The sequence below is a fragment of the Benincasa hispida genome, chromosome 6, assembly GCF_027475165.1.
Source record: "Benincasa hispida cultivar pf3 chromosome 6, pf3_genome.v1.1, whole genome shotgun sequence".
In the NCBI taxonomy this organism is placed as follows: Eukaryota; Viridiplantae; Streptophyta; class Magnoliopsida; order Cucurbitales; family Cucurbitaceae; genus Benincasa; species Benincasa hispida.
Genome location: NC_143483.1, coordinates 8,350,942 through 8,423,030, shown reverse-complemented (window position 1 = coordinate 8,423,030; position 72,089 = coordinate 8,350,942). Strand labels below are relative to the sequence as shown.

At 30.6% G+C, this 72,089-nt stretch overlaps 3 protein-coding genes and 2 long non-coding RNA genes across 12 annotated transcripts; 3 read left to right on the top strand and 2 right to left on the bottom strand.

Annotated features, from left to right (window-relative positions):
- The first annotated feature begins 5,037 nt into the window (after window positions 1-5,037).
- On the top strand, window positions 5,038-8,486 carry LOC120080120 (uncharacterized). 2 transcript variants are annotated; one of them, XR_005482428.2, is made up of 3 exons: window positions 5,038-5,948; window positions 6,699-6,791; window positions 8,212-8,486. It is a non-coding gene; the product is annotated as an uncharacterized LOC120080120 (long non-coding RNA). The 2 variants fall into 2 exon arrangements; XR_005482427.2 differs by having other exon boundaries at window positions 5,118-5,948; window positions 6,702-6,791.
- Window positions 8,487-14,943: 6,457 nt separating this feature from the next.
- LOC120079397 (transcription factor MYB16-like) lies at window positions 14,944-17,972 on the top strand. Of its 4 annotated transcripts, none has more exons than XM_039033562.2 (4): window positions 14,944-15,251; window positions 15,351-15,480; window positions 16,841-17,166; window positions 17,277-17,972. In XM_039033562.2, the coding sequence occupies exons 1-4, from the start codon at window positions 15,119-15,121 to the stop codon at window positions 17,792-17,794; spliced, it is 1,107 nt and encodes a 368-aa protein (XP_038889490.1). In that variant the 5' UTR covers window positions 14,944-15,118; the 3' UTR covers window positions 17,795-17,972. The 4 variants fall into 4 exon arrangements, with proteins under 4 accessions (XP_038889490.1, XP_038889489.1, XP_090170402.1 ...); XM_039033561.2 differs by having other exon boundaries at window positions 17,259-17,882; XM_090314276.1 differs by having other exon boundaries at window positions 14,979-15,480; window positions 17,277-17,882.
- A 16,078-nt stretch (window positions 17,973-34,050) lies between these two features.
- On the bottom strand, window positions 34,051-35,296 carry LOC120080526 (uncharacterized). The gene is made up of 3 exons (XR_016529980.1): window positions 35,110-35,296; window positions 34,433-34,927; window positions 34,051-34,331 (listed from the first exon to the last, which is right to left on the bottom strand). It is a non-coding gene; the product is annotated as an uncharacterized LOC120080526 (long non-coding RNA).
- A 3,173-nt stretch (window positions 35,297-38,469) lies between these two features.
- Window positions 38,470-42,988, top strand: SPX4 (SPX domain-containing protein 4). The gene is made up of 3 exons (XM_039035167.2): window positions 38,470-39,106; window positions 41,997-42,162; window positions 42,296-42,988. The coding sequence occupies exons 1-3, from the start codon at window positions 38,765-38,767 to the stop codon at window positions 42,760-42,762; spliced, it is 975 nt and encodes a 324-aa protein (XP_038891095.1). The 5' UTR covers window positions 38,470-38,764; the 3' UTR covers window positions 42,763-42,988.
- Window positions 42,989-43,732: 744 nt separating this feature from the next.
- LOC120080494 (phosphate transporter PHO1 homolog 9-like) lies at window positions 43,733-48,323 on the bottom strand. 4 transcript variants are annotated; one of them, XM_090314949.1, is made up of 14 exons: window positions 47,984-48,323; window positions 47,174-47,735; window positions 46,679-47,030; window positions 46,529-46,577; window positions 46,373-46,444; window positions 46,151-46,280; window positions 45,925-46,045; window positions 45,458-45,716; window positions 45,244-45,348; window positions 45,100-45,144; window positions 44,857-45,006; window positions 44,493-44,771; window positions 44,215-44,354; window positions 43,733-44,006 (listed from the first exon to the last, which is right to left on the bottom strand). In XM_090314949.1, exons 2-14 carry the CDS (start codon window positions 47,715-47,717, stop codon window positions 43,916-43,918), a joined length of 2,337 nt encoding a protein of 778 aa, XP_090171075.1. In that variant the 5' UTR covers window positions 47,718-47,735; window positions 47,984-48,323; the 3' UTR covers window positions 43,733-43,915. The 4 variants fall into 4 exon arrangements, with proteins under 4 accessions (XP_090171075.1, XP_090171076.1, XP_038891093.1 ...); XM_090314950.1 differs by having other exon boundaries at window positions 46,679-47,015; window positions 47,984-48,166; XM_039035165.2 differs by lacking the exon at window positions 47,984-48,323 and having other exon boundaries at window positions 47,174-47,842.
- Window positions 48,324-72,089: the final 23,766 nt, after the last annotated feature.

Sequence of the window (72,089 nt, the reverse complement as noted above, 5' to 3'; positions counted from 1 at the left end):
TTAAAGAATTAAAACTGAAAAAATGTTTTGATTTTGAAAATTGTTTTCAAAATTAGAAAAGAATTTGAAATTGGAAAAATCCACAAAAGTGGGATTTTCCCACTTTCATTAAAGCTCCTTATTCACTCTTCCATTCACAATTCCACCTCAATCTCCTAATAGGAGCTGTTATTTGTTTATACAGTTTGATTGCATGGTATTTTGGGTTGGATAGTCTGGATTGTTCAGGTTGTAGAGTTATTTGAACACCCCTAAAGATAATTGGGATAAATCAACATTCAGGCTATGGGTAGAAGCCCGAATAAGGAGAGGAGAATGGGCCAAGGTTCATACAAAGCTCCTTGACCTCGGCTTGGGCGAAGGTTGACCATGACCAAACCTCACACTACTCAGATTAATTAGTCAACTCCCTCGAACCAAGAAATCCTCAAGCAAGTCACAAGTATATTCGAAAAGTAAGTCCTCATAAGATTATAAGGAGACCAAACCTTTTAGAAAAAGGGCATCAGGAGCCTTAGAGAAGATAAGTAAGTTCTCTTTGATTACAAGTTTGACTAAGTTTAGTGTTTTGATCATTTTTTTAATTTAAGTATCGGAGCACATGTGACAATTGCCACATCTATGTGAAGATGATTCCTTTTATTTTACATACTTGTTTTCTTCTCAATCAAAAAGAATTTATCGTTGTTAGCCCATTGAAGATCATGAGCTGATCACTGACAAAAATTTGTGACAATAATAAAGAATTAAATAAAGTAGAATGCATTCCTTCCAAAAATCCTTCACGTTTTGATTTAAACCTTAAATTTAAATATGTTGTAAAATTAATATCCAAAATTATCTATTGATTCAATTTTTACATGAGACTTAGTCAAGGGTATCTGTTAGTTAGAATGGGAACTTCTATTCAAGAAAGTTTTTAAATATTTGGTAAAGATACTAATTTTATTATTTATTTGAATTTAAAATTTAATTTGATGAAATTGAGAATGTAAATTGAAATGGACTAATAAAGGTATATTTCTTTTTAAGAAATGAAAGTTGAAAGGTACCAAAGTTTATACCATTTTTTTTACATAAAAAGTTATACCAATTAATATACCTATTGATGAGTTATTAATAGTATATGAAGGAAAAGACCATAAGCACCCTAGTCTACTAATCGAATGTTATTTATAAGTAATTAACCCCATACATAAATGTTAGTCCTCACCGCTCTTGGGAGAGAAAAAAAAAACACTCCCACCAAAAAAGAACTATACAAAAAACTATATAAAACTCATGCTAATTAACTTACTTCTTTACGAGTTTACTAATTTGATAACGCTTAATTCATAGATGCATTCTAGACTATATTTTTTTAAGTCTATTCTAACAACGACACAACATGAAAAGGAAAAAAACTTTAAAAAATTATAATTTTAACATGACAACTTGTGGTTGGACAATTTGATTGACATAAAAAGATAGGTGCAGCTTGTTGGGAATGGCCCACAACTACTTAGACCTATATTGTAACCAATCTAAGATTTTAGGTTGGGAGGCACGATTCACGTAGTACTCAAGTTAAAGTAATACATATTTTTATTTGAAAAATGAAAATTTTAATTTTAGTTAAAAAATTCAAATTTTGGAGTATTAAATTTTACAAATTACAAGTAAAAAAGATTGACAAATACGGAAAAGAAAAAAAAGTAACTATGTGGTTGCTAGAAGACTCAATCACACGAACAATTCGAATATATATATAACATTTTCTCGAGTTAAGGGAGGAAGTGCCCCCTGTCCCTTCATGGATTAACTTATGGGTCCATGCTCCAAAATATGCTTACACTTGAGAGAAATTGTTTTGTCCCACATTGCAAGTTTTAAGGGTTCGGAAAGTTCTCCAAAAAACTTACAAAAGTGGATAAAATGGTTGTTAAGACTCTTTCCCCACACACATTGTTGTAGCCGTCTGGTTTAGTTGGACAGGCAGGTTCGAGTAACTATGCTTGCATTGAAAAAATAAAGAAATATTTTACTTTATTTTTCCTTTTAAAATTTACGATTATGGATTTACTTTTGGTTTAATATATGTGATAATTTTATATCTAAAAATTTATTTTTTCCCAGATTTGAAACGTTTTTATCTTCTTTAAAAAGAATAAAACCAAAACAGATTCTAAATACATCTTCTTCCTCTGATTCTAAGCTATTATTTTCTCTCATCGATTCCAACTATCCTTCAGACGAGTGCACGTTTGAGGTGGGGTGTTGTGTAAACCTTGGGAGCAACCAACATCAATGATTCCATCAAGGTCGTGTTGAATTTTCTCTCAAGACAGTGGTTTCAACAATATAGTGAGTTTCGGTTTTGGCTACGACTAATACAACTTATGATGCATCTAAGACAGTGGTTTCTACGACACAATGATTTAGATCCCATTTTGTTGATGACTAACACAATTTATAATGCATCCAAGATTTTTTTTTTCTTTATTTTATAAGCTAGGAAAAATTCATTAGTGTGGTAATTACTTTGAATAGTTTATCATTACTTAAATATTCTATTTAATAATGACTTTAATTTCTAATTTAGAGTATATTTGACATTGACTTTATTTTTAATTTTCTACTTCTAAAAATCTCATACCTGTTTATTATGGTTTTTTTTTTCATTTTACTTTTACAATCCATTTATGTAAATGATTTAAAAATCTGAACTAAAATAAAAAGTTTTAAACTTTGCATTAAGATTTTAAAATAAAGTTTAGAAAGCTAAACCAATTCGAAACTTAAATATTTTCAACCATTATGATTTAATGGCTCATTGTATTAAAGAAAAATTAATGGATCAGTGAAGATAGAGTAACTTTGTTATATCAAAAATATTTTTTTTTAAAATTCAATAAGATTTTTCCTTTTTTAAAATAAAATTCAATAAAATTAATCACAAGGATTAGGTGCTAAAAACCTATAAATAGTAAGGTCCTAAAATGTTTAGTTACTTCAAATCTATTAATTACCCAATTTAAATAAGTACGAAAATCAAAGGGTAATCTTTTTGGGGGAAAAAAGTAAATAAATAAATAAAAGGGCAATGATGGAAATACCATAAATGTCAGATAATCTTTCTTAATTTTTCTGTTTGTAGAAATTAGCGATGGCAGTGGGAAACTTCGTGATTTGGCTTTAGCTTAATGGTAGCATTTACTATTTTTTCACTCATACGTGCGAGAATGTAAACAAACAAAATTGTCAGGACTCTTTTGCAATTTTGGTAATTATATAAAAAAGTGATGTAATTTAGGAAGTTGAAATGTATCAAATTCAACGTCCCTTTCCCCAAAAAACAAATAATAATAATAATAATAATAAATAGTGTCAAATTCAGCATAAAAAATATAAATTTATCAAAATAATACAAATTTGAATTATTTATCAAATTTCTATATGAATATTTTACACGAATATTTTAAGATATTTTTAGATATATGAATATTTTAAGATTTCTAGACTTCTTTCGTAATTAATACATTTGTATATGAATATTTTAATTATAAATTGATAAGGAGATTTCCAAAAATAGAAAAATAAGGAAATTTATTTATCCAAAATAGCTAAAATTTTAATTTTCTTTTATAGAAGATAATAGAAGTTATCAATGTCTATTAGTAATAGAAATTGAAAGAAATCTATCACTGATAAACATTTTTTTTTGTATATTTGTAAATAGTTTGACATTTTTTCGATCTATGAAAATTTCTCCAAATTATAAAGTAACTTATTTTCACGTCAAAATGAGCATAGCTCAATTGACCTTAAATATATACTATATATCATTCTTGATGTTTCGGGTTCTTATACATTTTAGCTCCTAAAGTTTGAGCTTAGTATCTATTTTATTGTATAAAGTTTCAAAATGAACTAATTGAATTGTTAACAAACTAATTGAAATTATGACGTGATGGCTATTCTGCTAATTTGGTTTTTAATTTTATTTTATCTCAATTCCTAAGTATTATATTTTAGTTTCTAAGCTTGGTATATAAATATATATGTATACATGTTTTAGAAGTTGCCAATAAATCCTACATTGAGCATTCAACAAAATTCTAAATTCAACGCAAAACAGAATTTTGATAAACTATATATGGTGTAAAATATAATCATATTTTTATAACTAATAAAAAGTATAACAATATAAAAATTAGTTTTATGTAACACTTATGAACTAAAATATAAATGTTCAAAATTTTCTCTTTTACCATAGTATATAAAATAAGTTTGGAAGTTTAATTTTGAAGACTAAAATATGATTTATATCTTGTTTTTGTTTCTCTTCGACCTTGAAAATTTTTACTTACTCCTAGAGTTTGAAATTGATTTCATAAGTTACTATAAGAGCTTATAGATTTGTTTTTTGTTGACACACAATGGAAGTTTGACACGACTAAGATTGCTAATGTGAAAATTGAACACATACATCTATCATTATCTTGTAATATAATTTTACATAAATTGAAATCACAGTTGATATATAAAAATATTATACAAATAATTTTATCGATATCTTTTTTATGCAACGGATAAAGATATTAGGTCAAGTTCATGGCTAAACTAAGAATTCTCTCTAATTGAGGGAGTACTCCCCAAAGAACAAAAGTTTTATAGAAAAAAAAATGATAATTAAAAGCTCCTTATTACCTCTAAAAGACGGTATTTATAGCCTTGTAATAAAATAAAACATTCAATAATCAATTTTAAAATATTAATTTCACATTGATTAATCTAAATTAATAACTACATAAATATTAACTAAAATATACTATTTACTTCTCTATACATATCATTATCATGTACCATTTAAATAGTTAATGTTGATTAATTGCATCCATGGAAGGCAACTTTGTGCTTTTTTCCCTCTCTTTAAACAACCACTTCTCAAATCTCCAACTCTTTTACAAACCCTATTTTCAGCTTCATATTTTGAAACATCATCATTGTCCCTCCTATAATCTCGAAATGACAAAATGGGTTTGTTTGCATGTATGAAATTCTAAGATTTTCTTAAATTGATATGATGGATAAAGTTTAAAAATGAAAATTAGTCAAAATTTTATAAGGGTTTTTTTTTTTTTTTTTTACAGTGACTCATACATTGCGCTAATGTCGAATGACATGATTTTTTAAATTTAAAATGACAAACAATGAATACTAACTTTTTGCTTACGCATGTACTATAAATACTAAATACTAAATTTTTACTTACGTACTTCACTCATGTTTCTTTTTCTCCTTTTCAAACATTGGAAGCAGAGCAAATCCTTACATTCCTTCCTTACATCCTCGCGCTCATGATAAATAGTTGGAAGGTGGCTAGAAGCATAAGTACAAGGGTTTCTCGAAGCAGGTGATGAACGGTTGATTAGTAGATTGAAGCGCAAGCATGAATGTTGGTCGAAGTGGATGATGAACAATCAGATAGTTTCTATAAGCACGAGCGAGAGGGAGAAAAGAAGGAAGAAGTCAAGGGAGAGAGAAGAAGGCAGTGCGAGTGTGGAAGGGAGAAATGAGCACAAACGAGAATGATTGATGAAGTAGTGAATGAGATCTAAGAGGTATGTGACTTAAACAAAAGGTAAGTATTCATTGTTTTCAAAATTCAGATCATTCGTGGGTCATCACTATCCAACAAACAAAGAAGAGAAAGAAAAGAAAGAACTCATTTTTATAAGATCAATGACTTCTTTTTAATAATTGTTTTTTGGGCTATTTGGTTGGATCCCATTTAAATAGGTTTTGGGCTATTTGGTTAGGACCCATTTAAATAGTTATGGGCCAAGTTAAATTCATTCCTCAAACCCAAAGTTCGCAAATTTAACTTCTTTCTCACGCTGAACTGTTTTTGCGCGCCATAGAGACCAGCCCGTTGAATTCATTGCAATCTGCTGGGCGAAGAAAAGGTAATTAAGAAACCCTAACCTTGAATTAATCTCGAATTTACTACAAATTTTTCATTTCTCTTGGCTAATTAATTTGGATTGAGCTCGTAAATTCTGGGAATGTTTTGCAATTGACATTTGGGAATTCGAAATTCTCGTTCTTATTGTTGGAAAATCTTGAATTTGGCTATTGTTGTATTAATGAGCAGATTACCTACTCCATGATTCCTCCAAAAATAACTGATGAATTTGGTCATTCGATACCTTCTTTCTAGTTCTAAATCATATCTTATTGACATGAACCAATGGTTGTACAGCACAATTGTTCATCTGCCTGTGCAATGAATCTCAAAACATTTATGCTGATGGCTTGAATTTACTGTAGTTTAAATTAAGAAGTTTTTGTGTGGATGTAAGACATGAAACAGCCTGTCAAAAGCATTCAAGTTTTGACAATGATAATGTTGCAGAGTATATCAGCAACTAGGACAGAAATAAATGAAAAGGATAAGCAAAGAAAATATCCAATACCCAAAATGTGCCTTTATGTACCAGAATATTCATCTATCTGTTTCTTGCTTGTAAATCTCTATTTAAGTAACATTTAATGACTAAATTATCACATATCTATGAATTCTATGATCTGCTCTTTTTAACTTTTTACTGAGTTGAGCAATTTACATCAACAATCATGTCTTTTACTCTGACATAGATGTTGATTTACACATCTAATGCTGGTTGTGATTTGTTTGGTGAATAATATGGTTGAAGAAGAGGAAGGAAGAAGCTGAACTCAAGGCAGAAACTCCAAATCCTAATATAAGCTGTTATACAACTCAGTATGCATCATCATGGAAAGGAGAGGTTACAGATCTTAGACCTTCATTTTCTTGTTTCTTTATTGTGGCTTTGATCTGTCTCTTTTATTTCGAAAAGAAATTGCATGTGTGGACTTGTATATTTTTTACAAATGTTATGGTATACATTTATTAGGGCTATTTACTCTATGTTGGACCATATTCAAAGCTAAAGTTGGCAGTGATGAAATAGTAGTAAATTAGGTGTCCCCACGGTCTTGTCCACAATATGAATGCCGGATCTGTGAAGCGTTGCTTCTCACACCTCATAAACAAAGCATTTAAGCTAATCAAAAAGGCTCTTTTTTTTATTTTCTTATGGACCCCCCACCCACTTCCATTGCCCCAAATCGTTCGTGATTCACCTTCACAAGCTTGGAGTCCACAATCAATAAATTGCTTCCTCATTCAGAAGGCTACGAAAGTACCCTTTACCACACTATTGTAAGAAACTGATACAAAGAAGCATCCCAGGTCTCAATTTTTCATTGAAGTGTTTGCCAGATCTGGATTGCTGATGAGGAAAGGTGGAATCTTGAATGACGCATTTCCAAAACCCCCTAAATAATTAGACCCCCCGTTTTTACCATTTTCTTAATGTGGAGAATATAAAATGGATGATTCAAGCTAAGTTCTGAAAGTAGAGTATAGTTGAGTCCACTATTAGATGAAATAAGGATCCGTATGCTATATTGACTGTGTACTTATTTAGCAGCCAAACATGGGGTTTGGACTCATTAGCAAGGTCAAGTTTTGAGGTCCATTTTTCTTCCATCAATCACTCACTCATTTATTTTCGCAGTTACAATTTGGGAACAAGTAGGACACATACAAGCTATGACAGTGAAAGGGTTATTAAATTGGACTTAAAATGACCATTGTACCCTCCTTTTCTTTTAGGCATATCCATTTAATCAACACTTGCAAGGGAAACACTAAACAAAGTAACTCTGACTTTCTTGTTGCCTTAGCCTATTGCTTGGTTCTGAGTCAATTAGTTGCAGCAATGTTAGCACATAATAAAGGCTATTAGCTTTGAAACGATTGTTGTAAAGCAAAATACTTATAGAAGGATTATTTTATTAGGACTCTTGAATTTTTTATTTTTTTTTTCTAGGAATGCTTCCTGTGCTTTACACAGTCAATTCTTTGTCTGCTGCGTTTTAAGTATACTATTAAATTCACATGTCAATCATTAATGATTTGTATGTAATGTGGATTATAATGGAAAATGGAGTGTTTTGAAAGCTAAGAATTCTTCCATGAATGTCCAATTGTTAATGGAAGCTTGGAAAGTATGTCTCATGTCAATGAGTAACTGCAATGGGATGCATTATCTAGTCACAATGGTCGGTATCTGTTATTTCAAACAATCATTAATAGCATCTCTTCAATTTGGCTTCAAATCTTTGCTTACATTTTTGCAGCAAACAGGTATTTCCCCATGTCAAAGCTGAGTTGAAGGGGTTTCTTAGAAGTTGAATACATTTGGAGTCTGGAGGACAAATAGGTCAGTTCATTGAAATTATTGTGTAATAATTTTTGTCAATAAACAGATTAGGTTTATAGAGTTGTGAGTAAACTACTTTCCAAAAGGCATTGTTAGCTACATCACAAGTGTTGTAGAGGTTGACTTACATGTATTAAAGAAACTCTGCTTGGATTATATTGTTATTCATTGGCTTTTGTACACTTTGGAAGACATAGGTTTTCAAGGGATTTTAGTTTTGTGTCCACCCTGCAGAATAGACTAATAATTGGAGCGTTCATTGAAAGAAGAAATCGTACACTGATATTTAATCACATCATCAATATTTACCAGTCATTCGTGAATTAAAATTTTAAGAGTTGTTAAGACTAATTATCTAAATAAATAAAAGAGTTATTATGGCTAAACGTAGGTGACGGTAATATAATATGATATTATTGACCGACTCGAAAAGTGGAATGGTTATTCAACAAGGGGACCTCTTAATAACCGTTGAATGTGGATACAAAAATTTGTATCTCTCCTAGTAGCCACAGGATACAAATTTAGAGTAATCTTTACTATTTATCTCTATACATTTTACTGTGCAAAATTATTAGACACAATGTGACACTTCTCTCGAGTAATTTCTAAAAAAAGTGGGAATTGTTTTATTGAAATTGGCAAGATGGTTTTTTATATTAAATTAGTATTTTATAAATGAGTTGTATTTTACTCTTAAATATATGTCATGGTAAATTAGTTTTATGTAATTTTTTTGAACATTTATTAGAAGTACTTGGATTGATGAGAAAAATGTTTCTTTTTTACGGTGGGGATTGAACGATCAACTATTAGAAATACGATGACAAAAAATTTTTTTTTTTTTTTTTTTTTTTGAGAGGTTGAGAAAAATGTTAGTTAAATTAAATATTTATTACAAATCACACCTTTGTGGGTCTCATTTATATTAAATTTAAAAACACTTTTGGTCCTTAAATTTTCATGAATGTAATAATATAGTCTCTGAATTTTGGCTTGTAAAGATTTAGTCTTTATACTTTTAATTTTGTAACAATTTAGTCTTTGAACTTTAATATGTAATAAGTTAGTCTTTGTACTTTCGACATTCTAACAATTTAGTCTCTAAGGTAAAAAATTTATCAATATTAGATGTCAATTTTTAATATTTAATGATGTAAACTTTGTATTTTGTAAAAATATTAAGTCTCTAATTCATCTAACGATTTATTTATACATGAAATCTCATTAAAACTTAAAATTAATTTCTACAATAAGAACTAAATCATTACAAATTTAAAAGTTCAAGGACTAACTGTTATATAGTAAAGTTCATAGACTAAATTTTTATAAAATAAATCAAAATTTAGGGATTAAATTGTTACTTATATAAAAATTTAGGGATTAAATGTGATTTTAACCTTTATATTATGTTTGTGAATTCACAAAGTCAAAGGAGTACCTGAAGTCAATTTAAAATTTTCGGAACATGCTTTGCTGAAAGGCCAAAGCTCAATACTGTAATTTACAGTTCCTAAATTTAACAAATTAACACATAAACGTAGTTATTTCTTTTCCAATTTTGTAATAATATGATAATAGTCATTGAAAAAACAATAAAACAAAGTGTAATCTACAATTTATTAAAAAATATATATTATTGAAGAAAAAAATTTCTAAACAAGAATAATCAAAACAGTCCCATGATGATATAAGATAATCGTAAACAAGGATTAAAATATTAAAATTAATAACGAGCTTTCAATTTTTTGGAAATATACATCAATAAATTATCAATATCGACGGATATTCTTATAAATCTAAATATGTATGAAAAAATTAGATTGGTTTGTAATTTCAAATTAAGCTAGAGATGTTGTAATTAATGGATTTAGATTATATTTTTAATTCTAGCGTCTTTATAAAAGATATTAGAGACATTAATTAATTTTTAGTGTTGATACCTGACTCTCTAAATTACGAATATATCTAAATGTTGACGGAAATTTTATAATCATGATATCTCCAAATATTTTAACCCTTTGGTCATAAAGTAAAGTAGATGTACTATTGATGGGACATTGTAGGGTCTGTAGTACAAAATAGTTTTTGTTTATTGCCAAAGTATTAAATATAGGTTATGGATTATGAAATAATAATAATAATCGTCGAAGTGAATTTGATTATGTAGTATTGGCATATGTTCTAATCCTAAACATTAGAGGTTTAATTCCCAATTCTTATCGTTGTTGTACTTAAATAATAATAATAATAAATAAACGGGTTATGTGTTTTCTATATTGTAATCTTGATTCTATCCTTCATTTCGTTTTTGAAATTGTTCTATTGGGTCTTTTTTTAAAGGTAAACTTGATAAATATATCGTTATACAGGTTTAAATATTATTTTGGCCTATTATACTTTTGTAAATTTTAATTTTGATTTTCAAAACATTTCTTTTAGTTTCTAAGCTCTTAAAAGTGATCATTTTGGATTCTTATTTGCAAAAGTTTAATACACAATTTATATAAAATGTAAACCCTTTAATACAATTTTATGACTATATTTTAGTAAATTTTAGTAAGTATAATTCTACAATTTTGATAGAAAGAAATGTGGTAAAAATTGAAAATGAAGAGATAAGTGATCAATTTTTAATAGTACATGAATCAAACGGATGTATCAAAATTAAAAAAATTTGAAAATATAAAAATTAAAAATAAATATTTTGAAAGAATAAAGATCAAAATGAATTAAATTCAAAAATGTAAGATCGAATTAACATTTAAATTATAACTTTGGATTTATTGAGTAATGCTGCAATAGAAGTAAAAGTAAGAAACTGCATTTACTGACCCACATTAACCAAAAGTTCATATTTATTTATTTTCACCCTCTCTATATAGGGGTAAAGAGAGGAATTGGGGAACATAGAAGATAAAACAAGAGAAACAAGTAAAATGGAACAACAAATTTAGAGCATGTTTAAAATGACTAAATAAAAAAAATATCTTTTAAAAAAATCATTTATGGTATTTAATCTCGTTTGATAAAAACTGATTTAAACACATTTTGAAAGTATTTCAAAATCTATTTTGAGTGATTGTCAAACAATTTGATATTTTTACAATGACTCACTTTCATAATTAAACACTTAAAAAACTAAATCAGATATACTTTTCATAAATAGAGATATTCTACAAATTTAAAAATAAATTATTATTTATATTATATTTATATTAATGACATTATCTTACTTATTCTCTTGTGTTTGATAGGATGATTCATGAGTACAAAGTAAGAGTTTTTTTTTTTTTTTTAATTTTATTTAAAGATATATATATATATATGGTTAGAATAGAATAACTTGTCAATACACTACCCAAGAATAGTTGTAGTTTTCCATTAATTTTTTTTCTATATATAAGTTCTGCTTTTATATTTAAAGAATATATGGGTCACATCCATAATTTTATTTTTAAAAATAAAAGTACCATTAAATAAATATATACATACATACACATATATATAAGGGTATGAAATTCCTATTTATTGATGTAACTTTTTTTTTTCTCTATTTCCCTTTTATTTTATATGTATTTTATTTTTAAATTTAAGTTTGTAACGCTCTTTGTACTGGTGAATGAATTAGGAGAAAAGTCAAAAGTGCCACAACCACACAATTCCAGGCTGACACAACCCATTAAAAATGCTTTCATTTTTTTTTAAAAGATGTATGCAAAGAGCAAATATTTTAATTATATAAAATGTCAGAGGAATCAAGGATTTATCTGAGTTTTTTTTTTTTTTTTAATTTTCATCTGTGAAAAAAAAATGTCAAAACTATTTATAGAAATAGTAAAAAGAACATCGATAGACATTGATAGATTTCTATAAACTTTTGTTAATGATAGATTTTTATCAGCTTCTATCATTAATAGACATTGACAAATACTATCAGCCTCTATAAAAAAAGATTAAAATTTTGTTATTTTATAGAAATAGTTTTCTCTATTATTCTATTTTTGAATTTTTCTTTTTCTTTTTTTTTTGTCTTTCTAAACTCCTTATATATATAATTATGATTGTATAATTCTATAAAATTTAATGCCATTTGCCATTATGCCACCTTGAAATCATGATTTACATATTCATAATTTAAAAAAAAAAATCAAGGAATTTGTGAAGATACACTAGAAAAAAAAAGCTTGTATACATAGATGGTACATTCTAAGAAATATGAAACAACAAAAATGAGAATTTGAATATTTAATAATTCAAAAAACCCCTAAAAATGGGGGGAAATGTTAATGACGTATGAACTAGCTAAATTATAGGTTAAAAATAAATTTAGTTCTCGAATTTTCATGAAAATAATAATTTAGTCATTGAACTATAGTTAATAATGATTTAATCCATGTACTTTCAAAATTATAACAAATTAGTGTCTTTGAACTTTAACAAGTAATAATTTAGTCAATAAACTTGACACTTTGTAATGATTTAGTCTTTACTGTAAAAAGATATCATTAAGATTTAATGAATTTTTAAAATGTGTAGATCGATAAATTTATCGATATAATTTTTTTATATATATATTATAAAGATAAAGTCGTTACATTATAAAAATGGACACTAAATTTTGAAAATTTTTACAATACAGATGAAATGGTTGCAAATTTTAAAATATAAAAACTAAAATATTACTTATAAAAGTCTAGGGGATAAATTGTTAAAAATTAAAAACTATAGAGATTAAATCGTTGTCAACTAAAATTTAAAGATTAAATTGCTACTTCGATAAAATTTTTTTTTTTTAAAACTTAAATTATATTCAAATTAACAAAATGTAGGATAGTTTCAACTTATATTTAATTAGACAGTGCTCTACTCTTATGAAATTCCCAATCAACTTTATTTTCATTAATTCAGTGTTGTGGCATATTTGATTAATGACCTTACTAGTAGGATTGAAAAGTGAAGTCATCGCATTAAATTGAATCTTATTCAATAATTATTAAAAGCATATTATTGAATAGGATTCAATTATTATTGAAAATTATTAAACGATGATTATTATTCATATAAATTATGAAAGAACTATCACTTATATACCAAAATATATATATATATATATATATATTACAAAAAGAGCATCTTGTTATTTTGAAGTTGGTTTTGCATGGTTGTTCGTAATATATAATTATACTTATACTTTCAAAGTCTACGTTTCTAACAGGTCTATAATTTCTAAATATATCTATTTAGCTATTTTAATGTATATATTTTTTAAGTTGTCAATAATTATCATATATAACTTTTTTTCTTTTTTTTTTTTTTAAGAAAACAAGCATAAAAAATCACTAAAAAATAACATCACGAGTCACAAGAAAATTAAACCATTCAAAATAAGGAATTTAAAGAAGTGAATAAGAGAAGAATCTTGCTCTTCAACGCCCTAGACACAGGGGAGTGAACTAATATATATTGTGACACACTGCTTCACATGGGAGAAGGAAATATCGATCATCTCATGCATAATCGACACCGCCTCATCCATGAAGAAAAAGACTTCCATAAGATCCATTGAGCTATCATTCAACATAAATTGACCACCTCCAAACAATTGGACTCGACCACAACATGGTGAATATTCAGAGTCATAAGATTGGTGGAAGTCATCACAGATTTTGCCCACTCTTCAAGTATGTTGATTGTATTACATATCTTGAGATGAATGTATAATTAGCTACTCGCACACGACTCAAGTGGTCCTATAGCATCCACGCGGCCAAGCCACTAGCATGGCTGACAGAATTCCAAGCAGCATCTGTGTTCAACTTTTTAATTTTGTTGGAAGATTAAGTGAATTAATCTCCTTAGCTTCTTTTCTTTACCATGCTACAACTTCTACCCTCATAAAAATACTTTTCAATTGAATAATTGATAGAATCCACCCCACGTCAACAAGAACTCATTGTTACTTTTTAAATTAAAAATTGGGATATAATTATATAAAACTAATCTCGACTTAAATCAATTTGAAATTTAATCTTTTAAAATTCTAAATTTTATTATTAATGTATTAAAATTCTCAAATAAATTATTCGTGGCGTAAAAATTAACAAAATATAATATCAACTTCAAAGTCAGAGGTTCGGTCAAACTATGCTTAGCTCAATGGACGTAAAAATTATAATATCAACTTCGAAATCAGAAGTTCGATCCACTCTCTCCCATATTGTCAAAAATAAAAATGTAACCTACACATTAGCAAAATTCGATAATTCTCTTTTAAAGTTGGTAAAATACTAGCAAGTTTTGGTATGTATATATATGGCTTAAAAGAAACAAAAAATACTAAAAGAAAACATAACAAAGGTAAAGGAATTAGGCAGATACAAAACCTTAAAAAATATGTGATAAAAAAATAGAAACAAAAGTATACACAATTTAATTAGCAGCTTGTATTATTGAAGAAAAGCATATGTTAATCATAATAATTGTTGTAAGAGATTATTAATTAGGAAATAGACTGCATGGGACTTAATAACCAAAAAAATAATAATAATAATAATAATAATACTAATAATTTTTTTAAAATTTTTTTTGTCATATTGTGAGATTTTCTCTCATTATTTATTATGTGCATTTATATCTCTCCCCATTTATGCCACTGGCCATCTCTTCATTTACAAACCACACTCTCACTTCTGTTTTTTCTTCTTCACTCTCTCTTGAAATCCCTTAGCTTAAAACTATCTTCATAAACTCATTTGGGTTTGGCCACAACATAATTTGGTTCTACGCTACAAGAATTTTTGGCTGTGTCGACGGTTTCTGTAATGGGAAGGTCACCTTGCTGTGACAAAGTGGGGTTGAAGAAAGGGCCATGGACACCTGAAGAAGATCAAAAGCTTTTGGATTATATTAATGAAAATGGCCATGGAAGCTGGAGGGCCTTGCCTTCTAAAGCTGGTATTTCTCTTTTTTTTTTCTTTGTAATGTGGAAATTAATGGTTTTTTTTAAAGGATTAATTACTATTGTGTTATTGGTGAATAATATTGTGATTATAGGGCTTCAAAGATGTGGAAAGAGTTGTAGATTGAGATGGATTAATTATCTTAGACCTGACATTAAGAGAGGAAAATTCAGCTTGCAAGAAGAACAGACCATTATTCAACTCCATGCTCTTCTAGGCAACAGGTACTCTCTTTGTTTGTTTGTTTTTTGGTTGAGGAAGAAAATGACCTTTTTCTCCTCCAAATACACACAAAAATGGGAAGAAACCTTTGTTTTAGGGTTTTTTTTCTCGCCTAGGTCTTTGAAATTTTATCTTGTTCTTCATTATTTATTTTCTCGATTTTCTCACCTCTGGCTGAACCAGAAAAAAAAAATTAGACAGAGTTGGATTGTTATTTGATTTTTTGTTTTTAATTTTTTAAAAATTTATAAATATTGTTTGTTATTCCCTTTTTACTAATGTATTTAAAATCAACCCGAAATTTAAAAATTAAAAAATGTACAATCCTGTTGGTAATGATCTTGTTTTTTGTTTTTGGTTATTGAAAATTAAGTTTATTTCCTCTCCATTTCTTACAATGATTTACATTTTTTTTAATAAAATGGTTGAATTCTTAGCCAAATTTTAAAAACAAAAAACAAAATTTTTAAACATTACTTTTTTTAGTTTTCAAAATTTGGCTTATTTCTAAAACCATTGATAGAAAATAGATAATAAAAAAAAGAAATTTGGAGGTAGAAGTAGTGTTTATAGGCTTAATTTTCGAAAACAAAAAACCAAAATTAAAGTCACGTTTGATAACCATTTTGTTTTCTGTTTTTTGAAAATTAAACCTATTTCTTTCCCATTTCTTACAATGATTTGTATCTTTGTTAAATACAATGGTTGAATTACTCAAATTCCAAAAACAAAAACAACTTTTTAAAAGCTACTTTTTTTAGTTTTTAAATTATTGGTAAAAAAATAATAACACAAACGAAGAAATTTGGAGGTGAAAATATAAGCTTAAATAAAAAAAAATATATATATATAGTTACCAAACGGGACATAAAAAAATGGTCGTAATTTTCAAAAAATTTTAATGTTTCTTTAAAATGTGAAAAATATAGTTGAAAAATTGGTTTAAAAAATAAACATAAATTTAAAAAGAAAGGAGATTATTACCGACTCCATTGCTATTCAATTCAAGAGAGAAAAAAAAAAAAAATCGGATCTTTTTGGGATGAGATTGCACAGATTTTGATGGGGGAGGGGGGGTGGTGTTTTCCATTGGTTTCATGATTAAAATTACGAGTCTTTCTGACACGTGAACTCTTGTAAATATAACACATCAACCAAATTTCTACACAAATACAAACTGGGTTTGAAAATTTATCTTAAAAAAAGAAAACCCTCATCTTCACCCGTCAAACCGACCAAACAAAACGAAGAAAAAAAGACCATTGTCAAAGTACTTAACAATTTCAATCATTCAATGTCTTTTATTTGTCTTTGAAACGACTGTTGTTGTTGTTGTTTGTTTATGTGGTTGTTACTTGTTAGGTGGTCAGCCATTGCAACTCACTTGCCAAAAAGAACAGATAATGAGATAAAAAATTATTGGAATACACATCTTAAGAAAAGATTGGCTAAAATGGGTATTGACCCAGTTACCCACAAGCCCAAAAATGACTCTTTACTCACTGGTGATGCCCACTCTAAAAATGCTGCTAATTTAAGCCACATTGCTCAATGGGAAAGTGCTCGCCTTGAAGCTGAAGCTAGGCTTGTTAGAGAATCAAGACTACGTACTACTTCTTCTTCAATTCCTCACCTTTTGACCAAACCCGATCCCCCCACCATCCCGTCATTGAAACCCTGGAACCCCGGTACGTATAATATCATTCAACTTGTATCTCTTAGTAAAAAATCTGAAAGTTTAAGCTGATGAGTTATGATATATATATATATATTTTTTAAGGAAACGGTGGTGTTCTAGGCCGTGGAATTGGCGGTGATCATCACCTGGAATCTCCTACATCGACGTTGACTTTTACGGGAAGTGGAGGAGAGAATTCAATAGCCATGATTGAGTTTGTAGGAAGTTCAAGTTCTTGTGGTCATGAGTGGAAAGAAGAGGGATTTGGGAATTCATCAAGCCAATTACAAGATCAATACAAAGATCAGGGTTTTGAGAATAATTCGATGTCATTTACATCTCATGAAATGACATTGTCTATTGATCATCAAGCAACATGGACGGCTGAATCATTAAGAACAACAACAAAAGATCATAATAACAATAATAATAATTCAATTGTTGAAGAAGGATTCACTAATCTTCTTCTTAACAACAATGCAGATGATCATGATCAAAGAAGTCAATCTGATAATGGAGGTGGTGATCAAGACTCTGAAAATGGAAGTGGGAATGATTATTATGAAGATAACAAGAATTATTGGAATAGCATTCTTAATTTAGTCAATTCTTCTCCTTCTGATTCTTCAATTTTCTAATTTAAGAGATTAATTTGTAATTTTATGTTAGAGAATTGGAATGTGTGAGCCTCAAATTCCAATTTTAACTTTTTTTTTTCCTTCTTTTTTGCTATTTTTAATTAGGGAAAATGGTGGAACTGAAGAAAGGGGCCAAACTCTTTGCAAATTTTAGTTGCATATCCATAATTGTCAAGCTCGTAAATGTGTAATAAATTAGTTGAAAAATGCTTATAAATATAAATATATATATATATATATATATATATATATATATATATATGCTTCAGAGTTTCGCCAACTATGTCGGTTCTTCAACCTCCATACTTAATTTCATTTTGTACAATGTAACATTTAATTTTAAATATAGGTAATTTAAGATATGTCCATTAAATATTTATATACACAAACATATTTAATAAGGATTTAAAACTTGTACTATACATAGCTGTGAAAATTTAGGGCCAATATTATTTGAATTGAAATATACATTTATAAATAGAGAGTGACACTATAGGGAATCCTAGGTTTCTCTTATCTATGTTATAAAAACATAGCTAAACTTATTAGCTATATGATAATTAAAGAACATGAATAATGGTTAAGAATATAATTGTCTCTTAATGACATGGTTGGAATTTCTCCTTTGATTAAATATATAGATTAATTAATTCTTAATAATGTTTATTGTATTTTGTAATTTTGCTATCTTTTCCTTCAATTTTGGCATTAATAATCGGTTTATTTCAAAATAATTTGATCGAAACACATGAAGTTTTAAGGATGTTGAATATTAAAAGAGAGAGATTGAGAAGGTATATGAGATGAATAGGTAAAACACATCTACTTTAACTTTTAATTGAAGTACATAAATCTATGTTTTGTAATTTGTTTATACATATATACCTCGCATTTACTTTTAACGGCGTATTTGGCCCACTAACTTCATAAGTTGGTATTATATAATTGAACTCCACCAAACTTCATCTTCTTCTTTCTCTTTTTTTGCACATTTATCGAGAAATCCTATTTTCATAACTGTACACCTCAAACACTGACTTCCTAACTCTATTATATTAATTCTAGATTTTATAACTCAACTCAACACTCCAAACATCAAGTTAGTATCTTGTCAAAAATAAAAATATTTAATGGGTGTGAATCATTTAGGCGATTAGAAGGGTATTGTCCATTTCAAAATTTTAAACATGTTTTAATATCAAATCATTTGTAAATGCACTTCATTAACATGCTTAAAATTGTTAAATGGATAGTAAGATCATAAAAAATCAGAAAATATAGAACTTGGTATACTGAAGAGAATTTGAGCCTAACAACTTCACGTTGCCTCCTTAAGACAATTCTACTCACTTGAATGCCTGAGTTTTTTGAATAATTGTCTCCCAGGATAGAAAAGATTGACTTTTTTATGGAAGTAGCACCCTATTCATAAGATATAACGAACTACACTTTGTGGAAATAAACCAAATTTGCACAAATTTATAAAAATGGACAAAAGTTTTATAAGAGTAAAATGTTTATGAAAAAGTTTGTCTAAAAACAATTTGAAGAAGAGACGTATTTATATACTGTTCAGGCCATTCGAATAGTCGTGTCTATTCTTCAATTTGGTTATTTTAAAAATGACATATTCATTCATGAAACAATACAACTTCACAAAAAGTCACATACCATTTATTCTAACAAAAATAATACTAGAGACTTCTTTTCTAGTGCGAATTACTCGTAGTTTTAGAGAAATTTTCAATTAAAATATGCATAAAAAATTGATAAATTTAAGTATTTTAGTCTTTATAAATCAGTTAAATTTAATATATTGCTCATGTTTGATATTAGAGTGATATTTTCTTTTAAAAAAACTTCTACATTGTCCATTTTTTAGCATATTCTTAAATAACCGATTGACCCAAAAGCTTAAGTTAGTAGGTGAAAGTAAATTTAATTATATATCATCCTTATTTGTGGGCTTGAAATATTAAAATCAATATTATTTGGGCAATGAAAAAAACATTGTAGGAATTTGAACACATGACCTTCCTAGACCACCTCTTTTGATACCATCTTAAATCACCGATTGACCCAAAAATTTAAGTTAGTAAATGAACGGATGCGCTCGCCGTTCAAATAAAAAAGAAAGAAATGAAAATCTAATAAACTCGTCTAATTAAACTAAAATTGGGAGGAAAAACTTATGCAAGGCAAAACATCATTTGACATAGGGATTAAGAAAAAGGAATCTACAGACATTTAGGTTGAATAATATCAAATAATAATGGAAAAACATTATAAAATACATTTTTGCAATAAATGTAATAAGAAGTCGACAAGTATATGAACCCAATGGATTGCATAATTGTTTCACAAAAACATACACAATAAATAGCTATGGAAATTTAAGGAATCACATTTTGTAGCTTTCTTTATGAATTAGGTTTCCACTTCTCCCCATTGGTGTAAAACCCAAAAACATAAGAAGATAGACAAGTCAAATGAAGTAGGAAATGGCAATAATAATAAATATATAATGGAATTTACTCTTTTTTTTTCACAACTATATCTTTTTTTTCTTAAACGATGAAAGGTTCAGTAATTACACCTGAATACCTAAACTAAGTCAACATTATTCATCATATCTCCTGTTCAAAAACGATTCATTAGGTCAAAAGATAAGTACAAGGCATGGACTATAGAAGAGCGCTCAAAGTCAAAAGCAAATGAAAAGCAAAAAAAAAAAAAAGAGAAGCTAAAGGAATGTCTTCCAATTTAAAGTGATATAAGAAACATCATAATTATAAAAGAGCGATGATTTGGTGTACCATGAAGCAACCTTATATAGAATACCATCCAATTAGGATATAGTTCTATAATTATGTCGACATTTTGAATATAGTAATTGGATTCCTCATCGATTCAGCTATTCACACATTTGATTCATCTCATCTTCTATTCTAAATTCGAATCAAACCCTAATTTTATTCCAATCTACCTTTTTCAAAATACTTCCAGTCTGTTTTAAAACTAAAAGAAAAAGGCAGTTTTAAACATGTTTTATTTTTGTTTAGTTTAAGATTCAAAATGTATCTTTCAAAAGTGACAGAAACTAAATTTATATACTGAATGTGTAAGTAGTTAGTATTCCTATAAAAGTTTTATTTTCAAAAATTGAAAACTGAAAAAGAAAATTATCAACAAAAGAGACTTATCATATTCTTCCAAATGTTTTGTTTATTATAATTTTTTGCATTATTTCTAACACGAATGAGGTCATTAGAGTTAAATGCTAATGATTGGAATGGGTTTTTATGCAAATACTACAAATTAAAGAATCTATATATATTTGCAATTAGCTTTAAATATTACTTTAATTTCTATACTTTTGGTTTTAGTTTATTTTGATCCTTATACTTTCGATTTTTATTTATTTTGGTTCCTATATATTAAAAATATTCATTTTAGTCTTTGTACTTTTAATTTTGTTTCATTTTGGTCCTTATATTTTTTTTAAAAGTTGTCATTTTGATCTCTTCATTTTTACTTTTAAAGAATAGAAATTTTTTTAAAAGTATAATGACGAAAATGAACCAAAATTGAAAGTATAAGGACCAAAACAATATTTAAAACCTTGAGATTATAAAGATTAGAGATGTGAATTCAAGAACCAAATTATGATTTATTGTCTTCATTATTAATTTTTATTATATCTTAATAAAAAGAACAATGATGTGGTTGAGTTGTTTTGAGGGTGGTAATGGCCTTTGAATACCTGATAAGTACAAGTTTTATCACATTAATTATATTAAGTTTTGTATGCATTGGGGTCCAATCTGGTTTATTTAGATTGTCACCTATTTGATATATCTTGATATAAACCAGAGTTAATTTCCCTTTTACATTTGTTTCACCCCATCAAAAGTGAGAAAAATTATAATTTTTTCTATAATATTTATTTTTTAATTGTTTGTTTTGTTCTAGGAATTTGGTGGATTTAAGGTTTGATAATATTATTTAAATTCTAATTCACACTCTCTCTTAGTAACTTATAATTTTGTTTCACTTTATGTTAATTTAAAATTATTCTTCTCTCGAACTCCGAGCGCATAGTTCTTCTTAAATGAGTAGAGAATATAGAGACTTAAAAATAGAAAAAAATTAGTATCATATTATGATATTAATGAAAAACAACATATACAACCTATTAACCTATTTGATTCCAATTATTACATGTTTATCTCTAGATTTAAATATTTTATATATACATGTGTTAATTATGTCTTAGTGGTTAACAAAATTCTAATAAAGGGTCTGAATTAATTCATGATTAATACAATTATTAGTACTTTTGAGTATTAATTAATACAACTCTTGAGTTTAGGGGCTTTTAATTAAAAAAGAAAAAAAAAACCCTTCAGGGATATATATTATTGATTTTTTGCCAAAAAGTTTACTGTGATATAGAACAAAGAAGTTTAATATCAAATATATGTCTAAGGGTAAGGATTTAATGTATGCCTAAAATATGTCATATAATTATCAATTAAGCTACTTAAGTAATTTAAATACACAATCTTATAATTGATTAACCCTAATTAATTTTACAAAAGGATAATAATTCAATTTTAAAAGAATTTCAAACTTAAAAGAGTTGTCTTGGAATTATCCCCTTTATATTCCATTTTTGCTATTTTACTCACTAAATTTTAACCCCAAAAAAGAAAAGTTAAATCTCTATGAATTCATTAATTTCAACCAAACCAATAGTTTTGCATAAAATTGAGTTGGACTATTGCATAAATTGATAGTCGAATAATCAGCTTATTAAAATTCATAAATAATGATGATGATGATAATAATAATCACCGGTAGACCCACATAGAGATCAGAGACACGTGTCCCTCTTCAACTTATTATATTTTGCAGTGGAGGTGTACTGTACATACTAATGAACAAGGGTTTGAGTTGAAATCCTAAATTTTCTATTAAAAAAAGACAATAATAAAAAAATTAATTTAGGTTTTCTAAAAATACAACTCTTAACTTAAATTTTATAGTTGTTGCCTCAAAAATTAAAATTAAAAAAAAAAAATCAACAGCAATTTCTTTTGATCATAAATTTCCACTCTCGAATCTCGATAATATTCTATTGAAAAAGTATCGTTGATTTTTTTCCCCTAATTTTTAGTTTGTATTACTTCGTATATATTTATTCTAATTAATTTTAGAGTTAAACTATAAGATAATTTTCTCGTTTCTCATGAGTATATACATATCATACCGTTCACAAGTAAGTTTCAAAATTTTCTCAATTTTTTTAATTTTCATACTTTTAAATCTATGTAATAAAATCATAATACTTTTATTGATAATACTTTTGTAGGGTCTATATCAATATGAAGAGATATTTCTTTTAAAATAACAATAAAAACCACATCTTCATCATCTTCAAAAAGAAAATATACCTTTGATTTTGATTAGGAGAACTACTTACAGATCCTAGTCTATGAACTAAAATTTTTAAATATAATAATAATATTTAAGATCAAGTTCCTATACATATTTACAACAATGTCCTTTTCAGTCTCATAATTATATTCTTCATTTCAAGAAATTTGGATCGATTTCAAAATATGAAAATTAGTAGAAGCAGTTGTAGTATGTATTAAATTAGTATGGAATTATGAATATTTTTTTTTACAATTTTTTAATGATATAGTATCCCTATGTAAGATTTCTGGCTCCGCCACCGATAATAATAATAATAATCTAGCTCAAACGTCATTTTTCTGTAAAATTTGTATTTTATATATTATATATAAACGCATATGAGGTTACTTCTTTTAACAATCTTGAAAACCTTATTCGGGAGTCATGGCTTAATGAATTTTTAATGTATAATGATTTTCTGACATTATCTTGGTACCATATTTTAATGCTACATTATAAAAATAATTAAACGTTTATTAAATGAATTTTAAATTATAGCCACGCTTCCTTTCTGGTGATGATAGGACAAGGTGGAGTAATATGGAAGGATAATTGAAAGAGGTGTTGCTCAAGATTTGAAGTAGCTGGTGATTGTTGCATGGCAGATTTAGGAGGCCAGGAACAATTGGAATCGGCAACCCTCCGAAAGTGAAACTTGATAGTAGCGAACAGTCACGAACGGCAGTCGTCAGAAACGTGGAACCTATAAAACAGAAATTCATTATAGGTTGAATCATGGATCTCGCTCTTTTTAAGACGTTTTGCAGTTCTGCTTAAGTGTGGCATTGCCACGTCATCCACAAAATAAAACAACCCAAAAATGTCTCAATTGAAAATGCACTATATTCAACCGAAAAACTCACACTCTTCAAACTGATTTGTTTGGAAAACCAAAATGTAAAAAGAAAAGGGTCTGAGAGAGAATTCGGTGAAGTTTGGAAACAGAAGCTGAGATGATGAAGAAGTTGAAGGTCTGCGCCTTTAATAAGTGTAGAGGGCCAACAGACGAAACGGGCAGCCACTGAACGTGCAGGCGCATGCACGAAACGCGCGGAGGACTTAGATCGGCTCACGAGCGACACATGTTGGTTCGGTTTCGATTGAAAGATGAAAAGAAAAAAAAATTATTAAAGTAAAATAAAATTAAAATTAAAAAATAATAATAATAATTTTATTATTATTATTAAAAATAAAAATAATCACACATGCATGTCTCGCCTCGTCCGTCCGACCGGATGGCAGCGGTATCACCGAACCCACATTGGTCTATCTTCTCACTGCCTCTAAAATATGGGTACCCTTTGGGGCCCAAACCCAAAGTTCAAGATGAGCGTATGAGAAGAAGACTCCCCTCTAAAAAATAACCAATGTAGGATTCTCAACCAAAAGTTTTTTCCTTTTCTTCTAAAACTTGAATTTTCACCCAACAATCGCCCACTTGAAAATTTAAAACATAAGAAAAAAAAAATTTATCGAGCAATATCAGTCTATACAACACTGTGCATAAGCAAAGGTGTCTTACGACTTGAACCTTTACGTAGTGTAGATGATTCAAAATATACTAGAGTAACCCTTGGTTTTGAACTCTATCTCTAACAGCATCTCATATATAGTATCATTAGGGTGTAATTTGAAAGCCTGTGCTTTAAGACCTAGTACGTATATCCCGATTTAGTGAACGCTCTAGAGAGTTTGTCTGAAAACTCCAAAGGAAGCGGCTCCACTTCCACATTCACATAGGTGAGTTTATCAAGAGTACTCTTGTAGCTAAGTACCCCACTTGACATCAAGTATAGATCTCATTAAGAATTAAGTTCAACCTTTCTTACGCTTCAGGATATCATGCTCAGATTCTAGGTCATAGGAAGGGGATTTTATGTTAGTTTTAGCATGATTCATTTTGTATCAGTTGTGATCAATTATTACCCGTTGAACCTATTTCTTGGGATCTCCAATCTATAGGTTGGGTTTTTCTCACAGTGATTCATCTCTCTATGGGCAAGAGTTTCATCCTTTCTGAGGTTTTGAAAACCATCTCTCTAGTCAATCCTTTCGTCAAAGGATCTGTCAAGTTTTCATCAGTCCGTATATGATCCACTCTAACTGCACCAGTAGTGAGAAACCCACTAATGATACTGTGCTTACGACATATTTGTCATCTTTTTTCGTTGTAATAAGGGTTCTGAACTTTTGCGATTGCTGCAGTACTATCGCAGTGGATCAATATGGTTGGTATCGGCTTTTCCCATAGAGGAATCTCTAAACTTCTAAGCCAACCTGCTTCTTCATAGTTGTTGCTCGTGCTATCATTTCTGACTTCATCGTAGATTGTGCTAAAATAGTCTGTTTCTTGGACTTCCAAGAGATAGCTCTGCTTGCTATATTAAAGATCTAGTAGTTCCACCTGCTATATTAAAGATCTAGCTACTTGTAGCCTTTGAATCATCCGAGAAGGAGTTCCAGTCAGCATCACTAAATCCTTCCAGGAAAATGGGAAACTTCTAATAATGTAATTCCATGTTGAGGGTTTTCTTCAAATACCTCATAACCCTTTTTATAGCAACTCTATACTAGGTCTGCTTGTAAACCTACAAAATAATCCTACAGCATGAGCTATGTCAAGTCTAGTGCAATCAGTAGCATATCTAAGACTTTCTATGATGCTCACATACTCAGATTGATTAATATTATCACCAGTATTCTTGAACCACTTAACACTAGGGTCATAAGGAGTACATGTTGGTTTACATTCAAAGTAATTATATTTCTTTAGAATCTTTCCTATATAGTAAGGTTGATCCAAATAAATTCCCTTTTCAGATCTGGTCACTTTTATGCCTAAGAATTCACTTACTTCTCCTAAGTCTTTCATGTCGAAGTTTGCACTCAATGTAATTTTCACATCATTTATGATGTGCAAGTTCGACCTAAAGATTAACAAATCATCTACATACAGACACAAGATAGTGCAGAGATTATTTTCAAACTTATAGTAGATGCATTTGTCACTTTCATTAACCTTGAAATCTTTAGATACGATTAGGTTAAAAAACCTTTCACGTCATTGCTTAGGAGCTTGTTTCAAACCATGTAGAGATTTATCTAGTGTACAAACCTTATTTTCTTTACCATGGACTATAAAGCCCTTAGGTTATTCCATGTAAATCTCTTCTTCAAGTTCAGCGTTTAGGAAAGCGGTCTTTACATCCATTTGATGTACTACGAGGTCATAAATATTGGTTTAAAGAAACACACAGCAGAAGAAAACAGGATCAATAAACATTCTAATTCCTCAATTTTGACATCAAATTAAGCATGTTCATAGGGTATCAAGAGGGTTTCAGCACATACCTTTGAAGATCCTCTTCAAACACGAAATTTACCTGCAATCTCCTCCAATTCTTATTGTGGACTACTACTAAAGCTTCCATACTATCCTCTAGGAGTCTTATATTGAGTTGTGGGACTCAAAACAAGCTTGAACTTAGGAAAATTGGAGGAGAGGTGCACTGTCTCAACTTTTTGAAGAACTCTTTCTTCAAAATTGAATTCATAGCAGAAATTCAGTGTCTTGCATGGTTCTTTCTACTTCACCTTCTCCTTTTTATCTAGCCATATCATGCAATCTAAATTGCATCAAATTTGGCCAACTCCAACTTCAATTTTGGTAGTGGAAATGATGAATAAGGTGTGTGCTTTTAGTGGGAAAATCCCACATTTGGGATTTCTCAAAAAATTGAATTAAATTTCAATTATAATAAAATTAAAATTGAATTCAAATCAATTTTTAATCTTAAAAAGACAAATCGATTTAATTTTAATTTTCTCGAAATTGAATTTTTAATTTAATTAATTTTAAATTAAACAAAAATTGATTTTAATTAATTAAACAATTTAATTAATTCTATTAATTTAATATCAAATATTAAATTAATTTATCACCAATTTCATCACCATGAATCCACATTCATGAAATTAGTATTTAAATCATATTTAAATATTAATCAATTCTCTAATTTTGTTGAATTTCAAAATTAAACGTGTAATTATATCACATATAATCATTAATTCCCTTTAATTCGAATTTGAATGTTTCAAATTAACTTATCACACTATTATAAGGCTAATTCTATTTATGAGCTAATAGGGGACCTAATGGACCTACAGATTATGGGCTCCAACGATCCAAGATTAATTGGCTAAACTCTTTACACCGAATTAACCTTCATTTGTTAACTACCGGGTCACTCCACTAAAACCTAGTAGTTGCATTCCTCTCACTATAGATATATTGTGTCCACTAGATATAACCATGATGAGTAAGTTAACCTTTCACAGGTTGTTCGTAATAACGACTGGGTCAAATGATTGTTTTACCCTCGAGATTACCTCTTGTTACTTAAGTTCCACTAATCCTCTAATGAACAATTGGTTTGTGATCCAATCATCAAACTGAGTCCCTCTCGGGCCAATGAGAGGATGGGCCCCTTGTTCAAGACCCGGAGTCAACACTTAAGGGAACAACTTCTCTATTATCCCTGAAAGCGGGTAGGAGTGAATTGCACCCTATGTCCCTAACTATCTACTTGGTCTTACCCCTGAAATAGGAGGTTTATTGAATCGATGTTGTTGAGCCAACTCTCACCATGAAAATCTAAGGATAATCTCGAATAGGAGTTCATAGTTAGCTCAGGATTAAGGTTAAGTTACCTAGGTCATCGTTATGAAATAGTCAGTCTTAAACAGTAAACAACATTATAAATTAAGATTGACTTATTTCTTGGTTCGATCTTATGCAAACTCATTGCATAGGACACCCCCACTCCTCATATCACCACATGAACAAATAGGGATCACTTCATTTGTAGTACTTTACAACTCCTTGTAACGACTACAAAGTGAGTTGCATTTGATAGTGTTACCAGAATAAAGTATCCAACCTTATTCATATACTATAGATCATTTTGACTATTTACTTTAACCTAATTCACTCTTATGTCTCCACAAAAAGTTTAAGTATTCATGTAATAGTCATGGATCTTTTAGTTTATTGTATTTATTTCTAAACGAAATAAGCAATTCATAAATTCAATAACAACTTTATTGAATCAAACATCAATAATAACTTTATTTAATTTTAGAATAAGTTTATTGTTTAACAAACCACGAGTTTTATGACATAAAATCCAATAATAAAGGGCAACGAGAGAGAACAAAACACGTGTTGAGGAAATTCTAGTGACGGGGGAGAAGGTGTCAAATAAGTCTATGTTTTCTCTTTGTTTAAAACTCTTTGCCACTAACCTAGCTTTAAATTTGCCAATTGTTGCATCAGGTCTATGTTTCTTCCTTAAGATTTATTTGCACTCTATTGCCTTGCAACCTAGGGGTAGGTCTACTAAGTTCCAAGTCCTATTTGACTCAAGAGAATCCATCTCATCATTTATGGCTTCTTGCCATAAGTTGGCATCTATAGAGGACAGGGTAACTTTTAGGTATTTAGGGTATTCTTCTACACTATAAGTCTAAAAGTCATTTCCAAAATCCTTGGCGATTCTAGTTCTTTTGCTTCTTTTAGGTGCTGGGTCGGTTTTCTCTGTAGGGGTAAGATTCCTAACTAGGGTTAGACTACTAGATCTCGAGCCCCCCACTATTTCTCGATTTAAAAGGAAATCTATCCTCAAAGAAGTCGGGATTGTTTGACTCAATGATCACTTGGTTTACTAGGCCATAGAACCTATAGGCTTTACTATTTATGGCATAACCTATAAAGACACACTCATAGACTCTACTAGCTAGCTTTTTTCTTTTAGGGTCTAGAATCCTTACAAAGGTTAGACATCTCCATGTTCTAAAGTATGACAAGTTTGGTTTCTTGTTCTTGAGGACTTCGTAAGGTAAAACTGTGTTTTTAGATTTTGGTATTCTATTTAGGACATAACACACGGTAAGGATGATTTCACCCCATAAAACGTGACTCCTGAACTAAGTAAAATAGCAACTACTAGTTCAACTAAAGTTCTATTTTTTCATTTGGCTTTTCCGTTCATTTCAAGAGAGTAAGGTGTAGTGCAGTCTTTACATGTATTATTCCATGTGAGTTAAAGAACTCGTTAAATCTATCTGAGTTCTACTTAGTTCCCCTATCACTACAAAGTCTTTTAACCTTTCTATTAAATTGATTTTCTACTTCAATTACAAACAATTTGAAAGTATTAAATGCATCACTTTTATTTTTCAACAAATATACGAAAATAAAATCAGAGCAATCATCAATGAAAGTAATAAAATATCTTTTACTATTCATAGTTAAGATGCCATCAAATTCACATAAGTCCGAATGAATTAAATCTAGAGGCTCAGAGTAATCATGTTATTAATTAATTTCTTATTCACATGACAACATTTTATTAATGTTTAAATTTAATCTGAACATTCCTTCAGTTGCATACCCCTTCCCTACGAATACATTATTCTTAGTAAGGATATATAAATCTGCTCTCATAGTTTGAGTAAATCTGGCCTTGTTGAGGAGATAGCCCGAGACCAAGTTCTTATCAAGTTCTTATCTCTGGAGTACACAGGACATCCTTCAATATGAGGGTCTTCCCGGAGGTAAACTTCAGCTCGCAAGCGACACGTGTTGGTTTGGTTTCAATTGGAAGATTAAAAAAATTAATTATTAAAGTAAAATGAAATTAAAATTAAAAAAATAGTAATAATAACTTTTTATTATTATTAAAAATAAAAATAATCACACACGCGCGCCTCGCCTCGTCACGCCTGTTCGACCTAACGGGGGCAGCAGTGCCACTGTATCCACATTGGTCTATCTCTTCACTCCCTCCCTTGGGGTCCAAACCCGAAGTCTAAGATAGGAGTATAAGAAGGAGACTCCCTCTAAAAAATAATGAATGTGGGATTTTCAACCAAATTTTTTTTCCTTTTCTTCTAAAACTTGAATTTTCACCCAACAAGAAACAAGAAATGTTGTTCCAACAAGTTCATGTTGGCACCAACAGTATTAGTGCATCAATTGAAAAGCTTCGCTTGACTGTGGATTTCGTTGGTTTGAATATAGGTGGGAAAAGCTTTTATGACGATCTAATCCTCTCCTCAGCAGGTGCCTTATACAAATAAGTTGGCGGGTTGGGCTGGGTTCTAAGGGATCACTTAGGTTGTCGGTTTCAAGTTCATTTCCATATGTTATTCGATGAAGGTTCTTGAAGTTATGGCTATTCGTGATGGACTGGATGATATTTGTCTATGTGCAAAATATTATAGTTGAATCAAACTGTCAGGAGATTATTCGCCCTATCAATGACAAGTCTTTGAACCTCTAAGAGGTATCATCTTTTTATTGAAGAGGTGAAGTCTTTGACAAGCGAGATGGGGTCTGTCTCTTTCTCTCATCTGAAGCGTCGTCATAATTTCCTTGCTCATTCTTTAGCTAGTAGGGGGTTGGAGGAGCGAGCTTCTATGGTTCTTCCTTTTCCTTATCCTAAGTGGTTTTCTTTGTCATTGTCTTCTGATGTTATCCTACATAGTCGTTTATGTATGTTTTCTTAAAAAAAGAAAAAAATAGAATGTAAAACGTAAGTACTAAAAAAAAAGTCCATACAAACATATAGTTCGGCTAGCATAAATTTGTACTATCAAGTTAATTCGAGGATTGGATTCTCCTCCCTGTATCATAAAAATAATAATAATACAAAAGAAAATACCACATTTTAAGGAAATACATCTCAAAGATATGGAGGAAAACTTTAAATTAGTAAAAGAAGCTTTTAATGTGCACATATCCAATTTTCAACTCCACATTAAATGAGGATAATAGAAGCCAGGCTGTGTGTGTGAGAACTGGGGAACCAACAAAACAAAATTTTAGCCACATATATAACTTTGTATACTCACTCACAAATAACTTTTTTGTTTTTTTTTTTTTTAATTGTTGTTAATTATTTATATATTTTATTAAAAGGTACAAAATTACATTTATTTCACCTTATAATGATACCTCACATGGCTCTTCTCTGCAACCCAACTGCTCATATTAAATTCAGCAAATACAACCCATTTAACAAATTTTACTGCCTAATTCTGATGTTGGGAACCCTCATTTATTTATTTTTCCAAACAAAATATAATATTCATTTCATCCCCAGATTTGGAAGTGATTTTATGTTTTATTGAATTATATAATATGGTTCAAATTTAAAGATTTAACATGCATGCATTTGAGAATCAACATCACTCACCCTATAACAGAATCCAAATTTAAACAACACATACCTATATTCATGGAGACAATAAGACATTAAACAAAATTATAGAGTTACAAATACTTTATATGCTAGAAAAAAAAAAACCCTCAAAGTTAATTTTTATCGAAATTGGATAAATAATAATGATTTTCATATAAAGAATTATAATATGTGAATATGCTTTTAAAATTTATAGTGAAGATGCTAATAAATAATAAAATATTTTTTAAAAAATCAACAATAAATAGGCCACTGATACTAAATGTAAGATTTCTTAAAAGTCTTATCAAAATGACATTTTTTTAACACATTGAAGTATTATTTTCATATTACAAAATACACAGTTAGAGACAAGGAAACAAAAAGTAGGAGTAATTAATGTATGACTATGATGCATTTCGGTAAGCACTTATCTCTATGTATTTCACTATTAAATAGACACAAAAAAGAATACATTCTAAATTTTAAAAAAGAAAAAAAAAATATATCGAATAGGAAACAATGACGGAACAATTTAATGTGATAAACAAGATAAGTATAATATAAGATGCACGTAAACATTTTTTTAATATATGTTAAGCATAGGGTAAAAAAGGTTCACATCCATTGACGAAAACTAATAGGAAAGAGGGGGTAAAAGTTGAATACGAGAATTGTCCAAGAGCAATAATAATGATTAGATGAGAGAATTGTCCGATGAGTAATGAGTAGCTACCAACTAGGTTGAGGCATATTTCTATTAGGTGCTAGCAAGATTGAACAAAAGAGATCTATTTTCCTTGTCCAATCTTTTTCCATCTCCATGTTCTATTTGAATTTTGATCAAAAGGCAAAAACACATCAATGCAAAGCAAACTCAAGATTCCTTTGTGCAGATAAACATCAAATTCAACTTGATCAAAGTACTATATAATGCATTAAATTTAAATGCTGGAAAAAAGGCAATGCATTATTTCTGATGCCCAACCAAAAGGTACCAACAAATTCCTCAATTAGAAAAGGAAAGAACAGATTGATTAATCACATTGTCTAATCTAATCTCATGAAACTTTCTATTAGAATTAGGCAGTGAGATGTCCTATGACTTCATAAATATTTTGGAACATTGGTTTGTGGTGGGTTTTGTCTCAACTTATGAACTTTGACTTCGTTAATCTTGGTTTATCAAACCTATCTTGCACTGTGTTGATGCTGTAGAGAAAGATACCTTTCTTTTTACATACCAAAACAAAACTGAGAAAAAGAATATGTATTTTTCTCGTTCGAAACAAGATGGAGTTTAATAAACCAAGCTACCCTTGCCTCAACTCAGCCTTAAAAGGGGAGCCAACGGGGGCAAAGTTTAAGAGCTTATACATACCCCCTGACTATTAAGGGCCTTAAAACCAACCAAAATGAGAAAAGAACACCTTATTTTGGACCTTTTTAAGTTTTGCTCTAAAACCAAATTAAGGCAACACCATGTAGTGATCGTTTCTGGACCAAAATAAGTGTCAATAAGCTATTCATACAGAGGACCACAGAATCATGGCAGCAATAAGCTCCATGCATTTGACATCACTTTGAAAGGTTCCCAGTAAGCAGGTAAAGCACTTGCCTTCTCTTAAATATCAAACCAATACTAATAAATAAAACATCAACTGAAATTGAACCATTTCAACATTCATAACATAAAGGTTCAATGTGGATACATACTATACATCAATCCAGTCCATGTTTTCATAATATCATCGATGAACTGTGAAAAAAATGTCAACAAATAGCCAAGTTACTGACAATCTAACAAACAAAATGCAAAGGCAACTTCAGATTCTGGTATGATGTATACATAATATCAAATAGTAAGAAAGAACAAAGTTCGGATTTAGAGACCAAGATAAGGCAATAGATGTAAAAAAATTTCCCCTAATGAAACTTGGGCATCCTCCATGATTCCTTTTTCCCACGATTGAGCCTGTTATGGGTTGAAGAATTACAGCCACATGGTCATTTCTCCCTCAACCATTCTTAATGCTGGAAACTAAAAACATGTGGCAATTTCGGTGGACATCAACCTAACGGTAAGTCATCCTTTAAGAAAGGAAATGAATATATGGCTTCAACTCACTAGAGCTTTCTTTTGATGACTTCTTTTGGTTTTGGTTCTACTTTCCTCTGCCTCATAATTAAGTATAAAAAAGAATCCAATGAATCAAAGTTCAACCCTTCCCATAATTGAAATAAACCATTACGTCATAATTCCTCCCATAAACTACTATGCCCCCAAGTGGAAAGGAACTTGTGATAGTTGAGATCTTGTCCCGCAGATGGCATTAATATAATTTAGAAAGTATAATGGATGGCATTACAGGAAGCAGAATATGCTATTGTTTGAGCTGCAACGTGGAGTCGCAGATGCCATCTTTGATGTGTGCATGACTATACTAGGCTTTGGATATTCAATAAGATGGAGCCACAGTACTCGTGCAAAATTACTTACAAACTTCTGTCTAAACAAATATTACCAAAACATAAGCAAACATATCCACATTGAATATTGAAAAACAGAACAAATTACAACACTAATAAACTTTTGAAAGACTGAATTTTACGTACAGTCAGAAGATATCAAATTTCTTGTAATCACCCTCTATATGACACAGTGTTAATAGTAATAAGAAAAATTGGGTATGAATTTTTCTTTCTGAGAGTACACTATGACCCACAATCAATCATCAACAACAATGAGGAAAACTTGACAGCCCATGGATTGAAGCAAGAAATAATGGCCTAAGACCCATTGAGCTGCAAACCTAAAAAAATTAATTAGAAGTTTCTAAGCTACCAGATGTCACAACATTATACAGATAACTAAATCATCAAACGGGTTGAAATAAAAAGGAGATTTGTGTACCGATGACCTTCTCACAAGCCCCTTCATGATTGGATGGTTATCTCTATCGCATCTTCATTTGGAAAACACATTCGTGGGAGGTGGGTCATCAATCATAAAGGCACTCATAAGGTCAATAAAAAGATTGGAAGATATATTTAATGCCATTTGTGAATGTAAGGGCATTACAGGCAGCGAATACATTTAGAAGCTTAAGCTGCAAAGCGGATCCCTTTTATTGTAGCACATCGAGATTAGGCACCAAAAATACAGTAATCATCAAGGAGCCTCAGTACCAGTGCTATGAAGTTAAATGGCAAAAAATATGTCATTGTCCTTGCTAATACACATAGAAAATATACAATATTTAGGCGTAGAAATCCCCAAATTTCACGACAGAAAGAATCCTATACCCAAAAGCAAACATGAATACATCAAAATTTGTGCTTCTCAATCTTAATGGCCATGCGAACAAAGAATTTAGACAACAACTCCAGCATATCAGAGACAGGGATTCTGTACAAAATCAACCATCCAAATTAAAAAACAAAAAAGAATGCAACAAATGGATATGGTTAAACCCTTTACAAGTGAGACAAGAAAGAAAACGGAAATAGGCGGATCAGAAAGCTTAAAGCTTTGTACTAGAGATGCATTCTCATAGCGAAACACTGACAAAATTTAGGTATACAAAGTACCTTGCTTCTCCGATTTAGGGACAAACGCTTCCGCCGATAGGACGACGCTGCTAGAACTTAGGCATTGCCATTTAAATACAGCGATTTCCGAAATTAGGGCATTGCAGGGGAACCTCCCGCCGAACCCTAATCATAGAGCGTAATCAGAAGTTAGATCAAAGTACCTTGTTTGAAATCGACGGTCGCTATGAAATGTTTAGTAGAGCCGGCAATATATTGGAATTTTACAATAATTATTATTTAAAATTTAAAACCCTAATTGGATTTTTTTTAAAAAAAAAATTAAGAAAATCGGTTTCCTAATCATTTTATAGTTTTTTATTTTAATGGGTATATAAGAGGTTGAATTTTAGTGCATGGTTTGAAATAATAATTCTAAGCTTTTATATCAAATGGATTCCTTGGTCGAGAATATATATTTCATATCAATTGAACTATATTCATATTGGTAATTTGTAAAGTAGTCATATACTTTACCTAAATATTGAGTTCATTTAAATTATATTCATATTGGTAATTTGTAAAGTAGGCATATAATTTACCTAAATATTGAGTTCATTTACTCTTTTATGTTGTGTTTCAATTATGTGTTGGATGGTTTAATATTTTCAATTAAATCCTTAACCATTGAAATTGTTTTAAAACAACCCTAAAGTTATGCATGAAGGTATTTTGATAAGAGTATATTTAAAAACGTCGAATGATTTTAATCACACGTCAATCTAGATTAGTGTGAGAGACATGTCAAGAAAATATAATTTTGGTTGTAATGATGGAGCCATCTTTAATTGTAAAAGAATAAAATATCGAAAAAAATTAAAAGGAAAAATGAGTCAAAAATCTCTTTAATGGTTAGATGAATTATTATTTATTTATTTACTTTATAACTAAAAAAATATAAGCTTTGTTTGTTTCTAAATTATTTAATAGATTTGAAAATATCCTAACTATTTTTCAAATTTGGACACCATTTTGAAATTATACAAATTGGTTAAGACCTTTGATTTTTCTTTTTTGTTTTTTTTTTAAAAAAAGTTAGATTACAATATAAAAAGAATAATGAAAAGCTTTATTTGTTTTAGTTTTAAAATTGTGGAAATAAAACATGAAGATTTTAATGTTTGAAAATCAAAATTTGAAAACAACGCATTTGAATTTCATATGTTTATATGTATTTGACAGAAATTAGATTTTAATTTAAAAAATGTATTTGATATTATATTCATAAATCATAAAACTAATCATCGTTATACTATTCTCAAGCTATTTATTAACATGTTTTACATTAAAAATTTGTATAATTATTATTTATGTGATACATATTTTAAATTTAAAAAATGAATGTGGTTCATTTAATATAAGGGAAAATACTTTTTGATCTTTGAAGGCTAATTTCTATTTAATTCATAGATTTCAAAAGGTTATACATTTAGTCCTTAAGTTTTGAGTTTGGTTTCAATTTAGATTTTAAGTTTCAAAATGTTACAATTTTACCCTTGACATTTAAGTTTTGTTTGAATTTGATCCTTTGATTTCAATATTTACATTTTTAATCTTAAATTTTAAAATTTTAAATTTGAATACAATGAAAACATGTTTTTAGTATTTGCACTATTTGGATTGCAAAATCTGAAAAACAGTTTTCAAAATCGGAATCTAAATATTTTGTGTGAATCTGTCAATCTGAAAACGAATCTGAATGGTCAACCAAACTACGTTCGTTTTCTTCTTCACTTGGTTAGAATAATTAAAGGATGAGAATTGAGTTTTGAAGAAAAACAAAACCGTTAGATGATACATAATCATATTTACCTTCACCCATTAGCTTAAGTTTTTTGGTCGATTGGTGATTTAAGAAAAACAAACAAATAACCCTAAAACACTTTTGTGTTTTGACTAGTGGTGATAGTCGATTTGGTTTTATTGGTTTTAGGGTCAATCAATAACTAAACTAAACCAATCTGTTTATAAAAAAAAAAAAAAAAAAGATCTAAACTAATGTTCAATAAAAAAACAAAACCAATGAATTGGTTTTTATTTGGTTCGATTTATTATCAGTTCAGTTCTCAATTTTTTTACATTTTCTTTATTTCTTCCAAAATTTAATTCTTATTTCCAATTTTATTTTTGGATTGGACCCTTTTGCTAATTTAAAATTAAAATTAGATTCACCCATACAACTTACTGTTCTACGAAAGTGAGAGATCTCATTGTCCGAGAAATGCTCTTTCCTCTATCAGGATCTGACTTTTTACAAGATAGATAGCATCCTGCGATTACCAATATATTCCTTATTATATTTTTTTTATCAATTGAATTGAATCTATTACATTTTTTGTTTATATTGAAATGAATCGAAATTGGATAAGGAGTTAGTCAATCATGCTCGTTTTTTTTTATAAGTTGAAATTAGACATTTTATTTTTTTTCGCACTTTCTAAATAAAACACATAAACACTTCATAATAATTGGTCTTTTTTTAAACAATAAATATATATATGCATCATAATAATTAAAAGACTAAAAGATATCCAATGTTACAATTTTTGAGAAAAAAAATACCTTTTTCGTCCCTAGGCTTTGGGTCTAGTTTCTATTTAGTCATTAAGTTTTGAGTTTGGTTTCAATTTAGTCCTCAAAGTTTCAAAATGCTCGATTTTACCTTTGACATTTGAGTTTTGTTTCAATTTGGTTTCTATATTTCAAGTTTTACACTTTTAAACTCAATTATTCACTCAATACTCATTTCCCGTCTTTAGTATTAATTTATGTTGATAAATTAAAAATTATTAAAAGAATTATAATTAATTAAGTTTCGCTATTGTTTATCACTTTTAAAATTATTTAAAATTTTACTTCATAATTATTTCTAAATAATTAATAGAAATTGGTGTCAGTGATTAAAAGTGAGTATTTAATGAAAAATTGATGTTAGAAAAATGTAAAATCTTGAAACTTGAGGACTAAATTGAAACAAAACTCAAATAACAAGGGTAAAATTATAACATTTTGAAACTTCGGGACTAAATTAAAATAAAACTCAAAACTTAAGAATCAATTGGGTAACATTTGAAAACCTAGGGACCAAATAAATTTACGCCTAAAATCTAAAGACCAAAAAGATATTTTACCCTTTATTTTTAAGAATATATATATCATGGGTTTGGTTCGATTTTGATTGGTTTTTCAATCAAAATCTGATTGGAACCAATACTTTTTTGGTTTAGAATATAAACCAATATGTATAATTTTTACTAAAAGAAAAATTAAATGAAACTAGTTTTGGATGGGCTTGATTTTCCGATTTTTCGATTTATTATTATTATTTTGTTGCATTCCTAGTGTTGACATAGCAAATTTCCATCCATTTGGAAACCCAACTAGCATTAGATTAAGAACATAAAAGCATAAGATACAATAGCAAAAGACATAAATGGATTCTGACAAAGAAGTTCGCACAACAAACAATTTTATTCCATCTTTCATCTTTTTCATCTCCATCCACATTCCATTATTCCTCATTCCATCTTCCCCCCATCGATTTCCCCTCTGATTTCTCCTCTAATTCGCTCTTAACTACTCCTAATTCAATTCCCTTCTCTTCTTTTCTCTCATTTCTCCTCATCTTCAACTCCAATCTTCCGAGCTTCCGGCTATGAAATTTGGGAAGGAATTCAAAACCCATCTGGAACAGACCCTCCCCGAGTGGAGGGACAAATTTCTCTGTTACAAACCCCTCAAGAAGCTCCTCAAACACTACCCTAATCTCCCTTCTACCATCTATCCAATACCCACCAACCATTCTCTTAATTTTCTTCTTCCTCCCCTTCAACCCCCTGTTTCCTTTGACGATCCCACCGATGCTGCCCCTTGTGAGACTGCTGCTGCTTCTTTGGCTGACCTTCAAGATTGGTTCGTTAAGATTCTCAATGAAGAGCTTGAAAAATTGAATGATTTTTACGTTGATAAAGAGGAAGAGTTTGTTATTCGGTTTCAGGTTATTTTCTTTTCTTTTACTCTTCCCATTCTTTGTTTTGCCGACTGTTCTTGGATTTCTCTGTTGATCTTATGAATACATTTACACAATCTGTATTTTTCCAATTTGGGTTTACTGTGCTATTACCTCTCTTGTGGGATATTGAATAATCTCGAGTGTTAAGGAAGTTTGTAACTAAAGCTGTGTGTCATATGACAATTTGAGGTAAATTAAGTTAGTAGGTATGATTCAAGCTGGATGGATTTTCTTTGATCTTTGATAAGGGTTGTCATAAAGGCAGGTTGAAAAGTTGGATGTTATAAAGGGTTGGTTGTCTTAAAGGCAGGTTTAAAAAGTTAGGTGTCTCTGAGCCTAGATTGGTTTGGTGGTCATTAGTGTAGGTAGCTCCTACTTTGGATATTAAGATCCTCAAGTTTCTTGACAAACAAGTGTTATAGGGTGCCTTGTGAGATTAGTACAAGAAGATTTGACAGTCACCTATCTAAAACATTAACTCTACAAGTTAGTTCTTTTTATTATTATTATTATTATTTTTTCCGTATTCATGAGTGTTTGGACCAGCTTATGCGTACTTCAACTAATCTCACGAGACAACTTACCTGACTATACAACATTTGAGTGTCAGGAAACTCGTAGGATTATTAAATCGTAGGTAAGTGACCATCGTGGATTGAACCCATGACTTCTTAGTCCTTTATCAGGTCATGCTCCTCTATTTACCACTAGACCAACCTATGATGGTTTTTTTTATTAAAAGCTAAACAGTGTAAGATTAGAAAGTCGGGAGAATTAGTTAAGGTATGTACAAAACTGATTTAGATAACTACATATATCAAGAAAAAAGGAAGATGTCTTGAAAGAAGACCTGAATCATGGTGAGCCAAAATAACATACATGCTTGTAAAGGTTAGAATTTGGAAGATCAATCTTCCTAAAGTGTTGAGAAATCAAGGAACCTAACTGAAGTGGTGGAATGTGCATCATGTCCTGATGTTTTGGGTGACAATAGGGATTGGCATCCATGTCTGCAGTCTAGTTGAGATTGTAGAATGTGAGTGTATGATTAATGTGCTTCAACTACAGCTCTCCCTGGATTAAAGATTAGCCATGACAGAGTACATTGTTGAAATTGGTCTTTTGCTTCAAGATTGGACATTCAAATACATGGCCATCATTCTGACTTTTGAACACTAGCCTGCCAATTTTGAGCAGAAATGAATGATTCTGCTCATCTTTTCTTGATTTATCATTCTGCCCAGGCAATTTAAATTTAATGGTTAAGGGTACCAACATTTATTAAGGTTATCTTCAAACCAAATTGAAATTTTGTCTAGGAGCATATCTTGTTTCTTTTGCATCTTGTGCATTTTTTTCCACCTATCATATATGGGGTGCTTTAACCAACTCTTGTCATCATCAGCATTTCTTAACTATTTATTCTAATATGAAGAGAGTATGTTGGTAAAATGTAACCTCATTTTTTTTAATAGTATTGATGTGTTTTGTTGGCATCCTACAGTTTGTACGAGTTTTTCAAATCCCTTCTGGAAAATGATTGAAAAATTAATAAGATGAAGGTTCATTTTATTTCAGATGTTTTTTCTGTTCTTCTGTACCTAGTATTTTATTTTCTCAACTCGACATTTGCACATTAAGATCTTTCCTTTTCTCATGTAGCATGAGAATGTCAAGCAGAAGGGAAAGCAGCATTTGCCAAATGTGTCGTTCTGCTTCGTGGAACAAAAGATTAATCGATTGTAGAATGATGCTTCTATAACTTTTTTTTTCTTTTTTTGGGATAACCATGAGATGTTTAGTTGTTCTTGTCTTGGGCTTTGGTTGAGTGGTTTTCTGGAAATTGTTTTCAGTATGAAATTCTTGGGCTTTTCATATTAACAGAGAAGTAATTAGATTTTTTCTTTGGTTTAAACCCTATTCGATACCCAAACATTCAAAATATCTCCATGAGCTTTCAATCTTGTTCCATTCTGGTCTTAATGTCTCATAACTTGTAAAATATCTATTTTAGTTCTTGAACGTTAAAAAAACATACAGTTGTCTTGGTCCTTTTATTTTAATTTTAACAAATTAATGACGTTATATTGAGTCTATTGAAATGTCTATTTTAATCCTTAAACTTCTAAAAACAAAAAAAGATTTTGTCCTTTTATTTTAATTTTCACGAATTAATGATTGTCATATCGAGTATGTGTACTAGCATGTTAATACGATAATGATTTCAAACTAAACGAGTTAAAGACAAAAATCGGACAAAGTGAATTTAAGGTAACGAGAACCAAAATGATTGTTTAAAAGTTTAGAGACTAGAATAGATATTTTGAAAGATCATGAGACCAAAATAGAACAAACTTGAATGTTGAAGGATCAAAACCAACCATTTAAAAAATTTAGAGACTAAAATAGAACAAAGTTTCAAGGACTAAAATGAGAGTTAAATTTCTCTCTTTTCTTTTTTGGGAGAAAAAACAGCTTCCAGTAAAAATTAGTCAGACAGTGTCGTTTCTTATCCAAAGAAAATATTTCCTGTAATGTGTGCACTGAAAGATAATACTCATCATTGTATTTGTGTCTTTTAATTGCTTTAAGAAACATCTGAGTAGTGGGGCAATGTTTACTCTGTTTTCTGATCAGTTTTTAACATTTGAAAACCATTTCCAGAAGAAAAATTCTACCGATTAGTAAACAAGTTATCTAAGTCTGAAATTATATTTGTTCTTTTAAACCCCAAAAATACTACATAATTCAAAATTGTTCACTTAACTTACTTCTTTTGATTACATTTGTCCTCTGCTATATGTCATATCTAAATCAGAAAGGTTTCAGGCAGTTCTAGCTCTCTAATGATGATACTCGAGTTCAATTGGCACAGGAGCTAAAGGAAAGAATTGATCGTGTAAAGGAAAAGAGCAGCAGGGGAGGTGTTTTTTCGTCAGAGAATGAATTCAGTGAAGAAATGATGAATATTCGTAAGGACTTTGTTGCCATTCATGGAGGAATGGTGCTTCTGAAAAACTATAGCTCCCTAAATTTTGCAGGTAAATGACTTCAGAGGTAAAGCAATAGATCAATGTATAGCATGTCACCTACATCATCATCATCATCACTCCTAAATTGTTCAACTCAGGCACAAGCACTTTTACTGAATTGTTTTCAAATTTGGGTTTAAAGGGCTGATAAAAATTTTGAAGAAGTATGATAAACGCACGGGTGAACTGTTGCGTCTGCCATACATGCAACTTGTAGTACGTCAACCATTCTTTACAACAGAACTTCTCACAAGCCTGGTTCATCAGTGTGAGGAAAACCTTGAGGTACTCTTCCCATTGGAAGCGGAAGTCATCGAATCACCCCCGACCTTACGCGTTGACCCAAACCTTATACTTGATAACTCCAAAATTATTACAGCCCAGACACCTTCAGATCTTGGGGAGGAAAGTGAGGATTTATACCGAAGCATTGTGGCTGCGATGACAGCCATTCGTGGCCTACAAAAAGAAAGTTCCACCAACAATCCTCTGTCATTTTCATCTCTCTTTAAGAGTCAGGATGATGAGAGTACCGGTGCTGTGACAGATGAGAACTCTCCCTCAAACTCTTTGGCTTCTTTGCCTAAAGTTGATGACGATGATGAATAGTTTTCGTTCTTCCTTCTCTGTGTAACTGAGTTTTGGTAACTTTTTGTTGTCAAGAGTTCACCTTTCAACTTTGTAAACAGATGAGATTTGAATGAGAGGTTATCTAATTTTGTACAGTCAATGTATAGAATTCAATTGGCTGATCCAAATATGGGGCATCTGGTGGCCGGAATAAGTTCTTGTTCTATGAATGTGTTTGGACAATTGACAAGCCGTTATATGTTCATTTGATGTTATTCTACGTATATCAAATTAGGAGTGTTCAAAAAATTCGATGACTCAAAAAAATCGATCAATCCAATTTAACTCGTGCAGTTTGGGTTGAGTTATTAATTCATTTGAGTTTGATTCAAATAAATGAAAATTTTATGGGCTAGGTTGGTTTATGAATTCACCTAATATAACTCAAATCAATCCGAACCAACCCGAATTTATTATTAACTTTAAAATATATTATTTATTACTTATAACATAATTATTTATACATATATTAATTTTAATTTTATTTAATTCCAATTTTTTTTGAATAATTTATTCTTCAATAATTCTTAAAAGTAATTTCTTTACACTTTAAAAAGAAATTTTTCACCATATAAATTAAATTTAACTTATTTTTTTTATCGACGAATAATTGATGGAATTACTAATGCGGTTGATATTCTGAATTTTTTTTGTAGCAAAAAATATTAAATATGTAGGAGGTGGTCAAATCTCGTCTTATATCTTTTTGTATTTAGCTTATTTATTTTCATATTACATATTTACGTTGATTCCTTTTAGAAGAAAATTTTAAATAAATGATCCAATTAACTTACCAACCAAACTCAAATATTTCATGGTTGGATTGGGTTGAGTTCATTTTTTAATAAGGGTTATTTGGGTTGAAAAAATTTACGATCCGAATAATTAAGTTGGGTCTAAAAAGTGTTTCAACTAACTTAATCCAATCCAACCCATAAACACCCGTATATTGAATGAAATGAATTCATATCTTTATACCTCTCTTTTTTCCTTTTTACATGTTCTCAGGCTATACTAACCCTATTTCTCTTTCTACATTAGATCTAAAATATAAAGAGAAACAAGGCATGTGTAAGAATAAAAAAATCAGTCGAAACGTTATCTCAGGGAACTTCATTTCATAAGCGAGTCCTCATCTTGCCATATCGTCATAGTCAAAAGGAAGAGGTACAGAGTTGAATGCCCTGTATTTCCCCACGTTGTTTAGGTGCTCGTTCTCCAACCTGATGAGCACAAAATCCATAAATCCTTTAATTATCACCAGTAAGAACCTTTATTTTGGCACTGACAACTACTATAATGCAGAAACTAGTTGAACTTGATTACAGAGTTGTAGTAAAACAGAGAACTTCGTTCTTCTCATGTTTTACTACCTTTCAGGATAATGTTTCTAAATCCATTCCTGGGACGATCAAGGAACGTAGGACATACCTGAAGAAATTCCAGATTCCTCGTCGAATAATCTCCAACCCGGCAACAACGGAAATTAAGGCTTGTCTATGGATGAATGGAGCTTCCCTAAAACCCAATACTGATTGCATCCAAGCAAGTCGTAGCAAGATATTCAGTACCTGCAATCCAGATTCCACAGATAATTATCAGCTAAGATACACCATGGTTTCCTATGCCAAGCTACTCTTGCTTTCTAAAAATAATAGCAGAAGGCTGTTTTTCAAAGAATAGGTCCAAAAAGACACTAGTTTTCTTACAATTGCTGCAAAGTATACACTCTTGTTGGATATCAGTAGTTTGTCTCTCAACCATGGATTCTTCGAGTCTCGTCGCAGGAGACCCCAGTCACATACTATATCCCAATACGTGCCTGAAATTGTCGCAATAGCAGAACTAACTGCAGCCAAGGTTCTCCAAGTCATTCCCATATTCAAATCATTGCCTGTTCTCATTGCAACTGCAATGACCGTTGAGAAGTACTTCAGTCCATTAAACACATGGCTTACATCTTTCTCTTCGATCAAGCGCCGAAGGCACTGCAACCATTAAGCAACCTTAGTTCTGATGATTTGATACGTCGGAGAAGTTGAGAAAAATATATGTTAAACCACAACTGATTACCTGGAGAGTACGAATCCAATATGGAATAATTGCAACAACAAAGTAGAAACCTTCAAAAATGTTGCTCTCAGAGCACGTATTCGTTCTTTGTAAAAAGTTACCCCACCCGTAGTAGCAAATATAGAATTCTAAACTTCTGAAGGCTTGCACCTGATGTGAATTTGTAACTATATTAACCTTGATGTATAAAGTTTCCCAGGAGAATGAAACATACAGAAATCTTAAAGAAGGTTAATGTCAAACCTGGCTAGTAAGCTGATCTGCCAAGAAAAAGTCTTCAAGTGTAACCTAAAGACAAAATGCAAATTTGAATTAGCACTGGCCATACACTTTTTTTTGCTCAAAAATAGAAATACGTAGTTGTGAAATTTCTCTTCCCAAGACTACCTTGTAGAACGGAGCACAGACCAAACGAAATACACTACGAATTAGGAAGAAGCGGCTCGAACGGAATATGATATCAAAAGGACAAAATAATATAAGAAGAACAGCCTGCAAAATGATTCCAGCTTAGATATGGCTATTACTCTTAATACAATAGCTAGAGCATGAATAGAGATGTGTTTGAGAAATGCACTACACAACGGATGATGGAGCTTACAGTGAGTAGAGCTAGCGGAATTGACTCGGTAAGAGCTTCAAATTTTTTTGTTTCCAGGTCTATCTCCATGTCCAAATGTGAGAGAACACAAGCAAATGTGAGCACAGCAAGACCTGAACTAAGAAAAAAGACCTCTCGGTAACCCAACTCCGTTCCTTGCTTGAAGCCAAACATAAATGTGTAATTGATACGGTAACGCCTCCAAAAGTATATATTTGCAGAGTACATCAACATGTGCAAGATGATGAAACCAAAAAAGCTGAAAAAGTAAACATAAATATCAACTCATATGTACATTAAAAAGGCAACGATTTATCAACATTAAAATTGTTGATAAACTCATTCATTCTTCAACTTTTTTTCTCAATGAAAGTTGTTGTTTCCATTCAAAAATGATACTTAAGTTACTAATGGATTTTTTTATAAATATGATGCCTCGAAACATCAAAGTCGCCATCTAAAATTACCTATATAGAGGAAATATGTTATCCATGAACTGGTTGCTCCCTTTGCTCTCAAATATATCTCTTAGGTGTATAACTAAAATAATGGCCACTACAAGTGCAGCAGCACATCCGAAGAAAAAACCTGCAGATATTCATTTCAAATTTGAGAGTATAAGACATTGCAACAAAATAATCATTATTCTCAAACTTGAAAGAAATCAGCTTTTGCTCTAACAAGACTTATTACCAGAGAAAAACGTAATTCCATGTCTTTCCCTTCTGATTTTTCTTCTCAAAATGTCCATTCCTCTTCTTCGGTTTCCATTTGCAAAGTGCTTAATGAAAGCAGCCTCCACTCTTTCAATGAGCCGTGTGACCTGTGGCAGTACAGAAACATTTTGAAGAGAAAGACTTTCAGGTGAGAATTGGTTAACTATACCACAATGAAATTTCAGGAATTGTAATAGACCTCTATAGTGCTGCCAAGAGGAGATTTGTCCACCATTTCTAAGTAGACCTTTGACGCTTTACGTGATGCTATCTATATTCACAAAATCAGAGATTCAGTAATACTTGAAACAAAATGATCGTTTATTCAAGTAAATAGACTGGAAGCTGTGGAGACCTTATCATACTTCTTCATGATCTTCGAAACCGCCAATGTATTTAAGAAGCTGTAGATCCATAAGGAATAAAGCTGTTTATATATTAACAAATTCAACAATGAAGAAATATAATCCTCACTACGATATCAAGACTCATGTATTACTATTACCTGTAGCCTTTTAGAACTTGAAGCTTTTGGTAGAATTCGATCAAGGCCCGAGTCATCAATTCTTCTGAATTCCTCAACTCCTTCTTATTATATGATAACGGAGACTTGGAACTTGCAACCATGTATTTTAAAGTTGATACTGGTGTTTCGGGAGAGATATTAATCCGTACGTGGGGTAACAAGTCTAATGAAGCTGGTCTTTCTTGAATGGCTTGAATTGTTCCTCTACTCCCCTTCCCGATGTAACTTTTTGGCTCTTTTGCTTCCATATCTTCATCTACCGAAGTTGCATCGTCTACCATCTCAACTTCCTGAGTTGTTTCCAAGCGTGACCGTCCTTCAAAAACACAATCTAGACAGTAAAAAACAATATCAAATTTTCTTGCCCTACATAACTTCACAAAAGCATTGCATTTATAACTAAAGATCTCCTTTCCAAACAGTTCAAACATTTGTCTTTTTGTCTTCAATTCCACAAGAACAATGTTAACTTACCTGTAGCCCTTCCATTGATGGAATTAACAGTTGAGGAGATTGCACTTCCTGCTAGATCGACATGTTCATCAGCATCTTCGAAAGCAACATCTGGTTTCTCCACCTTTATCCTCAAAGCAATCAAAATATCCATCTGTGTGCTCAATTCCTCTGCCTCCACCATCAGCTCCCCTACTTTCTTCTTGTAAAACCTCACCACTTTATTGAACTCATCATCAAGTCTCCTAAAGAATACCACCTCATTTTCACCTCCTCTATCTGATGACATAAAGAACATACTCTGATAGATCTCTTCAGAGTCCTTCTGAACTATGTTTGTAATGATCGCATCATCCTGCTTCCTTGGAGAATGCCTCCGCCCTGTAAGTCCACTGAAAGCTCTATACAAAGACACCTTTCTCTTTAGCTTGCCTGATGCATCTGAAGCTTTTGGCTGCTTAGATATGCTTACTTCAGCCAAAACTGCTTTCAGATGATTGTAATCCAAATATGCTTCTTGCCATTCTGGCACCATTTGAGACAAAAACTCCTTCCCAAACTTCATCTTTAACAGTACCCAAGTCTGGTTTCTTGCCAGTTACAGATGAGTTATATATATAAACACAAATCTAAGAAGAAAATAATGAAAAATGGGGAAAAAGAAAAAGAAAAAAAGTTGGTTGGCTTTTACAGGATGAGTTGCCCATATATAAACAATATGGTGGGCATTTGACAATTATTTTAGAGCTGTCATTCTCTTATTTTGTTCTATTCTATCATCTTTTAATGGTATTCAAAAAAGACTCAAACAAAAAAGTAATGGGGTTTTACCTTTTGACTTAGTCGGAATCATGAGGTGAGAGGCTTCCTGGGTTTTCGATTTCAGCAAGCAATGGTGATTACTTTTCATGGTGGGTTATTTTCTGTAGATGGGTTTATTCACAAATATAATAAAAAGTTAACGAGTTTCGTTTGGAAATCGTCGGCTGATACAGAAGAGGGAAAAACAGTGAAAACAGAGCAAATGGGTCGGGTGGAGTCGATTAGAGAAGAGGATACCCCACATTGTGATTTCACCATAGGAATTATCCCTAGCTTTGCTCCACCGCGTGGAGATAAGGATTGCTTGACTGGCGATATCAAGCAAACAGTACAATAAAGTTGGTCAGCCGCGATTTGTCGATGGTGATGCTTTCCAGAAGCAATTTTCTTTTGAAAATTTCCCGGAAACTTGTTGAAGGGATTGTAGGTTACTTTGAAAGTTTAAAGTATGTACACGAATTATTCACATGTAATAAATAATAATATCTACAACAGTCGTGAGATGAATTTCTTCAAGAAACATGCAAAGTAGAGAAACAAGTGAAGACTAAGTGACACTATTGAGGTTGAGTCCGTAATCTAACGTTAACTTATGAAGTTTGTGAACTAAATATCTCATAATACTTTTAAATGTTACAGTATTATTCATAAACATTCACAAACATTCTCAAAATACTATCGAAAATATAGTTTTATTAGAATTTTGAAAGTAAATTGAGATATAAAACGGTGTGACAGTGTTTTAGATAAAAATTTAGATCACCATATCATTTTAATTAGATCGTCTTCGTCATACAGTTTTAGATTTTGATTTCTATTCGAAAATTTTTTATTTCAAGGTAGTGTAATATTACAACTTTTAAAAGTATAAAGGTATTGTTTAAAGAAATGGCGAAGTTCACAAGTATTTTTTGTAATTTATTTTTTTTTCTTTCTTTTCTTTTTGTTAGTAATTGATTTTACATCTACACTTTTAATTTCATCAAAGTGCATTTCAAACGTAGAGATCTATTACAAATTGTAGTTTTTGGTTTAAAAAGTGTTGTAATTTTTATCCTGAAATATATTCTATTCAAGTATAAAACAGATGCAGACATTAGTATTAAAATTTTATGAGTTTTGGCACAATTATTCAATAGTGAATTTATGCATTAATCAAACTTGATATTATTAAAATTAGTGAGCATATAAAAATTCTTAGGTTGCTATTTGTTAAAATTAATGGACAAATAAGTGAACATTGAATAAAGTAGAAATTGCAATATTTAACTCAACCTTAGATTTCAATTGGATGATATGAAAGTTTTTAAGATAAAAATTGATATAATAAGCTTGACAAATTTAATTTTTCTGTAATTTAAATTTCATTTTCAGGATTGATTATTCTATTTTTTAGATCTTATACTAGATTCTTCTCATGATTATAAAATTGTCTATTCCAATCTTCTAATTTGAAAATTATGATCATTTTAATTTTGTTTGTCTATTTAAATTTTTTATTACAATTTACGTATTTCCATTTACAACTAGTCATATAATTTATTATGAAATTCATATCATACTTAAATGATGTTGATATTATAGACAATCAATATAATAATAGTGTAAAATCTTCTTCATAATATCATATAATGTAATATGAGCATATGTCATATAGGCATAGCTTAGCTAGCTATGGAGGATGGGATTTTCTCTTTTTCCTGGAAATTCATATAAATAAGCTTTTTTCAATATCACATGCTACTTGAGTAGTTGAATTACATTTGTGTAACGTTGTAACTACGTTTGTTTTTTGAATTGACAACAAATGAATGGTTTTTTAGTACAACTAATAAGATAGGATGAATTTGAATGTTCGATTTTAAAAAAAAAAAATCAGTACATATTAATCACCGCTAAATTTAACTCATTGTTACATATTCAAATTGATTTTTATCAAAATAGATGGACATTAAGTAGAATCGTATAATAACATGAATTAGAATGTCTTTTTAGATGAGCCAACATTGTTATTTTTTTTTAATAAAAATGAAACAATCGAATAACAAAATATATTTTAAATGTAAATGACAATAAATAATTTAGATAGCAATAAATAGAACAATAAGGAGTATTTGGGGCGGTAACTTAATTATTATAGTTAGTAATTATTATGGTATAATAACTTATGTTTATGGTATAAACTATTTAGTTTAGGTAAGAAAGAGAAAACACTGCAACGAAGAGAAAAAGAGATGGTGAGTGTGAAATAATAAACACGGTATAAATAGTAAACATTATAACAAAAAAAATACGGTAGTTAATTGTAGGTTATAATATTTGGTAACACTAACTATTCCAACTATTATGATTGAAGCTTCAAATATGAAGTGAACGATAATAGCCGAAGTTGGTTGGCCAAACACCCTCTAGAGATTTAAAGGTAAAATTTATTCAATAATAAGACCATTACATTTGTTAAATTAATAATGTAGCTATCAATATCTCTTAATAATCCAATAGACCACTACTTTGTGATAACCACAATTTAAAATGTTAACGTCGATGGAAATATCTTGGTCCTGATTTTACGGAAATTTTGGTGGAAATATCGATTTTGATAGATATTTTTGGAAAAGATTTAAAAATAAGTTTAGATTAGTAAAAAAATATTTTATGATTTTTAAACAAATTAACATGTCTATTATTTATATCATATTTACATTATTAACATTTTATTGCTTATTTTGTATGTTTCGTAAATTTTTTTACCATATGGTAGAAATTTTGATTCGCTCATCATATCGATATTGAACTCACGAGAACGTAGAAATATCGATAAAAATATCGACATGTCACGATAAGTTCCTCCAAAAATCTCTCGGATAAAAAAGATTTGGACAAAACAATGGGTAAAGGACATCGCAATCTTTATAGTACGGTGCTTAATTATGGCATCCCTATACTTTGAACATACTCTATTTTGACTTTAAATTTTAGGCATAAATGGAATTTATTTTAAGGGTATAGGCTCTACAATCCTAACTACTCATTTAGACTTTCACACATCCATCTGATATACAAATGCTCTGTTGATGAGATGTGTGGATGAAAAGTCAAAACATAATTAATATGCAATGACCAAAGTCCAAACATCATCATTTTTTCTATATCATTCATATGCCCTCATGGTTCATACAGCTTATTCAAAAGTTTCTATAAACAATGAGTGTAACTTAATGTTAATTCGCATATGAAATAATAATTCTTTACATATTTCTATAATGATATGTTAAGCATCTAATTAACTACTTTTACTTACAATAGAAAATTTGAATTTGAGTATAATATCATCGATCTTTTTCTTACATAATGGATATAAACCTCGTTTTCAAACCACTTAAATCATTGTTGCATCTTCTTCTTCTTTCTTTATGGTTCATCGAGGAATGTTACTTGCATGTTGATTTTTTTTGTCAAAGAAAAACATGGAGTTTTTGTTACCCATCACACATGCTTTTGCGTGTGCTTATCATGTGGAAGTTTTGTAACATCTCATACCCAATAAAGATATTGATATTGTTTCTTACTTATTTGTATGTGATTTTTTAACGTAGAACTTTGATTACATTCCTAATGAAAAAAAAAGTAAGGTTTTGAAAAATCGTTGAATTGTCGTTGGACTACGATAAAATGATATGGGGATGACGCCTTAATTTTTAAAAGTCTTTCTTCTAATTTGGTCATTTTGATTTCTTGAATGGTAAGCTAAAATATATGCTAAAAGTTACGAACTTGACAGCAAAGCTAGAGCAGAGCATTGAAAATTGTTGTGTTATTATTATTATTGCTTTAAAAAATTAATTATATATGTTGAAAAGAACTCAGCAAAGGGTGGGTTAGTAAAAAGGGAAAAGTCTTATTAGAGTTTTGAGGGGAAACTTATAATTTCAGTTTATTTTTTTTCCTTCTGTTTTTAATTTTATTTATTTGATGTGAATTAATCAATTTCTTGCTAAAGACCAAAGAATATTAAAAAATGCGACTCTTCATTGTGGGAAGAAAAGGCTAAGATATTTTTAATTATCAATATTATCATTATTGAAAAAAAACAACTACGATGGGCCTCTCCTTTACTAAGTCCACACCGCTGTATGTTTATGACTTTGCATGGCATGGACAACGTTCTCAAAAAACACCACTTGATCTTATTTTGATTATTAGATTGTTTTTAGTACAATATTACTCGAACCATGAAGTTAATATATATTATATGTCAATTGAATTATGTTCGTTTTGATAGTTACTGACTTTAGTTTTTAATTTTACATAAAATATTATTTTAAACTTTGTTATTAGAGAACTTCACGTAAACACGTTTTCTATTTATCTAATTTATAGAAGGCAATATAATTATGAGGCTACCTAGAGTTGGTTTAGTTGAATTTTAGATTGTTAATATAGTTTTATCACTAAATATAATTAAACCACTAAATGTTCATAAGGGAATAAATTTAGACTCTCAACAAATATTTCTTTTGAAAATTGTCAATACATCAACTCTAATTGTCTTTTTTTTTAATCATACATTTGAAAAAGTCTACATATGTATAAGAATTAAGTATATTAATGTTTTTCAAATATAATTTTAAAAACAATATAAATGGATTTACTTATAAAAATTTAGAAATTTAATTAAAAAAAAAGGTTAAGAACCACTTTAATCCCTAAACTTTCACACAAGTAACAATTTAATTTCTAAACTTCGATTTGTAATGATTTAGTCTTTATACTTTCAATTTTATAATAATTTAGTCCATAACTTTTGTTATGTGACAATCTAGTTTTTAAACTTTAACATTTGTAACGACATAGTCCTTATTGTAGAAATTAATGTTAAGGTTTAATGAGATTTCATGTATAAATAAACTATTAAACTAATTAGAGACTTAATATTTTTATAAAATACGACGTTTACATCATAAAGTATTAAAAATTGGCATCTAATTTTAATTTTTTTACGTTAGAGACTAAATTGTTATAATATCGAAAATACAAGGATTAAATTATTATAAAATTAAAAATATATGGACTAAATTATTATAAATTAAAATTGAAGAGATATTTGAATCGATTCGATTATAAAAATGGAAGGTATAAATTGAGAGCATCGTAAAGTTCTGGGGGTGGAAATTAAAAAGGATAACTTTAGTTTAAAGGTATCAGGTGAGACAATGAGTGACGGCTTGAAAATTTCAACCACAGAATAATTTTGTGATGATGTGGTTTTGTTGAGTTTTCAATTAGATAATTGGTCAATGGATGATATTTTTCAGTGAGATTTGGTGAATTTTAAAATGGGATCTTTTATTTAAATATTGTATATTTTAAAAAATGTACGTGCTTTCTCGAAATAATAAAAATAAAAATGTACGTGCAACTCACGTGCGTCAACAATCTTAGACTCCTTGAATTTGAAAACACACGGATTTTTTATATTCTACGTCTGAATTTCATGGTTTCCTTTCATTACAATTTATTTTGCTGCTTTTATGTAACAATTTATTCCATTAATTCTAAGTTTTGTGTTCCACTCTCAAATTTTAATAACTTAAAAAAAAAATTAATTTTTTTTAAGGCTCTATTTATGATTTTATTATAGATAAGTATTTATGTCCTACAATTCATTCATTGAATTTACTCTTATTTTTCATATACAATAGCCAATACTTTGAAAAATCCAGTAAAAAAAAGGTAAGTTATAGAAAATATCCATTAACTGTTTATTTTAAATTAAAAATATCCATAATTTTTTAAAGTTTTCAATAATATCTTTCCAATCTCAAAAAGATTAAAAGATATTATTACCATTAATTTTGGATGAAAGTTGTTGATACTTTATTTTAAAAATACTCTTAAACTTTCTAAAGTTTAAAAAATGTACCTAAACTTATTTTTTTTAAAAAAAATTACTTTTATCATTAGTATATAGATGAAAATTATTAACACCTCATTTCAAAAGTATCCTTAAACTTTCAAAATTTTCAAATATTCATTTTTCTTTTGTTTGTCCAATTCTTTTATCAAATTTCTTAACAATCAAATATAAACGAACACTTCAAAATAAAGCATAAAATCTAGAGATGTACATTCACCCAATAGAGATGAGATTTTGCAAAGATCCCTAATGGGGTGGGAAATGAGCGAGTGGGAAAAAAATTTCTCTATGAACTAAATGGGGTTGGGTCGAGGAATACATTCTTCGTCCTTGTCTTTGCCTCCACCTCCTTTGTCTCATTTTAATTTATTATAATAATGTATTGTTATGTTGTTGTTGTTATTATTATATAAATATATTTAATTTTCAAGTTTTATTATTTAATTGCCAAAATTTCAAATTTTATTGTTTAATGATCATGTTATGAATATATTTGAATTGAACATTTAAATTTAGATGATATATATGAATAATTTGATAGGTACTTATTTTCTTCTTCTTGAAAATTTGAGTAATTATTTTCTTTTTAAATTCAAAATTGTTCTTATGAGATTAATCATATAAAAAATAGTGAGAAATTTAACTATTTAATTAAAAAAAATTCTCACTGCCCATGAATTTCCCACGGTATTAAATGGGGAATTTCATGGGGACGATGACAAGGAAGTTATCCCTAGTCGGCCCGTCTCATTGAAATCTTTAATAAAATCCCACAAAATTTCACAAAATCTCAAAGTCAAAATCTCCCCTTAAAAGCAAAACAATGAATAACCAAATACAAAAGGATTAACAAAGAAATATCTTCTTCAATCACGGTAATTTGAATCGCGAAAATGATCAACATAGTGTTCATCACTACAAATTTGGTAATGCACACATTTTTTTCTTTTTTCCCTACTCGTTGTTCTTAAAATTATGGTCCAAATTTCAACGTCTCTTTTGTGTGTATTAAACTCAAATTACATATTAATGCACACCTAATTACTAAAGTAACGTACAACCTTGTTAAACATCTAAGTCCTAGTGTCGCTTGATGATTTCATCGTTCTCATTCTTCTTGCTATAATTTATATACCTTAATTAAAAGAGATATATAAATAAAAGTCAAATAGTTAACATGAATCAGCATAATTAAATAAAGTGGATAAGATCGATATTGAAGAAGAGAGAGAATTTTTTGAGAGGTCGAAGGTACACTTAGTGCAACTTTTAAAAGTTCGGATGTATTTTTGTTATGATGTACTCACGGATGGTTTTTATTCATATACTAATAGTAAGGGTATCATTGATTTTTTTAATGTTTAATAGTGTTTTTGAAAAACTTTTTTTGAAACAAAATACAAATGGGTTTCATTCAAATCTAATCGTAAGCATATTTTTTTTAAAATTATTTATTTATTTATTTTAAGGGTATATATATATATATATATATATATATATATATATATATATATATATATAGTTTAGCCGAAAAGAAAAGTTTCGCTTATTTATTGAAACATTTTTACGAACCAACCTCATTTTCTTTTTCTCACTCATTTTAAATCAATGTAACAAATATAGTTTGCAAAAGAACACAATAGCAACTATTAAAATAATACATTACCAAAAGTTATTAAATAAAACATTTGATTTCATTCAATATATGATTTTACTGTTAAATAAATAATTAAAGAAATCAATAAAAATGGTTAACAAGTACATAAAAGATAGGAACAATCTAAAAAATATCAAATTATTTATAAAAATAACAAAAAAAGATTGATAGATTTCTATCAACGTCTATCACATAGTATCAATGATAGACATTAATAGACTTCAGCCAACTTTAATTTATATCTATTAATCACAATATATTAGTGAGTAGCAAGAAAAAAGTGTTTTTAAAAAGTTATTTTCATTTAAACTCTTTGATTCAAAGAGTTTAAAATAAACTTGAAATTTTTTTCAACAAAATTAAACAATTGAAAATTAAATCAAATACACTCTTAGAATCAATTGTCTTACTAATATTAATACATTTATTTAAATCAACTTGAGGTTTAGTTTAGCAATTTATAGAATAATTTAGATTTGAAATCTTAATTTGATTTTACGTTAGAATCAAATTATATTATCAAATTTCCACGTACATATACATTAATATTTTTATTACTTTATTAATCATGATTGATTTATTAGTCACAAGTTAGTTAAAAGATTTGAAATACCTAATATAAGTATTAAATAAAAGGAGAAAAATGATGAAAAATCAAAAGTTTTTCAAGTTTTGATCACACCCATGACCCAACCTCAATTATGCTCACGAATTCGATTACCATCCCTTAATTACGTAGGACCCCACACCATGTTTTGTAATCACTTTACCACCATTGTCCCTCTAGCCTCTACCTCGAACCTTCGTAATGACATTTTTTAGAGTCCGTTTAAATGGACTGGAGAACAAATTATTTTAAAAAATTATTTTATTTCAATTCTCTTGATAAAATTTTTTTAAATGAATTTTGAATGTGTTTCAAAATAGAGATATCCAAAAAATTCGCTGGGTCGGAGTCCCGCGTGGACCTGCCCCAATCTCTGAATACACGGGGAATGGAGGAGGATGTGGGGAATTTTTTTCCCCGTTCACAATTCAGGGCATTCTCCGTCCCTAGTCCCGACCCGATCTCGTTTCCCCTCCCTGCCCCGACTTTGTATATAAATTTTTAATATATATATATATTTATTTATTTATTTATTGTAGACTTTATTAAGATAATTATGAATGTTTTAATTATTTAAATTCAAGATTTTTATTATTTTAATTCTTTAGATGTTGTATTGTTTAAGATAAGATACTCTAAATGTTGAATTTTAATTTTTATAAATTATGAGAATTTAGCATTTTAATTATATTTTTTAAATTGCATGTGTATTATTGTTTTAATTAGTAATATTGATAATATTTCATTTAAATGAAAATTCAATTGAAAATGTTTATAGAATTGTAAAAAAATATATATTTAATTGAAATTAAAAGAAAATGTTAGAGAAAAATAAAAGTGGAAAATTTTGCCCCGCGGGAAATCCGATCCTCGGGGAATCCTCGTTTCGTTCCCGCGGAGAAATTTGCGGGGACGGAGAATGGAATAAGGGACAGGGATGGGAACAGAAAAGGCTTATTTTCAAAATGACTTATTTTCAAAATTAAACATTTGAAAAGTTAATTCAAACACCTCCTTCGATCCACAATTATTCCTCATCCAAACGGGAAAATGGCTTGTCAAAAAATAACTTTTACTTTTGTCTTACACTAGAAGTTTTACGAATGTTTTGAGTATATATATATTTATTAAAACTCTTATGTGGGCTTGTGGTACTAACACTTTCTCCCACACACGCCAAATATAGATACCACAATAATATTTGAACAAAATGATTGATTTTAAAAGAAATAAAGTGAAAATATGAAAGGAACTTTTGGTATGACTTTTAAAATGTTCGAAAAAGTATTTGGAACTTTCAATACAAAGAAACTCAATGAAATTCCCAATTGCAGCAGCTTCCAAATTGCTCGGTTGTAAACCATATTGTTTCGGTCGATTCATAGGGCCCAAAAAGATGAACTGACACAAACATTAATATATTTTAATATATGTTTATGTTTTGGGCTAAGAAAATTGTATAACCAAACATATTTCTCTACCCATATAAAATATAAAAAATATTTAACGTGTGAGTAAAATAGTACTAAAATTGTTGTTCAAGATTTTAAAAGACACTCTTGCAATTCCAAAACACATCATACAAATTTTTTCCCTTTCCTTTTTCATGTATTTGACAAAATATTATACACATAACATAAGTATACGTTGGGAATGACTTTAGACTTTTGGTCCATAGCAAAAAAGTATAATAATAAATAATCGTTTTGTAATTGTTGAATGTGAAATTTTAGACCAATCACAAATTGTCATATCATTCATGATGCAATTCCAAATCATTAAATCTGGGACCAATTAGGAGTTGACATGTATCCCAAATTGAAGTTGAAAACAAATTCCAATGACGTCACTGATTGAATCAGATTAATTTGATCTATTTGATATTATTACTTGGGTTAAAGTCCAACTAAGCCCAAAAATGGGCTAAATTTGACCCAAATATCAAATCAAGTCCAAATTTAACTAATTGAGCCTAAAGGCCAAACTCATAGACCAACGAAGCCCAAGCCCACGAGACCCACCAGAGAACTCTATAAATGGATGAGCTCTTCTCATTTGTACGGATCAACAATTCTACAATCCAAAGAGCCTATAGAGAATTCTCTCAATTATCAGAATACTCTTAAACTTTCGAAGTTGCACACTCCTTGAAGATATAGGTCTCTTAGAGATACAAAAATTCTTCCAAGACTTCAACTTCAAGAAAATCACGCGCTCCGCTTCTTCAAGTAAAGCGTACGCATTCAACTGACTAGAGATCGAACCACATCGCATCAATATCAACATCGACACAAGTTCAATTCCACGAATTAAGTTTCTCCGGAAACCTCGTGCGAGCAAATTGGCACATCCAATGGGGCATCTCTACCTTTCATTTCTCTTGTCATCCAAGTCAACAAATCGATAAATGGAACCAAAGAAAGTTGCATCCAAAGCTACCATCGCAAGTGAAGGATCCACATTGAAGGGATCCTTGAGCAGAAGCGGATCTCCCAAATCCCAATTCTTTTACAAAACAAAATTTTTACAGAGAAGAAAAACAATTATACATTTAACACAAAAATTATAGCATGTTTATAAAAAAAGAAAGAAATTAGATTAGGGTTTCATAAACTCTTACCTTTGAAGACGATCTTCAATGAATCATTCGAACACTACCACGACAATGACCTCAGTATTATCTGGTGAGAATCCAGGAGAAGTGAGAGCTCTGATGATGTTGAAGGTTTGAGGGAAGGAGAACAAAAACTGGGAGGAAGACAAAAGGTTAAAAGAATCACACACTTCTCTATATTTTTCCAAGTTGTTTGTAGGAGGAAGACCAACCAAATTAGAAAACCCTATTTCCACTTATGTAAAAGTAGGGAGAGAAAAAAGAGGAGGAGGGAGTTACATTAATAATTAAATATAATTAGAAATATATATATAATTAGAAATATAATTACTACCTTATCATATAATTAGAAATATAATTATATATATATATATATATAATCACTACCTTATCATATAATATATAAACTATAGTTTTAATATTGTATCATATACAATATAACCTATAGTTTCTTTTCTATCACTAATGATATTTAATATAAATCACATTTATATTAAATTTAATAATATGAATCCAATCATATTCAAATATTTATTTCCTCTCATATAAACTTTATATTATAGTGTATCAAATACATTATAATAATTATATCATATACAATTAATTTAACTTGATTATATCACATATAATTAATTCCCTCAATTAATTTGAACAATTCAAATTAATCCAAAAACCGATTCTTATTAAATCCCATTGAGCTACCGAAGGGACCTCATGGACTTGTAGCTTAAAGCATCAATGGTACGTGAATAATTAATTAAACTCTTTAATTAAATTATTTACCATTCGTTAACTATTGGGCACTCCATTAAAGACTATCAGTTGCACTCTTTGCACTACATATATATTTCTGTGTCCATTGGATATAACCAATCAATAGTACGATGACCCTTCACAAATTGCTCGTAAGTACAACTATACCAAAATTATCATTTTCCCCCTGTAATTACATCTAACTCCCTAAGTACTACTGATACCTCTAATGAACAACAAATCATAGTCCAACTATGACCAAATCCCTCTCGGGCCAAGAGAGGGTGTAACGCCACATTACTCAAGCCCCAGAATTAGCCCTTAAGAGAGCAATTTATCTACTTGCCCCAACATTGGGGAAAGAGTGAATTCCTTCTTGTGTTGTTGTGTTCCCAACTCCCCAATCAGACGAATCTCCAAAATGGTAGGCTTGTTGAGTCGGCGGTCTGGCCACTCTCACCCATACAAATCAAAGGACTGCCCTCATAGGTAGGAGTTCACAACTCATTCAGGATTCAGGTCATGTTACCTATGGTCATCTTGGTGAAATGTAAGTCTCTATTATGGACGACGTTATGTAATAAGACTAAACATTTCATGGCCCAGTCTTATACAAACTTCTTTGTATAAAATATCCCCATTCACATGTCTCCACATGAATAATCAGGATCAGGTCATTTGTAGCACTTTACAAAAATTGTAACACCTACAACACTGGCCATATTCGTAGTGTCACCAGGATAAGGTATCCAGCCTTATTCATCTACTACAAACCATTTAGGTTATCACTTAAAATATGATCCACCCATATGTCTCTACGTACATGTTTAAGCTATAAGATAATCTTGGATGTTAGTTTATTGGTTTGTAGTTAATACAACTAATTTTGAAATAAAACAACAAATATTTTATTACATAAATAAAATGTTTATACATTACAATTATAAAATATAGGACCCTACGAGATTTAGGGCATCAACCTTAACAACAAGTGACACTTGCATAGGCTTTGTCATCATAGAGAAAATATAAGAACAGTCAATAGAATCTCCCAAAGGCGGGATTGTCATCAGAGAAAATCCCTTGTTCGACAACTATGCTTTTACTTCTGATCCATCAGAGAAAGAATTACACTTTGATGTAGTGTCTGTCATGATGATTGACATAACGGTTGAATCGGCCATGGCAGAGATGGAAAGGAAAATATATCTCCTAATAAAAGTTATTGAGGAGCGAGATCAAGAAATCGCCGACTTAAGAGATAAAATGCAGGCTCGAGAAATTTCTGAGACAAGTCAAACTTCTGCTGTCAGAGTCAATGATAAAGGAAAGACTGTCTTACAGGGAAGTCAGCCACCACAATTTACTTCTATTGCCTCCATGTTAGTTCAACAGCTGCAGGATATGATCACAAACTCTATAAGAGCTCAGTATAGAGGACCGTTGCAAACTTCTTTTATGTACTCCAAGTTGTACACCAAAAGAATCGATAACTTGAGAATGCCAGCTGGGTACCGACCTCCAAAGTTTCAACAGTTCGATGGAAAAGGAAATCCAAAACAACATGTTTCTCATTTCATTGTGAAAGAGTAAAACAACATGTAGCGGAAGTATCAAGGATCCATAAGCTTTCTAATTCATTAATTTTAAAAAAAACTAAAGCATGCTCTTTTCAGTTGTTGTCTTCACTTGTTATCAACGTAAATAACCTCAAAGCCTTCCTTACTATGCTCTTGGAGCTTTAGGTAGAGTTATGAGACTCAAGAACAGCTTGAAGATGTGAAGAAACCAGAGAAACTCACAGTAGCCTGACTGAAGAAGACAGCTTATTCTTCAGAAAAATTTCTCTCAAAATTCTGTATTATCCTCTTTCTCAAACAACTCCACTCTTCTTTATATATAATAGATGAACATGCAAAGAGATGGAGTGCATGACTTGCAGCTCATCCTTGAAGAATCAAAGTAAAGAAGATAATGCATTTTGTGTGAGCATAAAGATGATGGTAATGGAAAAATCCCATTTTCCATTTTTGTGTAACATGCAAACGATTTTCCATTTTCTTTTTAAAAGAAAAAAATGATATTAAATCATTTTAATTCAAAATTTTATTTTCTTAAATTAATTTAAAAAAAAATTAATTTAATATCAAATATTAAATTAATTTTTGCACAATAATCATCTTTATATATTTAAATCATATTTAAATATTTATTCCGTTGTTCCATTTAATTTGAACGTTTCAAATTAATCTCTCAAGCTACCCTAAAGCTTATCCATTTACGAGTTAGTAAGGGGACCTCGCGGACCTACAGATCATGGGCTCTAACGATTCGAGATTAATCGGCTAAACTCATTAGTCCGATCTAACCTCCATTTGTTAACTAATGGGACACTCCATTATAGCCCATAGTTGAACTCCCCTCACTGTAGATATATTATGTCCACTTATTAACCATAATTAGTAAGTTAATCCTTCACAGGTTGTTCGTAATCACAGCTAGGTCAAAAATACCATTTTACCCCTGTGACTACATCTTGTTCCTTAAGTTCCTACTGATCCTCTAATGAACAATTTTGATTCGTAATCTCTATGAATCAAATTCTTTCTCTATCATGAGAAGGCGGGGCCCCGATTGTTCAAGACCTAGAGTCAGTACTAAAGAGAACAATCTATCTGCTAACCCTAAATAGGGTAGAAGTGAATTCCATCTTGCAAGGCTATGTCCCCAGCTATTCATCCGATCTTATCCCCAAAATGGTAAACTTATTGAACAGTGTTGTTGGACCACTCTCCCCGTTTGTAGATCAAAGGATAATCCCAAACAAATAGAAGTTCACAGTTAGCTCAGGATTAAGATCGAGTTAACCTAGGTTATATAATAAATGAAATAGTCAGTTTTAACAGTAAACGATCATTATAAAGAAAAGTGACTATATTCGTGGTCTAGTCTATATGCAAACTCATTGCATAGGATGCCCCCACTCTCATATCTCAACATGAACGATTTGTGGATCACATCGTTTGTAGCACCTTACAACTTCTTGTAACAACTACAGAGTGGGCCGCATCCAATAGTGTTACCAGGATGAGATATCCAATTTCATCCATATACTTATTAGACCATTTAGACTATATACTGTCAACTTGATCTTGTTTATGTCACTACATAAAGTTACAACATTCAGATTATAGCCAAGGATGTGTTTATTGGATTTTCATAATAAGATGCAAAATCAACATGTCATTGTTATTGATAAAATAGTATGTTTAACACGAAATGCGAGTTCTAGGACATTCCCAACACATTGAAAACTATGAAAATGTAGGTGCCAAAGGAAACTTGCTAGTCAAGCAATTTGTTAGAACCTTAAAAGAGAATGCTTTTGACTGGTACACTGATTTGGGCCAAAAGTGACTGACAATTGGAAACAACTAGAAAGGGAGTTCTTGAACCACTTCTACAGCACAAGACGCATTGTTAGCATGATGGAGCTGACAAGCACCAAGCAATAGAAAGGAGAGACAGTCATTCGACTACATTAACTGATGGAGAGCTCTGAGTCTGGATTGCAAAGATAAACTCACTGAATTATATGTAGTGGAGATGTGCACTTAATGCATGTACTAGAAACTTCTCTACATTCTACAAGGGATAAATCCTCGTACATTTGAGAAATTGGCGACATATGCTCATGATATGGAGCTGAGCATCGCCAATGGGGTGTTAAATATTTCCTAGTTCCTGAAGAGAGAAAGGGTGAGGACGAAATCAAGAGCATTGAAAAAATCGTGAGTAGTGCCACAAAAGAATCTATAGTCATTCATGTGACCGTGCTGAAATTTTCCTCCAAAAGAAAAGAAAATTTTTTTCAAAGAAAACATGATGGTGGCCAGAAGCATTGCCCAACTCTCAAAGAAAGATAGAAAAAGGTTTATCCATTCCCTAACTTTGACGTTGTGGACATGCTGAAACAACTGCTAAAGAAACAACTCATTCAATTGCCAGAATGCAAGCGACCAGAGCAATTAGGAAAGGTAGGCAATCCTAACTACAACAAGTATCATCGGATCGTTAGTCACCAAGTTGAAAAGTGTTTCTTGCTGAAGGAGCTTATTTTAAAGTTAGCTTGTGAAAAGAAGATTAAGCTGAATGGTGATGATGTAGCTCAGAAAAATCATACGACGGTGACAATGGCCTCAAATATCTTTCCATCAACATCATTTTGTGATTAAAGAGAATGTCTGATCTAGTTTGAAACATTCGAACCTATAGTTATTCGATTTCAACGAGAGATTCAAGCGATAGACTCCCAAAAGAAAGATGAGCCTTTTAAAGATAACGACAAAGGGTCGATCCTCGTGACTATTCAAAAGAGAGGAAAGTCCAATTCCACAGTAAAGATGTTGTGCTTCCATCAAAATTACAGAAAGAGGAAGTAAAACTAAGAAATAGAAAAGAAGAAAAATGACATGGAAGCCTAAGCCTGGTAAGGAAGAAGACGAAGACCTTCAACTTCAATGACTGTGACTTTGGCTGAATTCTGCCTAAGAAACTTCCTCGATAATTGTCTAGAGGAAGTATCAAAGGTTATTGCATGTCACACTATTAGTATAACGGAAGTCAACAACAATCATATAACTACTGAAGAAGTTGACGATTCAAGAGAAACTGAGTAAAGAATTTCTGTATTTGATCATAGCAAGCCTTCAACCACTCAATCTTCAGTCTTTCAAAGATTGAGTATGGCTATGATGGAAGAAGAAAACTAATGTCCAACATCTACTTCCATTCAATCTTCAGCCTTCAAAAGGCTAAATATCTCCACTCAAAGTAAGATTGACCTTCAACTTCTACTTTTGATTGTCTCAAGATGACAATAGATCAACATAAAAAAAAGAAGATGAAAACGTTGAAGGAAAGACTATTCCATGAAGAAAACAATGACGAAAAGATTTACAATCGTGTCGCTTCACGCATGAAGAGGAAATTGTCTATTGATATAAAATAGAAGGTTCCTTGATAGTGAAGCCAAAACTCATCATATTGACGAATCCTACGAATGAAGAGGATGATCAAAGTCATTATGAAATAAGAGCTTCTGAAGTTTAAATGTAGAAGCTTCTTACCGCAAGAGTCTAAACTTCATGTTACTTCTTAGACCATATGAGCTTAAAAGATGAACGATTAGAAGAAAAAAAATTGAACTACGTTATGACTTGATCCCTGTCATTGTAAAAGGTACGTGGGCAACTTGAAGGAAACTTTAAGCTTAGTCTAGAAAAAAGAAAAAAAAAAAGGTAGAAAAATATCCTTCATAAACTTCATGACTTGATCCTTTTCTTCAAGGATATGTAAGCAACTTAGAGAAATTTAAGTTCAATCCATCAAGAAGTGGCACAGTCACCTTACTTATGGCGATACAAAAAAAAAAAAAAAAAAACAAAGAAGCAGTGTTAGGCATTGCTTACTTCAGGTTCGAAGCATCACTCATCTATAGTTTGAATCTTCATCTTCAGCTATATATGCCCTTCAATATCAAGTTCAGAAGTTTTGCTGATGCTTATTTAAATTCAGGTTCGGAGGCTTCACCAATGCTTCTTAATATTCAAGTTTGAAGGATTTTTTAATGCTTCATCAAATTTAAAGCTCAGAGACTTCGTTGATGCTCCTCTATCTTCAAGTTCATTTTGGGAATGTCTTAGAACTCACAGTTCATAAATTTTGTGTTAAACATTCTATTTATCAATAAAATATTATTGAGTACTTTTATTCAATAAAGTCATTGATATTGCATTCTATTATGAAAATCCAATAAACAAATCCATGGCTATAGTATGAATACTTTAACTTTATGTGGTGATATAAACAGGATCAAGTTATAGTATATAATGTAAATGGTCTATAAGTATATGGATGAGGTTGGGTATTTCATCCTGATAACACTATTGGATGCAACCTATTTTGTATATTGATAAAAATGATGTGATTTATAAATCATGTAGAGACATGTGAGTGGAAGCATTATATACAATGAGTTTGCATAAGACTGGACCTCAAAATAGTTACTTTTCTTTATAACAACTGTTTACTGTTATAACTAACTATTTCAAACTAATATGACCTAGGATAACACAATCTTAATCCTGAGCTAACTATGAACTCCTGTTTATTTCGGGATTATCCTTTGATCTGCATAGGTGAGAGTAGTCCAATAACACTGCTCAATAAGCCTCTCATTTTGGGGATAAGATCGGGTAGATATCTGGGGACATAGCTATGCAAGATGGAATTCACTTCTACCCGACTTAAGGTTAGCAGATAGGTTATTCTCTTAAGTGCTGATGTCTAGTTTTAAACAACGAGGTCCCCGCCCTCTCTTGGTAGAGAAGGATATGATTTATAAATGGTATTACAAATCAGTTGTTCAATAGAGGGTCAGTGGGACTTTAAGGTGCAAGATGTATTTACAGAGGTAAAACGATAATTTTGACCTAGCTGTAAATATGAATGACTTGTGAAGGATCGACTTACTGATTATAGTCGAAATGGATAGAAAGATATCTACAGTGAGGAGAGTACAACTATCAAGCTAATGGTGTATCTTGATAGTTTACGAATAGTAATTAATTCGATTTAAAGAGTTTAACTGATTAATTACAAATTGTTGGAGCTCATGATTTGTAGGTCCATTAGGTCCCTCTACTGACTCCTAAATTGGAATAACAAATTGAGTATTAAATTGGATAAATTTTAGAATTAAGATTATGAACTTGAAATATTCAAATTCAATTATTAGGGTTTTCAATTTATTGTATTTGATATAATTAAAAAAGCGTTTAATTTAGATGAAATTAAACGAAATTGGAGAATCAATTAATATTTAAATTATGATTTAAATATGAAATTAAATCATATTGGTGGAATTGGTGTTTTATTACTTTAATATTAAGATATTAAATTAATTTTCTATTAATTAAAATAAAATTAGTATTATATAAATTAATTTTATAAAAACAAAATTTAAATAAAATAGTTTTATTTAAAACAAGAATCAATTTTAGGAAAATTGATTTTAAAACCTTCCCATTTCTTTAAGTGGTAATTCACCAATTTCCATCAAATACTTCAAGTAGAAGCTGCCTTCCATGCAGCCCTATTATCCTGCATGTTTTTAGTGTATATATACATGCTTCATGCAGAGAAATGGGAAGGTTTTTCTGGAAAATTGACTGAAGGGTTGGAAAATTGAAAACCCTCATAAACCCATCAAAATCCCTCTCCATTTCAGCTAGATTTGAGTGTTTCCACCACATATTCCTTCCCGAGCTTTGTAGAGAAGATCTTGGTGGTGGTCTTATTAAAGTTTCAAGCTCAATCTTGAAGTATTACTGTTGAATTCGTGGATTAAGTCTTCAAAGGTAATAATTGCTTTAAACCTTCTATGAATTTCACTTGAATAGCATGTTTAAAACTCAAATTAAGAGAAGTTAGAGTGCTTATTGATTTTGATTTGTTCCTCTGCATGTTAGATTCTCTTTTAGTTCAGAGGTTTCGTCGATGCTTCTCCATCTTCAAGTTTAGAGGCTTTGTCGGTGCCCCTCCATCTTCAAGCTTAGAGGCTTCATCGATGCCCTTCTATCTTCAAGTTTAGAGGTTTTGTTGATTTCCCTCCATCTTCAAGTTCAAAGGCTTCGTTGATGCCCCTTTATCTTCAAGTTCAGAAGCTTCGTCGATGCTTCTTCACGTTTAATTTAGAGGCTTTGTTGGCGCCTCTCCATCTTCAAGTTTAGAGGCTTTGTCGATGCTCCTCCATCATTAAATTCAAAGGCTTCGTTGATGCTCCCCCATCTTCAAGTTCAGAGGCTCCATCAATGCTTCTCCATCTTCAAGTTCAAAGACTTCATCGATGCTCCTTCATCTTCAAGTTTAAAGGTTTCATTAATGTTCCATCTTCATGCTCAAGTTTGGAGACTTTGTAAATATCATCTTCATGCTTAAAGTCACAAAGTCAAGCTTAATGCGGAAAATTCCTTGGTGCTTCGTCAAACTCAAATGCGGAAGATTTGTCGATACTTTGTCAAACTCAAGTATGGAGGATTCGCCGATACTTCAAGCTCAAGTGCAAAGGATTTGCCGATGCTTTGTCAAGCTCAGATGCTGAAGATTCATTGATGCTTCGTCAAACTCTCAAATGTGGAGGATTCGTCGATGCTTCGTCAAACTCAACTGCGGAGGTTTGTCGATGCTTTCTCAAGCTCGAGTGCGAAGGTTCATTAATGCTTCTCCATCTTCAAGTTTAGAGGCTCTGTTGATGTTCCTCCATCTTCAAGTTTAGAGATTTCGTTGATGCTCCTCCATCTTCAAGTTCAGAGGCTCTGTCGATGCTCATCCATCTTCAAGTTCAGAGGCTTCGTCAATGCTCTTCCATTTTCAAGTTTGAAGGCTTCACCACTTTCTCTTTGAAGTCAAATTTGGATGCTTCGTTCCCTCTTCAAAATATTGGTGCAACTTCCTTCCTTCTCCAAATTGTTGGTGCAGTTTTGCTTCTTCCCCCCAAAAATTTTTTGATGAGGCTTCGCTCCTTCTTCAAAATGCTTTTTGGGGTTATGCAGTGTAGATTGCATGTTATATTCTAAACAACGTTCCCTCGAAAAGTGTTTCTGAAACACCTATTGAGTTATGGAGAGGCTGTAAAGGTATTTTACGCCACTTCAGGACCAAAATTAATGAATTAGAATGCTTATGGATCCTGATTTTGAGATTATTTAGGTAGCCTAGTGGGCATGGACGACAGTCAGCGTGCTAGCTAGGCGTAGCTAGGCAGCACTCCTTGCAGCAACGTGGTATGACACATGCGAAGGACGTGGGCATGCACGTGCGTCCTAGGTTTAGGAGCACCGCATTTCCATTGGAAAATGATTTGCTCTAAATTATCCTTGGAATCTTGTTTCGAGTGCAACTTCACTCCCTCCTAAAATGTTGGTGAGCTTCGCTCTCTCTCCAAAAATGTTGGTATGGCTTCGCCTCCTATGCGAAATCAAGTTTGGTCCACTTAGCTCCGCCTCATACGCGAGAACATCTCTAGTCCACTTGGCTTTGCCTCATATACGGTCCAGTCTACTTGACTATTGGAGTATATCAACAACCAACGGAAGCAACAAAGATCAATAAGCACTCTAATTCATTAATTTTGGTAGTAACTAAAGCATGCTAATACAATATCATGAGAGTTTCAAGCTATACCTTTGTAGAACTTCTTCAAATATTGATTTTCAGCTGCAAACTTCTCCATATCTTGTTGTAGACCACCTCAAGATCTTCCCCACTATTTTCTTGGAGCTTTAGATTGAGTTATAGGACTCAAAATAAGCTTGAATGAAGGGATCTTGGAGAAGAACTCACAGCAGCAACCCACTTGAAGAATACCTTCTTCAACACGAATTTTCTAGCAAAAATTCTATAGTTACATGCCTCAATTCCACTCCAATCTTCTCAATATATTGCAGGACCTTCATGCAAAGAAGATGGCTGCATGAGGTGCAGCTCATGCTTGGAGTTATTGAAGCCAAAAGAAGTGGGTTTTGTGTGAACAAGTTGAAAGGTGGTATTAGAAAATACCAAATTCCATTTTTGTGTTTTTCAATCTTTTTCAATTGATTTCAAAAATTAATTTGATTTCTAAAATTGAAAATATTATTAATTTTACAAAATTAATTTCATAAAATAATTTTCTTAATAAATTTAATAAATAATTATTTAAACAATTTAAATAATTCTAATTAATTTAATATCAAATATTAAATTAATTTTACACGAATCCACATTCATATATTTAAATTATATTTAAATATTAATTCTCTAATTCCGTTTAATTCTTAAAATTAAACGTGTAATTATATCTCATATATTACTAATTCCTTTAATTCTAATTTGAACGTTTCAAATTAACTTATCACGGAGTCTAAAGCTAATCCATTTACAAGCTAGTAGGGACCTCGCGGACCTATAGATCATGGGCTCCAACGATCCGACATTAATTGGCTAAACTCATTTCGTAATAACGGTTGGGTCAAAAGTCTGTTTTACCCTGAGATTACCTCTTCCTTTTGTTCCTTAAGTCCCACTGATCCTCTAATGAACAATTGATTTGTGATCCAATCAACAAACAAAGTCCCTCTCAGGCCAATGAGAGGGTGGGCCCCTTATTCAAGACCCAGAATCAGCACTTAAGGAACAACCTCTCTACTATCCCTAAGAGTTAGGTAGGAGTGAATTCCTTCTTGCACCCTATGTCCCTAGCTATCTACCCGGTCTTACCCCTGAAATAGAGGTTTATTAAGCCAGCGCTGTTAAGCCAACCCTCACCTATGCAAATCTAAGAATAATTCCGAGTAAACAGGAGTTCATAGTTAGCTCAGGATTAAGGTCAAGTTACATAGGTCATCGCTTTGAGATGATCAGTCTTAAACAGTAAACAACAGTAAGAGTGACTGATTTCGTGGTTCGATCTTGTACAAACCCATTTGCACAGGACGCCCTCACTCCTCAGTCATAACATGTACAAATTAGGATCATTTCGTTTGTAGCACTTTACAACTCTTTGTAACAACTACAGAGTAGGCCGCATCCTATAGTGTTAGCAGAATAAGGCAAACAACCGTATTCATATACTATAGATCATTTTGACTATTTACCCGAACCTGATCCACTTTTATGTCTCCACATAAAGTTTAAGTACTCATGTAATAGTCAATGGTCTTTTAGGTTTATTGGATTTCTAATAAGCAATACATATATTCAATAACATCATATTGAATTTTCAGAACAAGCTTTATTGTTTACAAACCACGAGTTTTAGAACATAAAACCCAATACCAACTCCGCTCAAAAGCTTGATGACATATTCTCCCCATCTTTAAAGCTTGATGGCATATTCGCCTCATCTTTAAAACTCGATGGCATATTTCCCTTATTTTAAAAGTCGGATCAAGAAGTGATATAATAGGGTTGTTTAAACCTTTCTGAGGTCATCCCTATGTTGATCAAGAAGTGACGATGTGATGGGTTGTTTAGACTTTTTCGGGGTCATTTATATGTTGATCAAATAGGGATTGTTAGATCTTTCTGGGGTCATTCCTATGTTGATCAAATAGGGTTGTTAGACCTTTCCAAAGTCATCCCTATGTTGATCAGGTGGCGATATAATGGGGTAGATCTTTCCTGGGTCTATGTGAATCAAATGAGGATTGTTAGACCTTTCTGGGGTCATCCCCATATTGATCAAATGGGGTTGTTAGACCTTTCTAGGGTCTTCCTTATGTTGATTGAAAAACGACGATATAATATGGTAGACTTTTCTGGGGACATCCATGTATTAATCAAATAGGGGTTGTTAGACCTTTTCGGGGACATCCCTATGTTTATAGGGAAGTGGCGATAGGGTAGACCTTTCTGGGGTCATCCCTATGTTTATCAAATTGGGGTTGTTAGACCTTTCCGAGGTCGTCCTCATGTTGATCGAGAAGTGATTGTATAATAGGTTATTTCGATCTTTCTGGAGCCATCCCTATATGTGTCAAGGAGACGATTACGGGGCATTGCTGCAAAAAAAAAAAAAGGATTAAAAAAGAATAAAAACAAAAAAAATGAAACAAAAAAGATTAAAATAAACAAGAAGAAGAAAAGAAAGGAAAAAAAAAAAGAATGAAACAAAAAAGATTAAAAAAACAAGAAGAATAAAAGAAAGGAGGGAAAGAAAGAAATAAAAAGATGAAGAAGAAAAAAGAGAAGGAAGAAAAGAAAGAGGAGAATAGAGTAGGAGAGAAAGATAAAAATGAGAAAGATTGTGTGGTGAGCCCTATTTATAGAGGCCAAGATGGACTCAAATTCCTAATTTAATTTGGATTTCCTACTAAAATCTTATCTTTCTAAAAGATTTTGAAAAGTTTTGAGTTAAAATATCTTATCTTTTAAATTTGAATTTAAGATTCTTTGTGGATTTGACCCGATTAGCCTTAAATAAAAAAATGATATCAAAATCCATTTACATAAATTTTAAATTTAGGCATATTCCAAATTTTATCTCAAATTCTTCTCAAACTAAAATTTAGCCATATTCCAAATTTTATCTCATATTCAAATCAAATTTAGATTTTATTCTCAATCCAAATCAAATTGAGAATAAAATATCAAATTTATCCCAAAATAAAATTTGGTCAATTCCAAATTTTATCGCAAATTCAAATGAAGTTCAACTTTTATCCTATTTCTAAATCAAATGGTGATAAAATCTCAAATTAAAATTTGACCATAGTCCAAATTTTATTAAAAAAAATCAAATTGTTCAACTTTGAGATTAAATTGTATATAAAATCCCAAATTAAAATTTGGTCATATTCCAAATTTTATTTAATATTCAAATCAAAATTTAGCTTTTATCCTCGATCCAAATCAAATTGAGGGTAAAATCTCAAATTTGTTTCAAATTAAAATTTGGGCATATTAACATTTTATCCAAACTCAAATTGTTCGACTTTGAGATTAAATTGTGAATAAAATGTCAAG

Bases quoted from the DNA above. Each gene is read 5' to 3' on its own strand.
- LOC120080494 (XM_090314949.1), bottom strand. From the start codon at position 47,717: ATGAAGTTTGGGAAGGAGTTTTTGTCTCAAATGGTGCCAGAATGGCAA. The intron at 45,349-45,457 runs GTAAGCTCCATC...ATCATTTTGCAG, and splicing joins TTCCGCTAGCTCTACTCACT to GCTGTTCTTCTTATATTATT. The intron at 44,007-44,214 runs GTATGTCCTACG...TGTGCTCATCAG, and splicing joins GGAATCTGGAATTTCTTCAG to GTTGGAGAACGAGCACCTAA.
- LOC120079397 (XM_090314275.1), top strand. From the start codon at position 15,119: ATGGGAAGGTCACCTTGCTGTGACAAAGTGGGGTTGAAGAAAGGGCCA. The intron at 15,481-16,840 runs GTACTCTCTTTG...GTTACTTGTTAG, and splicing joins CATGCTCTTCTAGGCAACAG to GTGGTCAGCCATTGCAACTC. The intron at 17,167-17,258 runs GTACGTATAATA...ATATTTTTTAAG, and splicing joins ATTGAAACCCTGGAACCCCG to GAAACGGTGGTGTTCTAGGC.
- SPX4 (XM_039035167.2), top strand. From the start codon at position 38,765: ATGAAATTTGGGAAGGAATTCAAAACCCATCTGGAACAGACCCTCCCC. The intron at 39,107-41,996 runs GTTATTTTCTTT...CAATTGGCACAG, and splicing joins AGTTTGTTATTCGGTTTCAG to GAGCTAAAGGAAAGAATTGA. The intron at 42,163-42,295 runs GTAAATGACTTC...TTGGGTTTAAAG, and splicing joins TAGCTCCCTAAATTTTGCAG to GGCTGATAAAAATTTTGAAG.